We start from the raw sequence: 72,089 nt of genomic DNA on the forward strand, positions 1-72,089 counted from the left end.
ATGACCGAGGAGTCATCATTAGCCAAGACGTGAAAACTACTGCACACTGCCGTGCAATAGCTGCCAAGTTTTAGAAACCTATGGTCAATACGTAGAGCCTTTAGCCATATCTTTGCTAAAACCTTTTTGACTTTGTTTACAGTTTTTTTGTTCTGGACTTAAGTATTGAACACAAGTGGCCATCTTCTACCTAAAAAAGATAGTAAGCAGTTGGAAAAGGTTTAGGGAAGTAAGTAAGTAGTTGATTACCGGAATTAACAAGAGACTCGCAAGCTAGACCTATCCCTCTTGTTATATAAAAGGACTAGAGGCGACTTGATCACAGTTCTTAGATTACTTGATAATAAACTCACATCTGACAGGGCCTCATTTTTTAATGTCTTCTAGAACAGAGAACTTACAAGGACACTATAAAATTTCACAAGCTCAGAACCTATTTTACCTTACAGCTGATCACCCAGTTTCTCATCTAATCATAGAGTAAAACGTTTTGCTCCTGCACGTGTTTGAAACCCCATCTGTCAACGTTTTCAAAGGAAAATTAGATCATCTGAGAGATTTCTACCAGAAGGACTAGCACGAGTCACCTCGCCATCTACCCTTCCCAAAATGAAAGTGCAACTGAGTAAAAAGAATAGAATATATAATAAACATTACCCTTCTGAATGTTTTGATTTTCTTTCCATGTTCAGGAAAGACAATTATTAGTGTTCAAACTGTTTTATTTTCAATCCTTCTGTTATATTTCTATTTACCAGGCCCAGTTTTTTATTTTATTGATAGATGATTTGCTTTCTTTCATGAGCATGTTGCGAAACTTGCCTATCTTTGAATTTAGGTATACCGTTAAATCACTCCAAATATTATTATTGTTTCATTATACATATGAAACATCAACAAAATAAGAGAACAATAAGGGAACAGATATATCTATATATATATGTATATATATTACAATATGATGAAATGTTTGATGATTAAATAAACATGTGAGCACATGTATTAGTGAAAGGGAGTTCTATAGTAAAGAAAGAAAAGAATCAGGTAATACATACATTTTGATAAGCTCAGAGAAAAATCAGCTAACCAGAGAAGAGAAGAGAATGAATCTAAAACTATTTATTAGAGACGTAGAGTATGAAAGAATGTGAGAGAGAGAAAAAACTTCTGAGCAGATAGAATAAAACAAATTTAATGAACAAATCTAGTGAACTGATGATAGAGGTAGAAATATATAGTTCAGTTGAATCTACCATATTCTGTCAATAACTATAGCGTCAATAAAATGACTAATAATCTGTAATTTGGGTAGTTAAAAGATAAGTGTGTCAAATAATATATCAAAGGATATCTGCCGGTGATATGAATCTTTATCATAAATGGACAACAGAAATATAAGCCTGATATGATCACGTTGTCTTAAGTATAATATTGTATTTTCTAATGATTACCAGTATATATGTGTAGTTAGTCTTTAAGAATCTTTTATTTTGAAGCATGTTATTTTGTCTTTCCAAAAATTATCTATTAATTTTTTAATGAAGTTACAAACAAACACTTCAGAAAAATATATATTTCTGAATACTAGGCATAGATAATTACTGTGAATAAAATGGCTCCATGAGGTATTTCCTGGGGTTCTAGTGAGAAGCAGTAACCAGTGGAGTTCAACCAGGTCTGTTGGGAGATATCAATTCACTGAAGACATTGGTGAAGTGGTTGCTCAACCTCGTGGATTGGTTGAAGTTAGACATTAACACCGTTGGATGCCGGCTCAGTGGTCTATCAGTTAAGTGCTCGCGCATGAGACTGATAGGTTCTGGGTTCGAATCTCGTTAGACGGGATCGTGGATGAGCACTGCTGAGTAGTCCCATAATAGGAAGAAACGGCCGTCCAGTGCTTCCAGGTTTTCCTTGGTGGTCTAGCTTCAATTGACTAATGATTTCAACTATACATAAAGAAAATAAAATCATATCGTGTAATATTTTACATTAGTATTTGGACTACTTTATTCTGCAATTTTTTTCAGTTTTATATATTAAATATAAAAGAATAAATTTTCTACATAGATACAGCAAAAATCTTACTTTTAGTAAGAACTAATGAAATATAATTAACTTATATAGAATATAAAAATAAGAAATATTTTTAACTCAATGAAACTTTATTATCATTTGCTTACCTAAGGACTCTATTGAGAAAAGAATTTTATATTACACTTTTATTTTTTAATTGAATAAATTTGTTGTCAACAAAAAAAAATTAATATCGGAAGGGGTTTTGTGGATATTATAGTATTTCGTAATAGTTGAGATCATGAATCAATTGAAGCTAGACCACCATGGAAAACCTAGAAACACTGGACGGCCGTTTCGTTCTATTATGAGACTCCTCAGCAGTGCGCATCCACGATCCCATCTCGTGAGATTCAAACCCAGGACCTATCGGTTTCGCGCGCGTGCGCTTAATATAATTTTTGATTGGTAATACATAAATAAATTAGTCACTGATAATAGACATTTCTTTATTACAATTCTTTCTGTAGATTTAAAAGTGAATGAAATCGCGGCGGTTTTCGATATGACTTAACTGAAAGCGGTATATATAATTTAATTTTTTTTTAACATGATTATTGTATATTACTGAATTATGTAATCAAAAATATTTTCACATGTCAAGTTATTGACTAAAATTCAATTAATACATATTTTAATCACTTTGTATGCATCATTTGTACATTTAATTTTGAATACGATGAAAACAGGTTTTTTCAGTTTAACAAATATATTACTGATTAATTTTAAAGAAAGAAGCAATTAATTTTAGTACAATACTGTTTGAATCTTTATTAAACACATCTAAAACTAATACAGCTCTATTTTATACACTCATATCAGTCATTGAATAACCATAGTTACATATTCATTATCATTTTCTAGCCTACTGTATGAGAAGTTTATGGTCTGTAAGTGTAACAAGAATTAAGTTAGAGGATAAAAACCAAATAATATATTCACTGTTTTATTTATCGTTTGCGTAAATCCGAGGAAAAAATAAGAAAAACACGACGACAGGAATAATTAAAAGTACTTAATTATTAAGATATTTATACTTGTTTAATTGAGATAGTGAGATATGGTGTGAAAGAAAACTCAGATAATTAACGACATCACACAATGGAAGTAAGACAGAGAAGAAGTGAGAAATAAATAAAGATAAACAATGATCTTAATACGAAACATGCTAGCTATAAGTTGGCCAGAGTTAAGAATGTGAACAACTCCGTGTCTCAAAAGTATAGTGTTTGCCTCCAAATCTGAAAGAACTGGATTCAGTAATGTACGTAATCATTGACATTGACTTCAGAAAAGTAATTAACCACAGCAAAAGTTCTATCCAATGCTCTTGAATATTTAGCTTTTAAGCAGATAATATCAGTCTATGAGGATAACGATTTCCACATCCGATTTCATCATATGCTTAACCCAATTTAGATTACTTTCATGGAATTGTAGGTAACTAACTCTACTCTTTAATGTCACTATATTAGGCGATTACTCTTATTCTTGGGCTACATTATCAGTGCCTGTTGGTCACATACTTACCTGTGGTTAATACTATGTACTTGTTAGACATAAAAAGATTATGAGAACCAAGAACATCTTATCTGAATAATTCTTTTTATTCACGAGAATAATCTCAGGTTCTTCATGTAATTGCAATTTGTAAGTCTAGTATACTTCCAGCAAAAGATGTTGGATTGCACTTTCAATTATGTTCGGGGTATTTCAGTGATGCCAACAAACTAAGATTATTGTCTATCGATGGAAAAGAGACTATATGATTTTAAATTACACAGGATTTTTTATAACATGGATGAATTAATTTTCTCGGATTCCTTTTTGTATCATTCTCAAATAAATTTTTGACATAAAACTAACAAATTACACATATACAACAGGATTCTACATATATATTCTTCTTACAATGACTAGTTAAGCCGTCAGAACATAAGTCGGGAAACAAACAAATTTCAGACTGTCATTGACATGAATTGTCATTTAAAACAACTGAATTCAAAAACTATTTAAAAAGTCATAACCATATAGTGGTTCTGACTAAAACTGCCTTATACAGTGAACATTGTCAACAAATAGTTTGTCTTTTTCGATACTCATTTTGTCTACTCACAAGTAGTGAAGATGTGATTGCATATAAAATCCTCAAAGTCTTAGTAGTGAGAAATCTACTAAATCGGAAATCCTTTATTCGAATTGAATTTCAATTTGTTTCATGATCGTTGTCCTTTTACATCTCAAATATTCATTACTTCGAAATATACCATTTTAATTTTACTGTTACCACAATAGCGAGGATAATAGAAAAAACTATAGTATCAAAATATATTTCGTCATTTGACTTAATATGATTCTGCTGCTGTAAATAACTTATCAAAACGTAGAACAAAAGTTCTTTGATAAACTTTAGAATTTCAGCAAAGAAAATAACTATTGCTCTGACACAACATTTTTATCACAGACTGACAAATTAATTGAGGTACACAATTCACTTAACTATATAATCATCTTCATTTCGATGCTAGGACACTGGTGACCAGGATTGAAATGATCTCGTCGAAGTACTGAAGGAAATTGATAACCTAAGGGATTACTAAAGTTGGAAGTGTACACATACTCACGAGTACCATTAACTGAAGAGGGAAAATGTGAGTCATCCAGAAGTGTAAAAATATGGTGTTCAAACGCGAAACTAGGTTGTATGTTCAACTTTATTGTACACTGCCTAGAAGTCCAAAAAAAGTAAATAGCTATCTACAGCTCCCTGATTTTCAATCATTTCCCAACTAATATCATTTCATGGTGGAAACTAATTTCAAATCGAACAAATTGGTATAAACTATGTAAATAATTTCTAGAATTTTTGCTGTATTTAGTCGAGTTTCATTGTGACTTCCCAATTTTATACATTACTTTAACTCCATTTTTTTGTTTCATTTGAAATAGGTGGACTTTCCGTCCACTATTGTAGTAGAAAATATCATCCTTATGGAACTCTTCTTATCGGTGCCATGATATATTTAAATAATACCTTACAAAACATACTTCTAGATGCAAATACTTGGAAAGACAGTTAATAAGAAGTTATAGTATTCAAATCATTTCTGTAGAGGATGGTTTTCTAGAGAAATAGAAATAGCTGCCATAAATTATAACACATTTTAAACAAAAATGCAAATAAATAAGGGTATAACAATGTCAGAATATTCAAAACGTTTATTCGTTCTTTAAAAACATTATATTTCAAAGTTTTACAAATAGTTGTATACCATTTGAACTTCAAGTTATTTGTGTTCAACAGTTCCCGGCTTACACTACAATTACATGTCCATGTGATTGTGTTCTTTTATATTTGCTGGAAGTATCCTAATTAAGTGATTTACTACTTTGTATTTTATTCAGCATATCTAGAAGTGCATAGATAAGAATATATAACCTTGTTTTTTATTGTTTGTTTCGAAAAATTAAGTTATTTTATCAGTATGATTTTATGAGGTTCACATTAAAGCATTTCTTTCGTAAGGAAATATTAAAGGATTGTTCACTGTAAAATTTAAAACAATTCAATTCGAAATCATTTTGAAAATATATTTTTCACTAATGTAGTTTGTCTGAACCTTTGAAAATATTCTTGAAACAGTTTAAGTTAACGATGAATCCTATGCGAGATACGAGTTATGACGGTCGTTGTATATATTGCGATTCTGTGAAATCTAATCAAGTTAAGGTTTATTATATTTGAGACACGTTCATGTGTTCTTTTTATTGAGTAGGCTTTTATATGCTCAAATCGTAGAGACAAGTGTTGTTAGCTCTACTCATAGTTTTTTAATCTACAAAAAAATACTTCAACATACAACATAATATTATCAAATAATCTGATGTATTTCTAAGGGGTTATAGAAACAGTTGGAAGTTTTTCTCATTTTTATTGGAAAAAGCCAACACTTATTTAACTTTTCTAACGTTCTAAAACAATTTAAGATGTACTTTGTATTTCAGCTGATGATTACAAACTATTTATCTTGATTTGGGAAAGTTTGGCACTATTAACATTAACCATCTGTAAATATTATATCAATTTACAGACCAAACCATCCAGCTCAGAGAACAAAACTCCATCAAGAATTATATATATATATATATATATATATATATATATATAAATTGTCGATTTCCAACTTATAATTCACAGTAACTGAGAATGAAGTAAATGAATGCCTACACTCTATCTGATTTATTCCAAAGATAAAATCACAACAAAAATTTAATGTAGAAATAAGTGTAAATAGTTATGCAATTTTATTAATTATTCCTGATTTACAAATTTCTCTAAATTTTCAATGTCCGTTCTAATTGTATCATCATCTGGTTGAAGTTTTTGTGCAGCTCTGTATTCGATAAGTCCTGCATAGAGAAAAAAACATAAAAATGTTTTAGACGATTATCAGACGTTAGATTTATCGAGCTATATGTTTATATTTATTGATAAACATGTACTGGTAAAAATTCATGATATCTAACTTCCTTACAGTATCCTGGATGAAGTTTAAAAATGTATATTTTTAAACAACTAAATATAATTCATTTAGTATTGTCTGTTTGAATCTTCCCATCGACGTGTTAGGACTGAAACTGGTCAGTCTCTAATTGGCATATGTGCATACTGTGCGTATTGCCTTAATATAGCTTTAATTCACAAGCATGGTAAGCAAAGATATAATGTCGTTTTAGAAGCACTACACATGAGTATGTTTACAGTTTTGACTGTATTTAGTAAGAGATTGTAAATAAGTAACTATACAATTATATACTGACTGCGTGAATAGACAGGAAGTTTTGATAGCTTTGTAAAGATATCCCATCGCATTAATGAATAATTATCAGTTTGAACACAGTTCCTTGTTTAACCTTCTGAATTTGAATAGCGTACTTTAGCCTTCTCCATGTGTTAATCTAAAGTCTACCATAACATTTGCTAAACTTACGAATAAATTAACCACTAATTTCCACAAATATGAGTTTTACGATATTCAGTTTAGAGCACTTTAAATATCTCATAACTAACGTAAAATATATACTAGGAAGATTCTTATTTTGAAGTCTTAAACAATGATTACTTGGGAGTTAATATAAAATGATACAACAACAAAAATGATAGACTGTTTGCAACTACGAATAATGATTAATTTGTTGAAGGTTCATCTTTAAAAATACTCAGGTGTAATTTAAATTAATATTAGAACGACAGTCAAAAGACAACTGAGTTATAACTATGACTATGTTTAACGAAACTGACAACTTAGTTACTAAAATCCTTTAGATCAACATGAATTACTCGTTTCACAGTTTAAAATCATAACGAATTTCTTACGCTTATGATGATATATTCCTTATTGAGCTAATATGAAAGAGAATTTCGGGTAGGTAGATATTCAGATTAACCAACGACTGGTAAAAATATAAAGACTTAAAACGTTCACCACTTGAATGAAAAAGGCTCACGAATCAATTAACAAAAGTATTCAGTAAAAATGTTAAGTTGAATTAATCCAATGTGATGTACTTCATTTCAGTGAGAACTATGTCAAGAGTTTTGAAATCATCACACAATCTATATGATTAAAATCTACAGTTCATAAAACTCAAACAGATAATCATTATCTTCTTGAATAGTATAGATTCTTTACAATTTTATACATAGATATATATATCCAGTAACATCATGAGTTAGTATTTTATAAAATCAGTATATAAAGACTTTATCAATGTGGAAACAACAATACTTGGAGAATAAAATGGCTTTTCATTGGCCGCAAACATCCTGAAGTTACAAAGAATAGTATAATTGGGAACAAATATTTGGCATACATCAATGAATGTAGTTGAAATGGGTGTTAAAAACTGAATCAAAACCATAACAAGTCAGTTGTTATCGAACTTTCCAAACTTGAACTATGTATACGGAATGGAAGCATGATAATCCTATCATTGTCAGGGCAATTATAATTGTGATCGGGTAATTTTCACCTTATGCATAGTATTACTGATGCTCACAAATTGACTTGAACTAGATACAAATTATATTGATTGATTTTTGATCATTTTTTCATTATGATTATTAGTGTGGATGATCTCACTTCTTCTACTCTGAACGACTATAAATTCAAAATATAAAAATTTGTCAATCTCAACTGTTTGGTGAAATGTATCTTATTCCCCTTTTCACAGTTTTGATCCTGTTTCGAACATTCATCTCAAGTATACTCATAGAAGTATATCAGATATGTTTCTAACTACATTACTCTATGTAATTTTAGGCTGTGTTGGAGCCGATCAAAAGCCTTGAAACAAAATGAATCCATTTTATTTTGGGGATATTATTGCTTTTGCTTTGTTCAAATTTATCAGGAGAACCAAATTTATGAAACTATTATTTTAGAGTCATCACTATGGCACTTCACTTCGAAATATCCTCATTTTCAAAAAAATTTAACCAAAAGGTGTTTGGAAGTATAACATAGTAGTTCAGGTCAAGAGTTGAGATCACTGAAATTTGGCTTCAATCTCAGGAAACCCCGGGAATCGTTGTATTTTCTGCCACTCGTATATTTATATATTAAGGGTAAAATCACTGACACTACTATCATCCACGTTTAAAACAATGTATACTCTAAACTACAAGAGATAATAAGTAATGTAACTTTATGCTGTATAACGTTTGTGACAAATGACATTAGTATTTCAGATAGTATGCTAAGTTAAATGCTTCTCCTTATTGTCCTTGATCGTACTTTAGGTGTTATCTACAAGATACGATGCGTGCGACCTGTATGCACTTAATATTGAGAAACATGTCAGTTAGTTCACTCAACAAGTAAATCATACTGACGGACAAACGTAACGGTAAAATAATATAGTGAGTGTAACAAGTCGTGAATTTTCCCATTAACTCAACATTTAATGTAATTATCAACGTACCCACCTTCTTTGTATAATTGTAGATTACAAAATGCTGCTCCACGCCTAATATGTGCACGCACACGTGATTTTAAATTTTGTGCTACAGGCGGTACACAAAGATCTAGTGCCATTGAACTATCTTCTAGAGCCTTAAAATAATTCCGCAATTGTAAGTGACATGCAGCTCGATTCGAATAAGCCCTTTAATTGAATTTTCAAAGTTTGGATTAAGGAATAGAAACAGATATTTTTTCAGCAAAAATTTTCAATATACAATTAAGCAAACTTTCCCATGGATTATTGTCACCTCATCCACAATAACTAGATTAAAACTGCTTTAAAAAAAACTGTTCTACTTGGTTAAAGTGAAAGTTATTCACACGAGACTAAAAGCATATGATGAGAAATAAGATTTTCATTCATCTTCTGGTTATTATATAGGATAACTAAAATCAGAGAACACGCTTTTTTGTAAATCAATAGTATGACGTCCTGCTTGAACATCTGGGCTACCTGTTCCTTCCATCTAGATATTTCAATAAGTTATCTAATTTTGTTTGTTTTAATACATCATTATGGCTATTAATCGCATAACCTATTCAGGTGCATTTCTGGAAAATGTACAACCTTTCGTCGTACAAGATACAAAAGGCCTAATCAGAAGTATCTTAGTTGCTAGTAATATACAGCGAAAAGAATGTACATAATTTAGATATCGATTTATCGGACTGCTAACTTCTAACTGGTGATCAATCAATATTTATCGTCAGGATCGACCAAGAAGTAAGAAAAGGAAACTTGTGGAAATACTTTGTGCTGAGAGTTCTATATTGTACTAAAAATATAATATTGAATAAAGCTAATAATAATAAAATATTTTACATGATAATCTTCACAAAATGCAAAATAGTTAAATGAAAAAGTACCGATTATCATGCAAAACGTTTTTAGATGAGATACTTGTAAATAATAATTAGAACAAGTGATATAGGTTTTGATCTCATGGATAGACTTCGTTATCGAAAGATTGATATAACTAACACGTACCAGTTAGAACGAAACCTACATTTAAGGTTTCCTCCCAATCATCTCCAACTACCCAACAGCAGAAAATGCTGTATGGAATATTGAGCCACTTAGTCTAGTGGCCAAGGTACAATTTCATTTAGAGAATTCTGACAACACCAAGTAACAGATATTAATTAATCTCTTATGATTAATCGGTTTATAATTAGTAGCATAATGTTGCTCGAACAACTTGATAATCCAGCTTGCTTTCAGGAGTAAACTCTCAATTTCTATCATTTATTAGCTTCTAATTAATAAAACATATATAGACCAATATAAATTCAGTTAATTTAAAATTATAGATGAATTCTGATAATGATAAATCCGTTTGAAGAGAAAAATAATTCATTTACAATGAAAATTGACATAGAGATTAATGGCTTAATAAATTAGACTGCGAACGACCTATGAAATTGATTTTCTTTTCTCAATCTTTTATGACATTTATGCACATCTTAAGAAGTATCCTAAATACTTCATTATATTAATATAGTAAATGTATTCACACAGTACTATTATTAAATACAATTCAGTTCAATGTATACAAACCTAACAATTAATCTAACTGTAAACAAATCATATCAAATGTAATATATTATTAAATTATGTTGATTTATTTTGTAAGTCAAAAATAAATCCTTATCAATAGTTTTCGCATCTTTTCTCTTGTGTTCAAGTTGCCATGTAGATTCAGCCTTGGATTATTAGAACTGGCTAGGAAATCAGATCAAGAGTTCATTTAGTAAAACTTATTAAATATCATGTTATCTATCTTATTAAGTTTGAGTCGTGAAACAAAAAACAAGGTGGATTCTAATTTGTTATATGAATTAATTTTACTCAATTCAGTGTATTATCATCAAGATTAATGTTTTATTTATTTACTACTGAAATAGAATTTTTTCAAAATAAGTGGTTGATTTAGATTAATTTAATTTTGAAGTAAATCTTTTATCATAAATTGACAATTGATTTGAAGAATCATCTCGAAATGAGGGTATCATTCAGTCAGTCACAACGTAGAACTTCGTACATACGTACATCAGTTCGAGTTGCCATACCACGTTGACACAAAGATGCAGTGGTCGATTCAAATCTCATAGTGGTAGAAGTAGTAAGAGTATAAGTATTATGTGAAAAATAAGGGTTTGAAGATGTTATTCAAGGAGTATAATCCATTGAAATAAATTTGGAAAGAGAAAAAGGATACGGACATGAAGAATTCAGAAGATTAGAATTTGGCAGAACACAAAGAGTGGATGCACCTTCGCCATTGCCAACGATTTTGAACCATGTCATTCAAGGTCTCTAACCATCGATTGCTATCATCTCGCGAATCCCAACCAGGTAGTCTACACCTACCAACATGGCTCAGTCCACTTGTCAGCGACTTCATGGATTTGTGCCATGTTTTGGTCTGGCCGCCACTAGCTTTCTTCCAACCTGCTCCTACACCATAAAGCATTGCACGTCGGGTCAGTCGGTGGTTGGGCATACGTAACACGGTCCCAGCCATCTCAACTGATCAAATTTCACTACTTCATCAATCGATTTGCCATCCTTACCTAATACCCGTTTCCTAACAACTGCACTACTTACTCGGTGGTTCCAGGATATACGACCAATGCTTCGAAGACACCTATGATCGAATACTAGTAGCCTACGAATATCCTCTACTCTTACCGGCCATGTTTCACTGACATAAAGCAGGAACGTGATATAAACTGATTATCTGGTCGACTTTTATAAAATTTAAAATGAATACTGATAAAAAATAAGTTTCTTCCAATTATTCAATAGTTTAACGTAAAGGATACGAATGTAATTTAGGATTTTGTGTTATAGCTTCTGTATATGCAATGACAGCAGCTTCATAGTCTCCAGCTTGAAATAATGAGCTTTTGAAAAAATTGACAAATAATAATAAAATGTTAAACATTGCATACTGATATTTCTCTCTAAGTTAAATAATGAATGAATTCATTTTTAATATAAGAATGTATAAGACATTTAAACAACTTAAAAGAAAATATTCTTTCATATTTACAAATCCCTCTTATGATACGCTTCCTCTACATTTTCATAGAATATAACAACGTATAATTAGTCAAATTTTTCACTAGGTGTTACACAACATTGTTTCGACTTTTCTCCATAAAAGCTGTGTTTGTAGACTTTTATCTGGCTAAGGCAAATGACTGCAAATAATTGAATTATAGTCCTAGAAGTCTTAAAAAGCATATATCTTGATGATAGTAATGCAGTAGCACTCATTGCTTAACATCCTCTATAATTTCAATTACAGCTTATTTTTTTATCGAACACTTTCCCTTTTTACAACATCGTTCTTGTTTATAATAATAATAATAATAATCTTTTATCCATTTTAATTCTGTTCGTATATCGTCCCGAAGTGTCACAGTTTGGGCTGATGCGATGCAATTTTACGTCACATGTCTTATAAAAACAATTTTGAATGATATAAACAGTTTATTAGTTACAATCATAACTGCATACGAAGAAACGATACAATGTAGTTAGTAATAATGACATTCTCTCACAGTAAGAGGCAAACAAAAGGAGAGAATGAAAAACTGGACTCTCACAATCGGCCTATTTAACTCATTTAGATGATAAAGTCTCCAGATATCAAGTAAGCGTTAAGATCAGTATGTCTAAGAACCAGACAACAGATGATCTATCAGTATACAATAATATCTTATTATTATTTGATATGGGCTAAATTCATTACTGTATTTAGTGTCAGAATTTTTTGCAGCAGTGCGAAATCCTTTCACTTAGACGATTTAATTACGAAGATTTTACTATCAATTACTGCCACCACGAGTGTTAACCTAAAACAAAAATTGATTTTCAACCATCAGAATGTCTCCAGTTTCTGTAAGGTGGTGATTGGATGTAGTCGACAGGAGACCCTAGACCTAGATTCCTTGCTATTTGGCACTTGTCAGTAAGGTGTACTTGTAATCTTGAGGGAGCTTGTGCTCCCAAGAAAACTTGACCGCGTGTCACCCAGCTTGAGTCAGAGACATTACTGTTCAGCGACCGACCTCCTGTAGGACTGAGGTCCATTTACAATCATTCCATTCCAATCACTGGTTATGATAGTCACTCGGACCACACCCAAGTAGTCTGCATCTACCAACATGGCTCAGACTAGAAGTTAGTGATTTTATGAACTGATGCCACGTTTTCGTTTGGTCGCCCCTAACTCTCTTCCAACCATCCACAATAGTACTCAGCATAGCGCGTCGTGGTAATCGGCGTTTGGGCATACGTAACAAGTGGTTCAACCATCACAGTCGATGAAGATTTACAACCTCATCAACTAATTGTCCATCATTTCTTAATACCCTGCATCTCACCTCACTATTACTTACTCGGTGATCCCAGCAGATGCTGGCAATTTTTCTAAGACATCTGTGGTCAAATACTAGTAACTTACGAGTATCTTCTACTCTTAATGGCCACGTTTCGCAACAGTAAAGTAGAGCAGAATGAACTGCCGCGCAGTATATTAGTCTTTTTATTTATAGACAGATATCTCGTCTTCGCCATAGGTGACGTAAGTTGGCCATAGCCCAACGAGCTTTCTGAGTCCCTGTAGAGATTTCATCAGACACAAACCCATTAGTGCTGATCAGACTTCGAAGATAAGTGGAGTTGTCTAAGCGTTCGACTACTTCACTCCCTATCCTTAGTTCAGGTGTTGACGCAGGTCAGTTCTGGAGCAACAACTTGTTCCATTCAAGCTGTTTGGGAATGGTGGGTAGTTGTAGAGTGGTAGAAAGCCAGCTGAACTGCTCCTTAAGGTGTTCCCCCATCATTCTTAACGTCCGGTCTGAGAGCAGATAAGAGTTTTGTCTTTTTTCGAGATCTCACTTACGCTTGACAGCTTAATTCCAGTTTCTTTTAGTAGTCTGAAAAGCTGTCTAGTGTTAACTATAGCCGCTGCCTTTCCCATCTCTCTTGATTTCGTTGCCCACCACTGCTCACGGTTGTCCCTTAGACTTTTGGTTAACCTAGATCTGACTTGTTAGCGCTCTTCATCGTGTTCAGAGCCTGATGAGATAAGTTTGCATGAATCTATCAGTGCAGTAGACGTAATTGAAATTCACTGATATTTCCTGAGCCTTTCGTTCAAATCACTAATAGATGTCGCTGCACTAAAGAATGGCCTATAGGTTCTACCGGTCATTGCAATATTTATCTTTTTTATCTAAGTACGGTATTACAGAGTTGTATTTGCATTCAAATACATCCGAGTACAAAATTACAGAAAATCGGAGAGCCATACAATAACTACTTAATTTGCAGATTGCCAATCAATTATCTCAAACTTGACTATTTCTTCTGCAAATGTCGGACAATCGTCTCAGATTTTATTGTTCATTTGATGCAATACTAATCATTCTTTGTTCTCGTTCTCTTTTCTTTGATCTTAGACTTCTGCCTCCAGGCATTTTACTTTCGATTGGTGATACATACTACTTATATCTGTTGAAATCAGTAGCATACATCTCAATACTAAAAGTTTCTTGAAGATTTATCACTGGTTATTTATTAATAGTATTTAACTTTCATTTGGTTTATTTAGTTCAGTGAAGATATGTAGAGTTTAATCACATGAATATTACGATTTTTTTATGTTCATCTACTTAACAGGTTCAAATGTAACTTCTTACAAACTTGTAATTTACTCAAAGAGCAAATGAAGAAAAGTCCGACTGTAGGCTTTCCGCAGGCTAATGCCGGTCCCCAGCCCGGATAAAGGAGGAGGGTTGGGCATGGGGTAAGCCACTCCATCCCGTAGAAAAATAATCCAAACCATTTATACTCTGCCCTGGGAATCTAAGGAAAAATTATGACGCCTCATGATAAAAGCCAAGTTCCTTCGGAATTCACGAGGCCGATGCCCCTTCCAACAACCAGAGCAACAATTCCTATAGGTACATGCAACGTCCGAACAATGTGGGAGACTGGAAGAGACTTCCAAATTGCTACAGAAATGAGGAAATACAACCTAGAGGTGCTTGGGATTAGTGAAACACATTGGACGCAGGTTGGACAACGACGAGTTTCAGGGCAGCTTCTGTTATAATCCGGCCATGAAGAATAAAATGCTACACATACACAAGGAGTTGCATTGATGCTGTCCAAACAAACACAAAATGCACTTATAGAATGGGAATCTCATGAACCAAGGATCATCAAAGCCTCCTTCAAAACAAAGAAAGAGGGTATTACAATGAACGCTATCCAATGCTATGCGCCTACCAACCACTACAATGAAGACGTTAAAGATCAATTCTACGATAGGCTGCAGTCAATTGTCGAGAAGTGCACAGCAAAGAACTTGACCATTCTGAGGTGAGACCTAAATGCCAAGGTTGGAATGGACAACACCGGATACGAAGATGTCATGAAACGACATGGACTGACTAGGAGAAAGGGACAAAAATGGTGAGAGATTTGCAAACCTATGTGCCTTCAATAAACTGGTCATAGGCGGCACTATATTCCCACATAAACGCATTCACAAAACCACATAGACTTCACCGGATCACACTACGCAGAACCAAATCGACCATATCTGCATCAACAAAAAGTTCAGAAGGACGACGGAGGATGTGAGAATCAGGATAGGAGTTGATATAGCACCAGATCATCACTTGCTGGTCGCCAAGATGAGATTAAAACTTAAGAAGCACTGGACAACGGCGCAGAAAACACTACAAAAGTTTCTTCAGGATACTGACAAACTCAACAAATTCAAGATAGCCCTCAGCAACAGGTTCCAGGCCTTTCATGATCTACTCTATGGAAAGCAGCTGGAAAGGGATAAAAGAGGCAATCACTTCAACACGTCAGAAGGTTCTGGGCCACAAGAAGCACCATCACAAGAAATGGATCACTGTTGATACACTGCATAAAGTTCAAGAAAGGAGGAACAAGAAGGCAGAAATCAATACCAGACGAACAAGAGCAGAAAAAGCCAACGCACAAACCAAATACACAGAAGTAAACAAGCAAGTGAAGAGGAGCATCAGAACCGACAAGCGTAAATATGTGGAAGATTCGGCAATGACGGCGGAAAAGGTTTCAAGAGAAGGAAACATGAGACAACTGCACGACACAACAAAGAAACTCGCTGGAAATTACCGTAAATCAGAACGACCAGTGAAAAGCAAGGAAGGTAAGGTAATCATCAATATTGAAGAACAACGAAGCAGCTGCATACAACACTTCAAAGAACTCTTGAATCGACTAGCTCCACTGAACCCACCCAACATCGAAGTAGCACCCACGGACCTCCCAATCGATGTTGGTCCACCAGCAATGGAAGAGATCAACATGGCCAGCAGACAAATCAAGAGCGGCAAATCAGCAGGACCAGACAACATTCCAACAGAGGTACTGAAAGCAGACGTGGCAGTAACTGCAAAGATACTTCACCTTCTCTTCAGTAAGATTTGGGATGAAGAACAAATACAAACAGACTGGAAATAAGGAATTCTGATCAAAATACCAAAGAAAGACTATCTCAGCAAGTGTGATAACTACAGGGGCATCACTCTTCTCTCAATACCAGGAAAAGTCTTCAACAGGGTGTTGTTAAACAAAATGGAGGACTCCGTAGACGGATCCGTGCGGATCGACAAAGCAAGCATATTTACAACTGAAGAACATCTGGAACTCAAAACAATTGTCAACCAACACCAAGACCAGAATTTTCAATACAAATGTTAGGACAGTTCTACTGTATGGGGCGGAAACTTGGACAACTACGAAAGCCATCATCCAGAAGATACAGGTGTTTATTGACAGATGTCTACGCAAGATACTTCGGATCCGTCGGCCAGACACTATCAGCAACAACCTACTGTGAGAGAGAACAAAGCATATTTCACCGGAGGAAGAAATCAGGAAGTGGATAGGACACACATTGAGGAAAGCAGCCAACTGCGTCACAAGACAAGCTCTCACATGGAATCCTACAGGCTGAAGGAAAAGAGGAAGACCAAAGAACACATTACCCCGAGAAATGGAGACCGACATGAGAAGAATAAACAAAAATTGGATAGAACTAGAAAGGAACGCCTAAGACAGAGTGGGTTGGAGAATGCTGGTCGGCGGCCTATGCTCCATTGAGAGTAACAGGCGTAAGTAATTAAGCAAATGACGAAGGACTGAATCTACTTATTTCCCACAAACTATTAAAAATTTTAATCATTCAGCCATTTATAGTCAACTTAAAACCTGGTACATATGTGCACTGATTCAGGTTCCTACACCATATCAGCACATCGAAACAGAATTACCAAGACTGATCTCAGAGTGGTAGAAGGTGCAACCGTATCAGTAGCAGTAGAAAGCACTAGGTATAAACAATATGATTTAGAGGGGAAAATGAGTTTGCGGAATAAAATTGCTATGATATAATTCTAAAACTCAAGATCTAAGTGAAGATAAAGAGTAAATGCATTTGCGCCATTGTGACTGATTTTATGCCATGTCACTCAGTGTCTCTAACCACTGAGCACGATAACCACGCGAACCTCGACCTGGTGACTTACACCTACCAACTTGACTCAGTCATTCAGTCAATAACTGGTAATATCTTAAACAAGACGTAAATTCGTCTACAGCAGGAGTTTGACCGCTGGACCTTACATAGTGATAACACAAAACTTACTCTCCTTTTTTGCGTAACCATATAGGATCTAGTTCATTCATGGACAAGTCATCAGGCACCACACGGTCCAGTAATTTCCTTCTATATTCGGCTTGTTTATTCAGCCACTAAGTAAAAAGGAGAGAGGATGTAAATACAATAACACATATATCTCAATGATTACGTTAAATATATTGTTTCCTCTTCTTATCCCTTATGCTTTTTCCTTGTCATTTTGAACTAAGCTTAATTTACAACGATTCATACACTTTCGTTCGCAATATTCTTAATGTAGCTTCACGCCGTTTGAAGCTGGTGAGAAGCATTGAAATACAATGATTTCATGTCGTTCTGAAAATCTTATTCTTCTCACTTTAATTAAACTTATCAAGGGATCAGGATCTATGAAATAACATTGTGATACCACTAAATCACTAAATTTCAACACTCTAGTTCCTGTATCAAAGTTTTATATCAGTGTAACATGTGTCACAAAATAACTAACTGAAACGTTAGGAACTGTCCAGTTTTTTCTAAACGCAGGTACAATATAAATAAGTACATATAAAAGTATGATTAATTTTGCTTCACATTGCGCAGGTGAGCATGTTGACGTTATTCATGAGAAGTTATAACAGAAGAGTACAAATATACTACAGTTTAAACCATAACAAATATTTTAATAGCTATAAGTTAATTTGTGTTATGAAATCAAATGTAATTTTCCATTAAAATTACCTCGTCCTCAGCTTGTTTTGTTGACTCTCGTTCAGGTGTAGGAAATACTCTAGGTGTAAATTTAACTTCGATTGTAGATGAAGTCCTCACCGGCAAATCTATTGGTTTCTCAATAAATGCTAAACGTTGTTGGATATCCTTATTTAATTCCACTAATATGAGTAATTATGTTGAAAGGGAGTAAAGATATTTATCGACATACTGTTGTTTTCTTCACCAATGGTTTTCATCATATATTGTTTAGAAAATCTTCGGGCTTCTGCAATTTTATTTTGCATCTTTGTATTTTTTAACAAAATAAAACTAAGTTGACATTTATTTACTTATTTGCACTAATTTAAAGAAAAGGTTTATTCCATAGAGCATATCATAAATCAAAATGGTAATAACACAAGTAAACCTTAACAAACCGAAGGATTTGAAAAATTAATGTGTTCCTAAAATAGTTTAAATTATCAGTTTACTGACTGATTGATTGCAAGTCCTGTAGAACTCAGTTCAATGGTGTGTTATTTCAGAGACGTTATGGTGAGAAAACCTACTTTAATAGAGTATCCTTTGGATTTATTAATTCCATGAACAAATTCCCAATAAAGGACTTTGGTAAGTTCTAATGAACACGAATATTACTATTCAAATGTAACAAAACATCGTCTAATTCCATCATTTTACGAATGAATACAAAATTCTATATGTGTAATCACTGAGTTTTTGCGTATATCACCAACTAATAAGAAGCTGCTGACCTAGATAGGGCGAAAAATACCAGAATTATACCACTGCATTATTATTTGGTTATGATATAGTATAAAATTTGGTTTATCTCTGTGATCCTTGATGTCTACTGCATATTACAAAGGCTTAAAACTTATACCATATCTGTATATCTTGCAGTAGTTATGGCTAACATATCTTTTGATAGAAAACAACGTTATAAAGGAAAGATATTGGATAAAATCTAATATTTATTTTTATTAAAACATCACCAAAGTACACAAAATCAATTGTTTACCTAGGGTCAGAAAGCACTTACGATGATTTATCCTAGAAACCAGACTAAATGAGTGGTCAATAGAATTTTTCCCAAACGAGGTAGCGTGATCCGTTTCTCAAACAGTTTGATAATAGTGAATGAGTCAATCGAAACTATTTCCTATCTTTAATAGTAGAAATTACCGTGGAACATCACTTGAAGATTAAAGCACCGAAAGTGGTCAGTCCCGTACACAGAGAAAGAAATTATATCCATGGTGCCAAATTGATTAAATTGAAAGGACAAATAAGTGGACTCTATGAATGTAGATCTCAGATACCTATCCAACAATTCCGATTAGTGGGGATATATTTGAAAGATAGACTTTTAAAGACTTGGTTTATTCCTGTTCTCAGTCACAGAAGTTACGGTGGTTAATAAATTTTAAAGGATTAAGTGGGAAAAAACGCGGTTTGGTCATTTAGAGAGAGGAATGTTTTCTCCTTGAAATGTTTAGTGGTGGCTTTTGATGCTGAGACGAATTAAGAGTACCTATTGTTGAATAATGGGAAAAAATATTCACGGTTTACTCCAAAATGTGCCATTATCAGGACTAAGAATAGGACGATAAAGGACCTTAAGGTAGACAAAATATGATAGGGTAACACTACAATAAATCATTACCTATGGTTCAGAGATAAATTCCCAAATGTACTGTTAATTTATCAAAATGTTGGTGTCAACCAGAGTCTGCAGTTTACTACCTCTGTACGATAGAGTTTTGGTCAAGGTTACTCATGTGCTTTTATTTCTCATCTTCGCATCTTTCTTTAAGTTACATTTATTGTTTCTTCAACACTCTCAGTCGGCTGCTATTTGTCATGATGGTAATAATTTTTTCAAACCAAACTGAAGCATTATTACGGCGGGTTCTACACTTATTCAATCAGTTTAAATAATGTCCTTTGATATTTCCAACACTAGTTTGGCCTATGTTAGTTTAACACAGAAATCGACTTCATGTTATATTCTTGAATACTTACCTCATTTTCTTCTTGACTAGATTTATTAAAAGCATTTACAAACTCGTTTATTGCTTGCCTGCTAGCCTGCTCTTTTTCAAGTCTGATTTTTTCACGAGATACATTCTCTAACTAATAAACAAGGACAACTTTTTAAAAATACGTACAGGAAGTTACTTTCATAATCTGTTCTAATGCGTATTTTTTACCTCTTACATCCATTTCTTTGTTTGCTTTAGCGCGTTTCATTTCGCGTTCTTGATGTTCAAGTATAGCATTTTGCTTTATTTGTAACAGACGTTTTCTATCCTCTGAAGGGTTGATTAATCTGTAAATATTAAGCATCTTAATTCTTAATTAGTAAAAAATATAATAACAATATGAAATATATCTATGAAATTACTCATGTCATCTAATATCAGTTGATTCCATAGTTCAGCATTAGATTTCTTGAGGTTAAACTCAGCCACATCATTTGTTAGTCTCAAAGTGCTTTCTTCGACGTTGATCGGTTTGTACAACGCACATTCAAAAATGTACGGCTTGACAACAACCTATGGAAACCACAAGATGTAAAATACAAATATAATATTTCCCTGTCTATAACCTGCGGTAATAAATTTGGACACTCAGTAGTAACTTTTAATCTTAAGTATATATAGGTAAACCTGTCCATATATCTTAAAAGCGCAGGTATATTTACATGCGCTAGATGCTGCAAGTGTCTGTGATAACATTTAGAAACTTTTGTTGCAATTTACCGAAGTTCGTTCATATGTAACCAAAACAAGTTACTGAAAAAAACAGTCAGTAAAGAATCCCTAGATTGAGACAAGTTCTTCTTACTATATTTTATGTACTTTGGTAGCATCAAACAAACGAAATAGATCTAAAAAAGTTGAAGTTTATGTGGTTATTGAACCACGAAAAAAACATATGTACATATGGTTAGAATTAAGATGACAATATTTTCATATGGACCCAAAAAAGAAATAAAATCAGTAATTAAAAGTTTCTCATAAAATGGCATACAAAGAGTAACTATATCGGCTTTCTATAAAGATGTTTTGGCAAATTGTAACCTTAAAATTATCGACTAAATAAACTAATAAGCTGTTAAGATTTCAGATTATAGATCAAAAGGCGCCAATGTCCCTGATAACTGATTCACAGTATGTTGTGTTACATTCATTGAATCACTTGTTTTGAGTAACGTTCTACGCTGATAATATTGATTAGCCAGAAAGTTTTCAATGGAATTAAAGGAATCTTTTGAAGGTTTTTCGCTTACTAATCAAACTTGAAAGCCTTAAAAAGTATGCTCGTGGTCGAAATTCGGACTTAACTGGTTAACTTTGTTTTGTTCTAGAAACCAAATGGAACGATTTCTACCATATATCTGTTACAAATCGTCTCTAAAATAATGTTTAAAATCAAGTGAAAGTAGCAATAATTATGAGCTCTCAAGCTAAGTAAACTTAGTACGGTAAAGTAGCTGAAGCTATATGGTTAGATATTATCACAAACTGAGATCTCCCTTAGCTAAATCTACGCTCTGCTCATTCTCTGAGTTTGGACAGACTTTTTTAAAGAACTGACATCTGGTAATGGTGAATTTGTTCCAGATTTTTTATTCACTAAATGAAAACATAATCGCTAAACTTTACCTGAAGTCACTTCTCTGAAAATTTGATTTGTTGTAAAGTTTTTGCACCCAGTTATCCTGCTTCGCTTCTACAACCTATTACGACACTAAATATACTTTCTCGGTTTCCTATCAATCTGTTGGATGTAACAGCATAAATTTATATTTTTGACTTCTTGAAGAATGGTTTTGCTAGTCTATGCGACTAGAAATTTTAGTCTATGTGGTTGTTGACACTGAGTATGTGAGCAACCTACTAAAATCCTTCTACCTAAAGATAGGATACCGTTTAACGATGGTAATAAATGATATCTAAGGTTAAAATCACCCTAACACCTATTGGTTATGACTGGATGAGTACTAGATGCACAGAAGCAGTAGATTATGCCAGACTCTAACTGCTTCTGTAGATATCTCTGATTCCCTAGGTTGTTTTTGCTTCATGAGGCTATAAGCTGATGTTCGATGATTAATAAATCTCCTGTTAACGTTTAAAGTAATAAAGATCTTGTTTATGGTGCAAAAGTTGTGGATCTACAATAAGCTTGATGCGAGACGCTTTTACTCACATCGAATGAATTTAGTATTTAAATAAGTCGGCTTGAAGAGGACTACGAGCTACACTTGGATAAATATTATTTCAGACTTAAACCAGTTTTAGATCCTCATATAGAAGTATTTGACTGAACGTGTATTTAGTTCGTAAACCAAACCAGAAATCGCCAAAACGCTCGACGCGTACATAGTCAGTTCCTTATATTAATACGACTAAGGTTAAATTGAAACAAGAAAGTACTGCTAAGTGGCCTTCTGTTCCATAATTAAAGATCTCAGTTTCTAATAAGTTGGGGATTAGGGAACTTTCATGGCACAAAGGGTCGGGATTTATAGTCTATTTTATTAAACTTGGTTGAAAGCAGCATAATTAAGACCTTACTCGTTCAATCTCCAGTTCTGATAGGTTTGCAATTTTGATTTAAAATGAATACGTTACATAACTTCATTGTTAAATTTCAGGGCATTTTGTTAGTGTTAACGGAACTTATTCACTTAATATAGGTCAATAAACTCAGCCTCGAGAAACACAAACTACATCAAGACTATGGGTACAACCAGGCCTTTGATCTAATAAGACAGATCAACTCTAATCTTTCCAGATGATAAGAAGATCACATTTACTATTTTAACCTGAGGTCATAAAAAAGCTCAGAGAATAAATTTATTAGCCACGTCTTGATTTCAGTTAGCTATACTGTAGTCATCCAAATTTTTAACCAACCCACTTTTTCACCAGAAGCTGGCTTGGATTTTCCGCGAAAACTGTGTTCATGACGTCATAAATGTGTCGGTTTTTAGTTAATTAAATATTCTACCTATTACCTGATTCATACAGCATTTTTAATGGCCCGTCGATCTGACTCCAATTTGTCCGTATGATGATGTAAACGAAATATACACTCCGGCTACTCTCGTATATTATCAAAGACTTAATTAGAGTTAGATAACAAAACAAGTCAAGTGAGATGATAAATTCTGGATACGTACATTTAATACACTCGTTGCCACAGACAGACAATAAGATAAACGAATTGGAGAAGCAGACCGGAGAAGATAAACATGCTAAATTGCAATACTATTCATTACAAACGTTAATATTGCTCAAAAGAGGTGATGCATAGCGAGAAAAAGAAACGAGAACGGAATAGAACAATGAATAACAGACAAACAAGTACACACAAGACGCATGAAAGTATAAATATAAGGACACAAAAATAAAACGTGAACGAATGCTTATGTCAAAACTCCGTATAGAATCGAAAGGGTTATTATGAAAAAATGACCCTAAAGCCATATGCTGTCTAAGTTACTCAGATCTGTTTAAAACCAGGATGAGTCATGTATAAATATTGGTACCAGACACTACACATTTAACATTTATATCTCTATTTCGTGCGAATAAAAACACTCTCCAAGTATATTGAGACAGTTAAAGCGGGAGCCTATTCATAATAACGGTAAAGAAGATACTACTGTCATCATTTTATTAACTAAGCGTCAACTGGCAAATCGGTCGTGTAAATAGTTTCAACAGAACGGCATTCATTATAACTTACTTTCACATATTGACTTGTAATAAGTGTGTCTGCATTTGATGCACTTATACCATGTAGGGGTACAATTAAATCTACGTCGGAAAGATTTTCGCACCAACGAAAATTTGTAATGTTAATTAGCATTTTTGAACTTCGTGAAATGCGATACTATGGTGATTTATTCAATCCTCAATGACTCCATCCAATATCCAATGGTTCAAATGGTTCAAATGGTTGAGGACGGAATAGAAGAAGCTTTCGCTTAACGGGCTTCCGTGTCTAGTAGCAGTGGATCACCAATACCTCCAGGCAAGAACCTAGGTATATTAACGATAATAGAGGAAGAAAGAATTTGGTAAATCATAATAATATGTTATCCTTAGTCCTTAAGAATAAGTCAAGTTTCCTCTTAAAGGACTCTTGGGAGGTCGCTTGGACTAGCTCAGTCGGCAGCGAATTCCAGCACTCGACAACTCTAACGGAGTAGAAGTTGTGTCTGCAGTCTGTTCTGCTATGTAGGGTCTCCAATTTCTGGGTGTTACCTCTCAGGTTAGTGTTATGACTAAGCTTAAGAAGATGTTTAAGGGGATGACCAGAAGTATTAAGGATACTATAAGTCATAAGAAGATCACCTCTAAGACGCCTGTACTCTAACGGGTAAAGGTTAAGTGATTTGAGGCGCTCTTCATAAGGTTTGAATTTGAGTCCCCGAACTGATTTCGTGGCTCGACGTTGGATACGTTCCAGAGTGTCCTTATACTTTTGGAGGGAGGGAGGAAATACTATGTTTCCGTACTCTAAATGGGGACGAATAAAACTGTTAAAGATTATATGGAAGGTTCTACCGTCAAACTGGCCAAAAATGCGCTTCAATGTTACCAGTGCAAGGTTTGCTTGAGAAGCGTTTTTGTCACAGTTCGCATACGATTTCAGGTCGTAGGGTACCAACACTCCCAAATCTTTTTCAACTTGGGAAACTTCTAGAGGGGAGTTACCTAAGTTATAACTATAGTCTGCAACATGTCGCAGATGGACTACTTTGCACTTTGAAGTGTTGAAGGTAAGTCCGTTGTCGTCTGCCCAACTTTGAAGTCGGGTCAGATCCTCCTGCAGAACTAGTATATCATTATGATTACGTATCTCTCTCCAAAGTTTCACATCATCAGCAAAAAGCAATAAGTCAGATGAAACTTGTTGAGGAAGATCGTTAATATAAATCAAGAAGAGAAGAGGTCCTAGTATTGAACCCTGGGGGACCCCACTAGGACATTCCATAGCCTGAGAGAGAGTGAAGTTAATCCTGACCTTAAAGTGTCGGTTATCTAAATATGAAGAGAGCCAGTCAATCAAAGGGGGTTTTATACCCAATCGTCCAAGCTTCTTGATAAGACATGCGTGGTTGACCTTATCAAAAGCTTTGGAGAAGTCCAGGTAGATGACGTCAACCTTCTCCTTGCGATCAAGGATGGTTGTCCATCTATCCACCGCAGTCAGCAGGTTCATCATACAAGAATGACCTTTTCTGAAACCATGCTGTTGAGGTGAGAAGAACTTTGAGGATGATAAGTGTTCTAGTATGCCGTCGAATACTAGGGATTCCATAATTTTTGAAGGTATGGAGAGAAGGGCCACTGGTCGGTAGCATGAGGGTTCACTGCGTCGACCTCCTTTGAAAATTGGTGTGATGTGGGCCAGCTTCCATATTTCCAGTAGTTTGCCTCTTCTTAGCGAGTGTGCAAACATCACGCTAAGTGGTGTCGCCAGGATTGAAGCTGCTTCCCTCAAAACAGCGGAATGAACCATGTCCGGACCAGGAGAAGTGTCTTTTCTTAGGTGCTGCAGTTTACGGAGCACCAGGTCAGCACTCAGGTCCACTTCGGAAAGTCCTGTACAGGTGCAGGTGAAGCTTTCGTCAGTATGGTTGATGTGGGTCAGCTGGAATGTCCGGGAGTACTGTTCAGCCAAAAGGTTAGCGGCATCACTGTCGTTATTGGTCGGGCCATTAGGACCTAGCAGTTGAGAAACTCCAGTCTTGCCCTGTCGAAGAGAAGCTGCATAACTGAACAAGCTTTTCGGATTGGAGACGAATCTATCGATAAGCTTGGTCTGGAACTGAAGCCTGTCTTCTCTTATTGCCTTTGTGCATATGTTCCTTATATGTTTTTATTGCCTGTACGCGCCGTTGTTATCAGTTCGTTTATATTCAGCCCAACAGTGCCTTTTGCGGCTTAGCAAACGACGAGTGTGGTTCTTGATGATTGGGGTTACTTGTAGCTTTTTGGGACCATTTGAGGAACTGAATGCTCAGTAGCACATAAGATCGTGTGCAGTAAAAAATCCCAATGAGCATCCACTTCAAGTTGAGGGTGAACATCCCAATCCACCTGTTGTAGATAGTCCTGTAAAGCTAACACATTCAACCGTTTGAAGTTCCAGCGCTTGTTGCTAGTAGGATATCGTAGGTCCGTTTTGCTGACAAAGCTGAATGATAAGACGGCGTGATCACTTTTCCCCAGGGGAGCCAGGATTGAGAGGTCGTCAACTAGGAATTCTTCATTTGTGAATACCCAGTCTAAGCGCGACGGCGTCTGACTGTTTCTCCAACGGGTTGCCGACTTCACATTTTCAAATAATCCCAGGTCGCCGATAAGGTTGAAGAACAGAGCTTCAGTAGAGTTGGCACCTCCAATGTATGTATGTTCCACGAAGTTGATTCTAGGGAGATTGAAGTCCCCTAGAATCAGGATTTGAGAGAATCCAAGACGCGTAGAGCGAGTTAATCCTTCCAGCAGACGTTTGTCATACTCGATGTCGGCAGTGGGCTTCCTGTAAATGACCCCAACTAGACACCTCGAGGTGGTAGACAATCTTACTGAGCACCATACTGACTCATCAAGATTGTGAAACTCTTGGTTGTGAAGTTGGTGCGCATCCAGGCATGACCGTATGTATAGTGCTACCCCACTCCCCATTCCTGTTTTTCTGTCGTTGCGAAATAAAGACATCCCAGTTATTGCTAACTCCTGGTCCGTAAACTGAGACGTTATCCAAGTTTCGGATATTCCTATCAGATGGGCATCATTAGCGTTGCTAAGTTCACGTAGCTCATCCATTTTGTTTGTCAAGCTCGCGGCGTTCGTGTATAGGCAGTTTATGCTTTCAATTTGGAACGCGTGAGCTTCTTCCCGTTTGTCTATATGAGCCGTGTGTGAGTTGACAGGTAGCCTACCTATACGATGTTTACCGAGTTGGTAGTCCCTGTCCTTTACACGTTTTTTTATGACTAAGACAGTCCACGAGTGGAATTGTCAGCTCCAGCTTTCGTTTGTGCTTGATCCTGCTGTCGTGGGGCCTATCCGGATGCATATGGATGCCAGTTGGCAACCGACGTCTATTGGCACGAAATGCTTCCAGAGTTGCAGCCGCCATGTGGGAGGAGGGGAAGGTTATCTTCAATAGCCGGTGCCTAGAGTCTCCGTCTTTCTTGGCTAGTCGCATTACCTGTTGGGTCAATATGTTCTTGAGTTTTAAGGAATGCTTAATGAATTTCTATTCCCGAATATCAGAGTTTGCTTGAGTTGGGTCCATATTTTCCGGCACACCTTGCACAATGATATTTCGTCCACGGAAAAACGCCTCGCAAGATTCCTTAGGGATGTTCCGGATGAGATTTCGTTCAGAATACGGTATGTCGGGCAGTACTCTTACGTTCCCATCGGACTTCAGTAAGTGACTGGCTAGCAGGACGTCCTCTACGTCGGAGGCATTCTTAAGTGTAACACGAAGCAGCCTCGGGTGGTTTAGGTGATTAGAGTCCTTCCCCCGAGTGAGCCGTGTGACGGTCAAAGGCTCTATTCTAGGGAGTTCAAGCCTCTTGTTTAATTCTCCCCAGAGCATCCTATCGTTTTTGTCCTGCAAACTGAGAGGAAGGTCGGGGTTATCAATAAGGTTCATGATTATGACAGAGTCGTCACGAACCGCAATTGATTTCCCAGGTTTCCCAGGGCGTCTAGGTTTGGTATCTTGTTGTTTGGATGTCGAAGCGCGTTTTCTATTCCTGGGCTCAGTGATGACCGGGCGGACAGTCTTGGGAGTAGACTGTGCGGCCAAAGCATCAATTGATTTCCGCACGATACTTGGGACGTTCAGTTTTGGCGGGGACGCTTGGGCTTTATTACTCCTGTTAACGTGAGTCCAACCACCTACAAGATTTTTGGGAACCACTGTCTCATTCAAGGACCGTTCCATGGGGGACCCAAGTTTACTGAGGGAGTCGATGACAGTCGATGTTAAGATGGTGCTGAGTTTCAGCATATCATCACTCGTGCTGTTAACAGCACCGTCGATAACCGAACTGTCAGTATCCTTTTTCTTATTTGCCCTATGCGTTCCAGCTTTGTTACCCGTCGTGATGCTATCATTTACCGAATTCTTAGACAACTTATCTCTCAGACCTGTTAGTAAAGTAATGATAGTACCCAACATAACTACCGTATCGGTGTTGCAGGTAACACATACCCACCTACGATCAGACTTGCTGAGTCTGCTATAGGCTGCTGCTGTTAGATCTGTACATGCCTCGTGGAACCAACCTTTGCAGTTGTCACAATGCATGCCAGATGTAACGGCAAAACGGCAACCAGGTCTTTTGCAAGAATTTTTCATGGCTAGTGATTTAGACTGTCTTAAAAATACAAGCAGTAAATTTAGGACCGTTAAAAAACACACAGTAAACAAAAACTGGCAAAAATGTTTAAAAACAGTTAACGATAAGCTAAAGCTAGCCTTTACGTGAAAACTATAAAAAAACCGATAGTGAGCTGAGGCAAAACCACAGTTAACTATTAATTTGAGTGAAACGCAAAAAAGAAGTAATCTACCGAACGTATAGCTCAGGATAGATTCTTTAGATTGGAAATGGTACTTTTGTTGCGTAAGAACACAGCAAAAGTTTGAGAAATGTAAATCACGTTAGGACTAAACTTCCCGTTCGAAAAGCGCGCGGTATGAGATCTTCGTCACGAACTCGTATAGACAGAATTACTCTTTTTTCTTCACTTCTTATTGTTTAAACATGACTCCGGCCATTTTGCGTTATTCAGTTGATGGCAGTCTGAGCACCAACTGCATTAGATCTAATCACTTTGGTAGTTGTATAGTGAGTGATAATTTAAATGCTAAGTGAATATGATTGTTACGAGAATAGACAAATAATTCACCCGATTAGTAATCTGTAAGGAGATGGAATTAAAGGGATAGGAATGTAATGGATATGATAATAACAGACATAAGAATTAGTCATGATATGTTGTTTTGACATCGTGGTAATTTATGAGACATGCACCAGACACAACTGGCTCAAGGGACGTGATAATCGATGGCTGAGTACGTATTTTTCAAGTCTCGTCTTGAAGCTTCCCACTGGATAGATCGCGGTCACTTCGTTTGGGTGTTCGCTCTTTCATGTTTCATACTCCGATGGATGCCTCGAGGAGCGTCGTAATTATGTCCTGGTTATAGGCTCCTTTTGCAGTTGATTGACGTGTATATTAGGCTATATGCAACTATCAAATCATCTCTTATTCTCCTGAAGCATACTAAGAATAACCTAAGGTGCTGAAGTCTGTCTTCGTCAGATTTAGGTTTTAGTCCCATCATCCACTTGGTCTGAGATTTATACCGCTTTTGAAGAGGGGCACGCAAAGACACTGCGGACTTTAAGGTGGGGCCATGAATATGTTTTGACGAATTAAAAGTAAATAAATTGATTATTGAGTCCAGATAATCAAATTTTGACATTCAATCCTGGACTTTTGACATCCAGTACTATAGCAACTATCCTACAATCGATTTCCAGTATGGTCAGTTTGGGTCAACCCTTTTTATTAACTTACCTAACAGACATCGTACTTTGGTTGATAACGATTTGCACATTCGTTGTACTGTTATTACCACTAGAGCACTTGACACTCTAGTCAAAATGTTGATTGCTTAGGTATCATTCGATGACTCATACTCCTCCTCATATATGTATGCACGCAAATCCTATTATCAGCCTTTGTTTTGTTTTGCTGTGCCCTTATTCAATTTGACTACAATTGCTTGCTCGCTCGCTGCTCACTGCTCGTTGATATTTGCTCATATGCTTGTAACTTTCTGGCCTGAGTTATTTGACAATAAACTATAGTTGCCGCTTCTCTTTGCCTTCTGATTTTATGCACTGTTAAGACTGGTATTATATCGGTTATCGAGGTGATCGATCAACGAGGAACGGCACTACAGTACAAAAGCCCTGGTATAATACGTCTGATGGTGGTTAGGTAGTGACCTGTGAGAAACTTCGGTAGTCAAACAGAAATAATGGATGTAACCAAATCACGACCAAAGAATCGCCCATAATTTTAAGTCCGACATGATCTCATATTTTTAGATAATGTTTGAGAGGTATGTTTTCTGTACATACATACATATGTCCAAATGAGTTTGTTAAAAGCCCACATAATAATATATCGTTTTGAGTACATCGCAGGCAAAATCATGCAAAGACGTTTAAGGTTTAACGGCTTCTAACAGATTTTCGTTATACACAGTGCACTGTCTATCATTTGGATCCAAACCAAGTATGACGTTAGCAATACTTGTTATCTATGAATAAGTATTGTTTTGTGACATTTTCTTAGATAGTTTCATCAAATCAGAACAAGATATTTGCTTTTTAGCAGCATGCTCAGTCATCGAACCAGATGACGTTAAAGGAAGTGCAAAACACGCTTTGTTGCTGAATGATTGTAATCCCTTATGCAGGATTGTGGATGCGCATTGATGGGGATTCCCATACTAGGACAAAACGGTCGTCCAGAGCTATCATGTTTCCAGTGGTAGTCTAGCTTAGATCGACTCATGAATCCATCTACTAAACTTACAGAACTATCTGTTTTGGAGATTTATTGACCGCTACAATGGCCGAAATAGAAGTTACTAATTAAGGGGTTTGAAGACATATTTTTGATACTGTTGATATGCAGAGAAGTATATGAGGTAAGCTAATTTGTTGGTGTGAGGAATGAGTGGCACGTTTTACCCGACACAATGTCAACCCCCAATTAACTGTTGAATTCACCACGATGAGTGGAATTAAGGGTTAGATTATTTTTATTGGATGCTACTGAATACACAGGAGAAGAACTAATCATCAAGACTTGACTTCAAAGAAATCAGTTAATGTACAGCTAGTAGTCAGATGAACGTATCCAACATCGAGCCCACGAAATCAGTTCTGGGACTCAAATTCAAACCTTAGGAAGAGCGCCTCCAATCACTTAAACTTCACTTGTTAGAGTACAGGCGTCATAGAGGTAACCTTCTTATTATGACTTACAGTATTGAATAAGAAAAAGGGAATTCAGCGAAGAAATTTTTCTTTTCGACGAAATCATTTACTTAAGCTGTACATTCGTATATATAGTGATATGGAAAATATATGTCTATAGGAGGCTAGAAAAGATTGCATTATAAATGGATTCGACAATAAATAACAAATGAGGTGACGTACTAATCAAGGGGTAAGGAAGAAAATAATATATGGGTCAGATAATAGTTCAATTGACAGATATGAAGAAAAGCGACAAACACAAAGGTCATAATAATAATAATAATCTGAGTAATAATCAAGAAAACTTGTATAAGGTAATAATAATAATAACTGATTAGAGTTTAAATGTAAAACAGTAATTTAAAAAACAAAAAACCGATAATAATCAGATAAAAGTACAGAAAAAAACAAAAAAAACAACCAAAAAACGTACCCAATGAGGGAATTAGGGCCAAGGAAGGGTAAGAGGTTGGACAAATCGTTTCTGCACGCAAAGTTCAGGCTTGAATTCATGGATTGCCAATGCCTCAGCAGTGCATAAGATGATTTCGTCGAAAAGAAAATTTTCTTCGCTGAATTCTCTTTTTCTTATTCAATGACATTATGAGTTATTTTAGTTACTTACAGTATTCTTAACACTTCTGGTCATCCTCTTAAACATCTCAAGCTTAGTCACAACACTAACGTAAGAGGTAACACCCAGAAATTGGTGACCCAAGAACTCTGTAAAAGTTGTCAAATGCTGGGATTCGATGCCGACTGAGCTAGTCCAAGAAACTTCCCAGGAGTCATTCTAGAGGAAACTTGACCTATTCTCAAAGACTAAAGATAACATATTATTATGATTTACCAAATTCTTTCTTCCTCTATTATCGTTAATATACCTAGGTTCTTGCCTGGAGGTATTGGTGATCCACTGCTACTAGACACGGAAGCCCGTTAAGCGAAAGCTTCTTCTATTCTGTCCTCAACCATTCGAACCGTTTGAATATTGGACACAGAAGGCAGTAGGTTGATATTACAGATCCTTGGTATTGGCGGGTTAATAGATGAGGTTAGGTCTTCTGCTTTTTTATTTCGGAAGTACATTCCAACGAACAGGTCTAATGGTCCTTGTAGATGTATTATGAGGACTTAATATTCAGTACCGTAGACTGGTAATACGCACGGAATTTTTTAATACAGAAAAACTATTACTAGTACATAAGATTAATTAGCTTAGGTACTTGATACGATTAGTCGAAGTGCTTGGGTCTAGTTAAGTGTAGATACCCAGTTCATTTGATGCCCTAGCCACGAAAACTTTAAAACTGCTCTGGTTAGACTCTTCAGGACTGAGAATTTGCAAGGGACTCAATCTTGGTCGAAACTAGTTGATGAGCTCATGAACTCAACAGGCTGAATAAAGTGATGCAAAAACTAGTTAGCCAAAAGTGTTGGTAATCGCATCGTTTAACAGTTGGTAACTGTATAAGAGTATGGATGTCTAGTGAAAACATAATAATCATCTGGATGTAGTTTGACAGCCAAAGATAAAGATTAACCAAGTCAGTAGAAAACTTATTAGTCGTAGCTAGTCAAATACTCGGAACGATTGTTCAGTTCTTGCTCACCAATACTCTACCGCCTGATAAGATTAGCAGTGATGGCTAAACCAGTATACTGGGGAATATCTCTTAGTGACAAGTTCTCAATAGGGGATTTACTGCTAGTTCATCCTATCATTAGGAAAGTTTCATATGACGTACCTAGTAGTAAGCCTGCCAATTGTCTAGATCGTACACAAATGAAGTATGTTACATATTTGAATTTAATTTCAGTTATAACGTTATGTTGCACTGGCTCACTCCTAGTCCGCTCATATTCAAGTTTATCTCGTTAGTTTCCATTTCCGCCTTAGTCTGAAGTATAGTGGTTTGTTAAATTGGAGACAAAAAGCAAAAGTTCACATAGGAATGTCACTAAGGTGTTGATGAAGTTCAACTCATGAATATTTGTGGAAATCGAATTTTCAGAAATATAATGCACAATAACGAGTGAGAGCACAGAATAATGAACGTTTGCTAATATTAGAACCAAAGATATAAAGGTAAACAATCAATGAATGCATTTGGGCCATATTACTTAGAGTTTGTAACTCCCAAGTATCTACAGATAAGTCCATACCGCCTTATCTAAGGCCATGAATTAGTCTTATCCTGACTTCACCTCTTGTTAACGGACTTTCTTTATTTTTAAGGTTTGAATGTATACAACAAAAATCTAAGTGCCTTTCGTTGTAATTAACATAATCACTTATCTACCATTTTGACCTAGCAACTCGAAACGTCGAAGATCCGATGTAGAATTTTTGGAGTTAAGAAACATTATTGAGTCTCCACCTACAGATCTCGATGCTGATCAAAATATCAGAAAGTCAAAGAGACTTCGTCGTGATTCTATATGTCTATCAAACTCTGAAAATAAAGAGCCTTCAAAACCATCCAGAGCACCTAAAAGAAAGTCATCGAGATGCCCATTAAAGCAAGTAAGTGTTTTTGACATTTAAATATATTACTTTGTTGTTATCCATGTCTTGTTAGGTGTCACTCATTTATGACTCATAGGTTGAATATGATCCTATCTCCGATTTTCCTACTTCATGATCCGTCTTGTTCCTACCATTTCAAAGGTCTAAAATACTTTGAAATATCACTAAATGTTCAACAGTCACTCTTCTGATGAGCTGTATTTTGAACACCGTAAATTGTTTGTAAGTATGCTTGTAGCAGTGGTACTAGTGTGAAATTTGAGTGTAAGGCTATTGATAACACGTTCAAACTTCTGCTCACCTCAGCTTAGGTAGCTACATGTATCTCTAACCATCTCATAAAAACTGTAGTTCATGGGTCAGTTTACCACACATTTGTTCGTAGTCATCGAGTTTTAAATAAAATAAATAATAAACGATCTTTGTTTTAGTTTACAGCAATCTGACGTTGAAGTCGTGATAGAAAATAAACTCACCAAAATGATAGTTGTGATAATTTTTCGCTCTAAATCAGTTCCACACACAACATCGGTATGGTACCAAAAAAGGTTCACCGAAGTAAAAAAAAATAAGACGATATTTACCCTTTAAAGCTAGAGCTTAGAACCCCACTAACAGTATGCAAAAAGTAATGGACAAACCAGTTTCCAGCCAAATCAAAAGTTCCGATTACTATGCCATTGTAAATAGTGTTAATATCTACTTTTATGTGAAGGCATTCCCCGTTTATCTACTTTGGCTGATTAATGCATGTTGAAATTGTCAAGTTGCTATGATTACCTTGTCTCCTTATACTTATTCTGTTCTGTTGGCCAAAGTGATTCATTTCATGTTGGGTTAAGTTAGTTTCTGATATTTCTCATTCATTCTTGAGTGCAGTAGGTGTTGAGAACTTTATATAAGGTCCCAACTAAATTTATTTGTTAGTATCCATTCTTCACTCCAATTACTATTTATTTAATCAGTTCCTGACTTATTGCTTAACTTGAAAATATTTTATTTTCAGTTGAATTCTCATGATAGTACATCCACTAATCATACTCAACTAACTGTTCCAATGAAAAATGACCTACTACCCATGGATATTAGTTCTATCAATACTGTTTCATTTGGTAATCTGTCAATTTCATCACCAAACAAATCAGAAAATACTAAATTATCTCGTCCAAGTTCTTCACTTATTCCTGCATTTGTTTCAGATTTTTATCTCTCTAAAAGGTATGTTCCCCCTAAGCACAGAGGGTTAGCCACAGTAATTGAAGATTCTGTTAAACGGAGTCAGCGACGTCCTAGATCGTACAAAAAGACTGAACTTTCTCCGATAAGGCGACAAATATTTACAGGCCAAACTCTTGAAGAAGCTTGTGCCCCTACTGCTGTTGGTATTGCTCCGCTAGACTCAGAGCTGGTGTTGTCAGTTACACGTAAGCGGGTTATCAGGCGTCAAAAGCTTGCGAAAAAGTTAGGTTTTCGTGGCATTAGTATATCCAAGCAGACTGAAGAGAACTTTGCTAAATTTCTTTCACAATCGAATTTGAATTCTTCTCACAGTAGCTCAGCATCTGTGTGAGTAGAAATGCAACTGTCCTTCACATTAATCCCGTACTACATATGGATACCTACGTCTTTCAACTAAGTATCAAAATTCAGACCCTCTCTGTTTTATGTAAATCTTTTGTTCATATGACAGATATTTTCACCAGTGTTCGCATGGAATCTTCCACACTTGGTATGCAAAGAGCATCGTAAGAACCTCATATTTCATCCCTTTTATCCTGCATATGGTATGGTGCCGTGTATATTTTTTGACTAGGTATAAGACCTGTTCAGATTTCTTACAACTTATGTTTAAAAAACCGAATTTGACTTTCAACTCCCTTTAAATTTTGTTACAACCCAAAATGTGGGACATTTTATAAAATATCATTTACTCTGAATATAATCTTAGTTCTTTTGAAGCAACAAATACCTCCATATTTTTCAAGAAAGTTTCTTCTGTAGAGTTGGGCTATGCCTCAAACACTGAGACACGTTTCATGTTTTCGTTAGTCACTTTTATCAGTAGGCTTTTACCACACATTTCAAACATGACCATTCGCAAACTTTTAAATTAAATAGAAATCAGTAACGTGGTGTAGTTTTAAGACTTTTTCAATATTGCTTAATTGGCAGTTGGGTGCCCAAATTTCTGAAAATTCCTATCTTAGTCGTACTTTTTTGTAATCTTACTAATTTTATAGAATAAGTGGATTGTGTGTGCTTCCTGGAAGCACGTTTTGTCCTGTCTAGGATCTATCAGCTGCACCGATTTTCATCTCAGTGTTGATTATTTCAGGACTTGAACCCATTGTCCTTCCTTTCAGACTCTAATGTGTTATGAACTAAGGTACTGATTCAGGATTGTCACTTACATATGTGCCTACAAAGACCAATCAAAATCCAGTCTTGACCATCTATAAAGTCACTAGCTTTTGATCTGTGCCATGTTGGTAGATACAAACTACTTGGGTGTAGTCAGCGTGACTATCGTAAACAGTGGTTGGAGGCTCTGGGTGACATGGCTGAGAATCGATCACAATGGCGCAAGTGCATACACTCTTCGTCTTCCCTTAAGCTGTGAGATTAAAATTACTTAACGCATTTCTTTCTACGAACTATTTATTTATTTATTTGAACACATCAATATTGGTACAAAGGGGCACCGAATACATATGCACTACACAAGTCACTTGATTTGTGTGTAGGCTGTAATACTCCCCGGGTGCCTAGACCGAAGCAAGTGGTTTTCCTAAGGGGCCACACCCAAAGCTTTCGACCTAAAGGTTTGATCCACAAAACAATGGAGCAACGTCAAGAGATACAGTTCCATGGTGGCCGGTGACGAACGATTGGTTCATACGTCATTCCTTCCTTTAGGATTCTAGAGTCCATATGCACCATCAGTAATTAGGGTTTTCCAACTCACCTAGGTGGACCCTGTGTGTTCACCAACCGGGTTAAAGCACCGGACATTCGCTTTTCGTCCTCTCAGTTTCGTAAACATCACGACCGCCGCGAAAAGGCAGTGAGTTGGACTTTCCCGGCAGTGGCTGTATACGCGTGGCCATGTAAGAACATTTTGAAAGGGGGAGTTAACTCTCCCCACTCTCAGCTATACCAAGGCATTTGGAGACCTGAAATAATTCTTTATCCAGGTATCATATCTTTATATGCAATCTTTTTTCATATATTACTACCATAGGAGTAACTGCTTCTATGAATTTAGTGTTCATCATGTTGTGCTAATAAGGTATGGGAACTTGGGCCAATACATATATGTGCCTGGTCTTACGTTGTAGATGAATGACTTGCTTGGACTGTTGCTTAAGGTGATCAAATGACTTTCCACTTTGTCAGTATTCTCACTGAACAGAACTATATCATCTGCATATTCTAAGTCAGCAAGTAAATCTCCTGGTAGATCAGTCCCTGAAAACTCAGACTATGAGAGTGTTATCTCTAAAAGCATGTCTATGACAAAGTTGAATAAAAATACAGAAGGAAAACAAATCCCATGAATACCACTTTAAGTAACCGATTCCGACGACGGTTCGCTATAAGTTGTACTCGACCAGTAGTGTTCGAGTAGAGAGCCTGTACAATGTTAATGCACTTCTCTGGTACACCTCTCAACGACAGGTACTGACATGGAACCTCGCGACCAACGGAGTCGAACGCCGCCTCAAGGTCAAACGGGAAGTATGTCTATACTCCATAATTCTCCTAAGAGTGAATATTTGGTCTACATATCCACATCAAGTTCTTAAACTAGCCTGGTTTTCTTGGTTTGCTCTATTCAGACGTCGAAGTATTATCGAGGCTAATGTTTTACATACCGTATTAGGTAAAGTGATGCCTCTGTGATTATCAAAGTTTTTTTGTCCTTATAAACCGGACGACCAGTGATCGATACCAGTCAAATTGGATTACGTCTAGTCCCCAGATTTTAGCTTAGGTTTCAGTCAGTGTGACTGCTGAAATCAGACCACCATCCTTAAAAGTCTCGGTTTAGTCCATCAGGCTCCGCTGCTCTCTTTCGCTTTAGACTACTCATAGCCTTTCCAACTGCACCAAGAGTTGGAGGACTTACATCATTTCGCCATTCAGATTACTTGTGGATAGTGGGTAACTGAAGGCCGGTTGAACCGTTCCCTAAACTGTTCTGCTCATCGGTTCAACCTCCTGGATTGAGTGAATAATAGTCCCGTCTATTTTCGAGATAGTTTTACTGACAGCAACTACACCTGTGGCCCCTCCGGGGCTAATGCCGGTCCCCAGCCCGGATAAAGGAGGAGGGTTGGGCATGGGGTAAGCCACTCCATCCCGTAGAAAAATAATCCAGACCATTTATACTCTGCCCTGGGAATCTAAGGAAAAATTATGACGCCTCATGATAAAAGCCAAGTTCCTTCGGAATTCACGAGGCCGATGCCCCTTCCAACAACCAGAGCAACAATTCCTATAGGTACATGCAACGTCCGAACAATGTGGGAGACTGGAAGAGACTTCCAAATTGCTACAGAAATGAGGAAATACAACCTAGAGGTGCTTGGGATTAGTGAAACACATTGGACGCAGGTTGGACAACGACGAGTTTCAGGGCAGCTTCTGTTATAATCCGGCCATGAAGAATAAAATGCTACACATACACAAGGAGTTGCATTGATGCTGTCCAAACAAACACAAAATGCACTTATAGAATGGGAATCTCATGAACCAAGGATCATCAAAGCCTCCTTCAAAACAAAGAAAGAGGGTATTACAATGAACGCTATCCAATGCTATGCGCCTACCAACCACTACAATGAAGACGTTAAAGATCAATTCTACGATAGGCTGCAGTCAATTGTCGAGAAGTGCACAGCAAAGAACTTGACCATTCTGAGGTGAGACCTAAATGCCAAGGTTGGAATGGACAACACCGGATACGAAGATGTCATGAAACGACATGGACTGACTAGGAGAAAGGGACAAAAATGGTGAGAGATTTGCAAACCTATGTGCCTTCAATAAACTGGTCATAGGCGGCACTATATTCCCACATAAACGCATTCACAAAACCACATAGACTTCACCGGATCACACTACGCAGAACCAAATCGACCATATCTGCATCAACAAAAAGTTCAGAAGGACGACGGAGGATGTGAGAATCAGGATAGGAGTTGATATAGCACCAGATCATCACTTGCTGGTCGCCAAGATGAGATTAAAACTTAAGAAGCACTGGACAACGGCGCAGAAAACACTACAAAAGTTTCTTCAGGATACTGACAAACTCAACAAATTCAAGATAGACCTCAGCAACAGGTTCTAGGCCTTTCATGATCTACTCTATGGAAAGCAGCTGGAAAGGGATAAAAGAGGCAATCACTTCAACACGTCAGAAGGTTCTGGGCCACAAGAAGCACCATCACAAGAAATGGATCACTGTTGATACACTGCATAAAGTTCAAGAAAGGAGGAACAAGAAGGCAGAAATCAATACCAGACGAACAAGAGCAGAAAAAGCCAACGCACAAACCAAATACACAGAAGTAAACAAGCAAGTGAAGAGGAGCATCAGAACCGACAAGCGTAAATATGTGGAAGATTCGGCAATGACGGCGGAAAAGGTTTCAAGAGAAGGAAACATGAGACAACTGCACGACACAACAAAGAAACTCGCTGGAAATTACCGTAAATCAGAACGACCAGTGAAAAGCAAAGAAGGCAAGGTAATCTCGGAGGAATTCTTTTGAATTGGTCGATATTTAGGTGATAATAATATCAAAGTAAAGACAATGTGTTCATTTGACATGAATTCTTTATTCACAAATGTACCTTTGAAAAAGACCATTGACATATTATGTGACTGTATATCTTTGAACAACCTTAAATTATCTATATCTTTAAAATTTCTTAAAGATTTATTACTATTATGTACTAACAAAGTTCAGTTCACTTTTGAAGGCGAATACTTTCGCCAGATTGATGGGGTTGCTATGGGTAGTCCGTTAGGACCATTATTAGCAGATGTGTTTATGGCACATGTTGAAAATCTATCTGAAGACTTGATCGAAAACGTGTCACTTTTACATATCGCCACTTCAGACGACGCTAATCCTCATACTTAAAGTTGGTGTTTGCCAGAAATAGACGGTTGACTGAGCATAGTTGCAACAGACGCTTGCCGTTATCTGTTCGCTGAGCCGGATCACCGTAAGATCTGCCTAAGTGACTTCCTGTTTGCTTTATTTTACCCACCACTACTATATCAGAGTGTCTAACTTTTTGAAGGAGCTTCTCGTAAAATTCATTTTTAATTTCGTCTGAGTTGGAATGAGTGGGAGTGTAGACGGGCAACGAAAAGGCAGCGAGGTGTGTCCCTATTTTTCTGAGCTTACTGTCTCTTCTAGTCGAACAGTGCACAGGCGACTGACCAGTCTAGAAAACCTATCACTATTTTAGAATTTAGTCCTATACCTACATCAGCACGGGCATGAGATCGTGGGGGATGTAAGCATTAAGAGGTGAAGGGAGGACTCGATCGTCAACAAGATGATCTTAGGCGCTGATAGATGTATGGGGGCGAATGTCTTCCTGATTATCCACACTGTGGAAGGATACTTCTTCTTGAGGAACCTGAATAAGATGAATTAGTGGTTTTAGAAACCTGAAAGCGTGACTTCAGAGCTCAAGGAACAAATGCTTTGAGGCCAGTCGCGCACGGCCTTTTTATGGGAAGATTTTGATGAGTTAGCTCCGCATTTCAAAAGGCCTTAACGCCGTAGACGGAGATCCGTGGAGCACAGTAGGGCATGACACTTCTAGGGTCGACTATTATTAATCCATTGTGAGAAGGCAGCATTTCTGCAGATGCTGGTTGTGTGAGGGGAACACGTTTATGCAGTCACAGTCTCTACAGTCAGTCGTACGACTTCTCCCTCGGACCTTTAGTTACTAATTTTGGTCTTACTGTTCTCCAACCGGCCTGCCTGGCATGGCAGGACCTAAAGGGAAATGTGTTTCAGCCGATATAGCTCGGTTGAGTCATCATGATAGGCAAGCCTGACCACCACACCAAGGTAGCAGCTACAGTCTGGAGAAAGTAGTAAGATGATCCATCGGAAATCCGTTCCTAAATGTAGTTATAGCTCAAGCAAGTCTTCTGACATGAAAGGTCTTAACGTATGGACAGCTTGTTTAAGTAATCTTTATCAAGACATTATTGATGGAAAACTAACATATTAGAAGTCGTCTAGACATAATGAATTCATCTAAAAACTAGTTTACCTCGGTTACTTTCTGTTGGAATAGTTTTGGTTAATTTAGATGAAAAGCAGTTATACTTCCTTTCATGGTTAATTTTTCGGTCTCTGAGGCTGTTTACACAGACGCTTAGTCGTTAATCGGGTTGACATTTTTGATGTATTATCGAGGGATGTCCAAAAAGCAAGGCATTAGAATAGTTAAACTAGTAAACCTCTACGATTTCGAAGTGGTCTCAATCACAATAACATCATTTTGTGCCTGGTTCATGTGCTCACTGTTCTGTCTTCACATCCTTAATCCGTAAAATTGTCGTCTATAGAACAAATTCATCTGCTGGAGCAATGTAGGTGACTGTGACGTCTGGGCTACCTCATTAAGGTACTTCCTTACTTTTTATTCATTTCCTTCGACTCTTTAAAAAAAAACTCGATAGTGCAATAAGAAGACGAAGATTATCAAAACTATATAATATATTAGCGCAATACATTTCGAACAATCTGGTCACAAATATACTTACTAAGAATGTTTATATATAAAAATAAAAGGTCAAGTAGACTAGAAATGGAGGGTAAGAGAAGACAAAGATAATGAAGAAATAATGTGAAAACAACCTAATCACTCTGGATAATAAGCTAATATTACCAGGGTAAGTTTAAGGTGAGAGCAAACTGTCTTTGAATACGCAAAGGGGGTTTAACACTCCGTTAGTAATGTTATTGTCAAATAACCTGCTTTTCTAAATGGTTTCCTCCTGATGTGGCAACGTTGGTTGTGAATAATTGAAGCAATAAACTATAACAAATCCTACGTTTATCTATTGCAAATTACAAAAGTAATCTTCTGTCTCGACCGCTACCGTCACTAACTGTCGCTTGCAATATTGGTATGAAGTTTGTAGGGGAAAATTAAAATCATGATACAGTTAAGAAAAATGGTTACTTCGTGACCTATACCTCCACCATCGATTGACTGTTTGTTAAATGGAAGGTCACATTATTTTGGTTAGATATTTTGCAAAAGAGTAACAACTTTAGTTCCCTAATGCTATTTTAATTACTTGACTAGTGCTACTGTATTCTAAAATACATGCGTTTGTGATTTAAAGATTGATCCTGAGCGAAGCATCATTTTGATCACCTTAGGTGATTCTACCGTTTTTTAATCCAATTGTTTCATCAGTAAAAGAATAACTAAAATGTGACTACGATTAAGTGAAATGCCAGAATGACTACTTTTTACATTTAGGAAACGAAGTATATTAATATGTATAGATATACAAATTCACTGGTCGTCACTATCCATTGGTTCTGAAAATACACCTAGTTCCTGCTCTAGTTCTAGTATGGCTTGCTCAATTTCATAGTTTTTGCCAACCAAACCGACCCACGACTCTTCTAGTTCCTTGAGATGTCTTCCAGCAGCTGTTTGCTCTTGTTTACGACGCCAGTTTATTTCCTGAATTTTTCGCCTTTTAAAACGTAAAACGAAACTAAATAAATCAAGAACTAAAAAAATCTCTGAGCTAACATTTTGAGCAACAACCTACTAGACGAACATGAACTTGCTAAGTGTAAAACATCAACGAAAATAAAAAAAACCACGATGTGACTAGCTTTACTGTTACGAAAGTCCGAGAGTCATTTCTTAATACTGAATGAATAATGTCTTGTGCTCATATGATAAGCATTTCCAGCGATGGGAACATTCTATTTTGGATGGTTAAAGATCGGTAAAGGTTGGTTCTAGAAACTATATTTTCAACCACTTTAATGACTTTTGTCCATAAAACCAAAATTCTAAAAAATGTACATGTGTTCTGACTTATAATATAGGGATTTTGAATACTACAAGAAAGACGAGACCTTTACTCCACTAAGATGTCTGAGATAGTATGTGACCAACATCAAAAAAGGATACTTTTTAAACTACGTAGTCACACTCTTTTGAAGTTTTTGGAAGTACATTAATCTCCGTAGTGCATTAGGTGGAAAAAACCTCCATTAAGACACTGGCGGTTCCTTACCACTCCTAACTTTTCAAACTGTCATCTTCGCTTCACTTGTAACTTTTGCTGCCTAACAATATCGTATTTCCAACTTCTCACCCAGCGTTAATGATACGAACCTGAAAATGAGCATTCCGCTTCTTCTTAACCAGTTTAGAGCTTTCGATGTCAAAGCCTCCAATAGGGTAGAGCAGTGCCTCTTACTGCATTCTCGAGCAATAAGACCATATTGTTTTCAAAAGACAGAGAAGATTGGAGTGCATTTCCCTTGACCTTACACACCTAATGTATAGAACTGACACTTGTGTCATATATGAATACAATTCTGTAGATGTAAGCGTTAAAATATTATCAGGTTCCAGGGTACATCTTTGCCTAAATTAAGTTGATAACTGCCTGTGTCGCCAAGCTGAATGGCTTCTTAGTAAGAAACCGTAACATAATGAGATCGACTTGTTACCTCAATTGGCGGACCGACGGGAAACATTTTAAACGATATCAGGTGGATCTTTATCAAAATCTATGAAACTTATTGTAAGAACACATAAGTTTAGCTTTAGTGAAAAGTAACTAATGCCTAAGCAAAGACAAATATCCTGGAGGAACCTCAGTTAGTCACAACGTAGAACCTGTACGTACATACATCGCTTCGAGTTACCGTAACCCATTAGCAAAGAGATGAAGTTGTTGGGTCAAATCCCGGAATATTAGAGGTAGTTACAGTATCAGTGGTAATAGGGAAGATTAGGCATCAGAGATACACATCGAAAAGAAAATACAAATTGGTGAAATAGGAACAAAGTTATGAGGAGTTTAGAATATCATAATTTGGTAGAAGAAAAAGGATGGATGCACCTGCGCCAGTGAAAACGATTTAGAGCCATGACATTCAGTCTCTAACTATTGGTTACGATAATCACGCGGACCCCAACCAGGCAGTCTATACCCTTTAACATGGCTAAGTACTGATGCTATGTTTTGGTTTGGTCCCCCTATCTCTTTTCAGCCTAGTCCTGTACTAGGAAACTGTCCATCAAAGTAGGAAGTGGCCTGGCATATGTAACACGTCCTTATCACCTCAGTTTATGAGGATTTAATACTCCAGTCGATTTCCTATCTACCTATTACTCTATTTCTAACTCAGGTATTGTTTACTCTATGTTCCCAAGATACACAAGCAAGACTTCGTAGACGCCTATGATTGTGTGCCAGTAACCTACGAATATCCTATATCATCAATGACCATGTTTTACATCCATAAAGTAGAACGGAGCAAACTGCTGCACAGTAAACTTGCCCTTTGGTTGAGAGATGGATATCTCGCCTGCGCCACGAGATGGCAAAAGCCAATCGAGCCCTTCGAATTCATTCCGAGATTTCATCATAAACCAGTACCGATGCGGCTTCTAAGATAATTGAAGCCGTCGATATGTCCAACTACTTCACTCCCTATCACTAATTCAGACGATGACACAAGCCAATCCTGCAGTAACGTTTTGTGTTTGGTGGGAGAGAACTGCACCCCAAACAATACTTGGATTGTTGCTTAAGGTGGTCAAATGACTTCTCACTTTGTCGGCATTCTCACCCAACAGAACTATATCATTTGCACATCCTAAGTCAACAAGTGAATCTCCTGGCAGAAGATCAATCCCTAAGAACTCAGACTATGAGAATGTTATCTTTAAAAGCATGTCTATGACGAAGTTAAATAAAAATGGAGAGGAATGTCGTACGAACGAACTCATCAAAATGACTAAAACTTGTTATTCGGTCTAGACAATAGCCTGCTTTTAACCGACATTAATATTAGGTGAATACCCGAAAAGAAAACATTTGTTCAGTTATAAGCCCGGCCGATAATTTATCGATAAAGTCTAAACGTTCTATCAAGTTTTTGAATAAAAGCACTCCACAGCTTCCTATAGCGGCTATAATTGTTGACCAGTGCTAAAAGTACTATTCATACTTTTGAAAGCATTCTACTGGAGTACAGGCAGTCTCGCGGAAGAATATAGGGAAACCTCACCCGATCTCCAAATGAGTACTTCAGATAATACTGTTGAGCGCCATCAGTTTCGATTTCTTTATAAATATACTGACGAATTCAACTCTGTTAAGCTCAAACGGAGACTAATAAACTGACAACATCTTATACGTAGACATTGATCCTAAAAATTGCTGCTTTCCGTACCTAAAATTATGCTTTAGGGCTGTTATGTACAAAAATATATTTTAAGATTAATGAACGAAATTTGGGTGTGTAAACAACATAATATACCAAGTGTATTACAGAATCCCATGGGTACACAAGGCTTGTCGACCTACGTTAAATACATATGTTGAGGCACCTGCATCATAACCAGTAGGGTGGAAAGTGTAAAACAGACCTCTAGCCAACTATAAAACAGTGGGACATGGCAAATGTATTTGTGCATTATGGAATGACAGAGTGCCCAATGTTAAGATTACGTATACAATTATCAAATAGAATGATATTAATCACACTTGGACATAAGCTCAGCCACCGACTAATTCAGAGTCGGGAACAAACTAACGAGAGCATGGATACGGCATAGAATTAGTGAAAGGGGTTGCTGATTTCTAGTGTGAGTAATGATTTCGACATTTTACGAGTTTATGTTTACAAAGTAAATACATGTTAGGTGAGCTTCGCCCATTAGTTCAAAAACTTCGTTTCCAAGCAGAAAGTGGTGGACTCATATATAAGAAGCTACATAATACCATTAGTCCTCATCAAATAAACATTTCATAGCCTAAAGTGTAACCCTGTTCATGATTGTTGAGTTTTTTTACGAACTTGCTTCTCAAGGTTTGACCACAAGAGACAAAACAAGGAACTTCTGTCAACTACCTCATATCAGCATCGGATACAGGCATTTGCACAGCAATAAAGAGTTATATCAAATTTTGTCTACAGGGAGAAATCTTCATGGGTTTGTTCAGTCAGTCAGTCAGCTACAACGTAGGACCAGACACACATATGCAACGGTCCAAGTTGCCATACCTCGTTAGCACAACAAGATGAACACCGGATTCATAGAAGTAATTAATTTAGTGGTGGTAGTATATAAAGAAAGGTTGTATATAAGGATATAGTATAGGAAGGAAAAAAGTTATGAAGCAATTTTAATCTCAAGATTTAAGGGAAGATAAAGAGTGCATACACCTACGCCATTGTGATCGATTCTGAGCCATGTCACACACAGTCTCCAACCATTGGTTACGATAGTCACGCGGACCCCAACCAGGTAGTCTGCATCTGCCAACATGGCTCAGACTAGAAATTAGTGACTTCAAGCACTGATGCCATGTTTTGGTTTGACCGCCCCTAACTCTCTTCCAACCATCCCCTACACTAGTCAGCATTGCGCGTCGTGGTAATCGGTGTTTAGGCATACGTAACACGTGGCCCAACCATCTCAGTCGATGAAGATTCATAGCCTCATCAACTGGATTACCATCATTTCCTAATACCCTGCGTCGAACCTCACTATTACTTACCCGGTGATCCCAGCAGTTGCGAGCAAGATACCTAAGACATCTGTGGTCAAATACTAGTAACTCTCGAGTATCTTCTACCCTTAATGGCCATGTTTCGCAGCCGTAAAGTAGAACAGAGCGAACTGCTGCGCAGTATACTCGTCCCTTAATTGATAGACGGATATCTCGTCTTCGCCATAGGTCACGTAAGTTGATGAAAGCCAAAAGAGCTTTTTGAATCCGTGCTGAGATTTCGTCAGACACCAACCCATTAGGGCTGATCAGACTTCCAAGATAAGTGAAGTTGTCGACGCGTTCGACTACTTCACTCCCTATCCTTAGTTCAGGTGTTGACGCAGGCCAGTCCTGGAGTAACAATTTACATTTGGATGGGGAGAAACGCATCCCAAATATCCTGGCATTATTACTCAGTTCTAACAGAAGACTCTGCATTTTGCCAGAGTCTTCACCAAACAGGACTATGTCATCTGCGTATTCTAAGTCGATAAGTGAACCTCCTGGTAGAAGATCAATTCCTGAAAATTCAGTCGATGAGATAGGTTTGTTATCTAACCTTTTTATTAAGCATCTAATCCTTACTCGCTTCCTATATGTTGTGTTAAAAAGATGGATTTAAAAGTGGTGCACATACACATTTGGCTATCAAAGACGAGTAAGCTAAGTTTAGTCATGGAGAATCAAAGACTACCTTATTTCTAAGAGCTCCTTTTCGTAAATCTGCAGAGAGCTTTCCAAAACATTGTTGTATTGTTTCCAAGCATTACATCCATAATCTGCCATTAGTTCTAAATTCTCAATTCTTGTTGCTTGGTGTTCTAACTGTGCCTATTTGAGAAACAAATTGGATATAAAGACATCTTACTTCAGCGTTTTCCATTGCATCTTGCCACGCTTTCACATCGGTCATTTTTCCAGCAGGGGGTGGGGGTAGCTCGTAACGTTTCATACTTAACATTTCCATAGGCAAACGATTAGACAGTCTGTCAAATTCGGCTTTCATCACCTCAGTCTCAAATTTCATTTGAATAGGACCAGATAAAGAAGGGAGGTGTTCCAAATAATTTTTCGTTGGTCTATATCGTTTCATCTCCTCTTCAACTAGAAGAGCTGCAGCTTCTCTAATACCAGGATCATCGTATCCTTTGTCGAAGTAGGGGAGAGCATCAACAACTCCAATGTGTTCAGACGTCATTTTACGCTAAGCTGGTTAAGGAAAAGTCAAAACACAGTAATAACCATCGGAATTAAGGTTCGTTCATGATCTGAATATATATATATATATATATATATATATATATATATATATATATATATATATATATATATAGGACATTATTTTCGCGAGAAATACCGTCGATAAGGATAAGCAACGACATTAAAGTAAGTTACTAGGTTGAAAAATGTGTACGGGAAAGAAACTATTAATCAATAACACTGTAAACAAGTGTTTCTCAGACTATCACGTTGGACTAACCCTAGACCGATGTCTTTTGAGTCAGCGACACACGGTAACTTTAGTTTGTAGATAACTTGGTTGAAAACAAACTTTTAAAGCTCTTTTCTTATTGTTCATTACCAACGTCTTATTAACTTCTTAACTCTTGTTATTATTAATCGTCAGTGTTGCCCTTGACTTTCTCGACAGCTAGGTCCGGCCTTACAAGCGTCATTTGTGATGTGAAACCGAGCTCCAAACCACTGGTTAAATTTTGCGACGTTGATATATTTCATCAAGCCAGAAAACACAGATTATTAGTTAAGATGAAAGAATATTTGGTCAATTGTGTTTCTTTTCCAATGTATGGATGTGAAGCAATATTGTGGGTACAAACATTTTCTAACGGATCAGAGTAGAAAGTTTTCACATACATCAAAAATTAGCTAGACAGATGTACTATACAGGTAAGTTAAAACTAGTCATACCAGATTTGATGCCCCGAGTTGTGGTATTAGGTCTAAGTAAGAAAGACTCACTATACTCAGGTTTTGTCCTTGAAAATCTGTTTTTATTAGCCTGAACGTAATCTTCATTTCGCTAGTTTAAGTAATAGTAATGAGATTGACATTCATGTTCAGTCACTACGGAATAGACAAACGGAACAATGAGATGATGCTCTCGAGATTGAATAAAGGTTCCGTATAATAATGAGGGTCTGGAAAAGACATATTATTGCCGAGGAGCGAATGTCAAAACCTTCCTGAATTCAACGATGATATAGACTTTACGCCAGTGTCTTATATACTGAATGCAAAATGTGTAACTAGGATTCACAAGAGTATAGGGTAGCCCATTGCAATGAACGTAATTTTATCAGAGCCAATACTATCCAAAGAAAGCGGCAAAACAAGCTGCTAGATACAGCATTACGAATGTTTAAGACGATTGCTGAAATATCAAAAGCATAAACATTAGGTGAAGACCATAATTACCACCCTTCAGTGAATACAAGAATTTAAAACCAAAGACCAATATCTACGTTGACACCCCATCTCAAGGTGACACAGAATTATTTACTACCCAAACAACCAAAAAAGGAGGACAATGAGGAAGAAAGCGTTAATTTAGGGGAAAATTCGACTTGTTATGGCCAGATTAACTTCAATCGGGTGGGTTAATATCATCGTCTGTTTATAAGGTGGTAAACAGCATAAAAATAACAAATGTAGGGCACTGTAGTGGACGTCTGATCGCTAAACGCGAGTAACTCGATAAGAACTAACCAATAAGACATGTGCAAACTTCTGTAACGCCTTAGTCAAGCGTAGAGATAACCTTATCGATCTCGTAGTTCAATATCGGCTTCACTTTGGAAAGGATATGAGGCTAGATGGCATGTGTTAGTCCTAGCAATGATGGTCCCTCAGTTGATTAAGCATTCATTTGAAAGAATCGACAGATAGAGCTTCAATCACGTGTTGAGGTAATGAATTCCACTTGTGGATGATTCTATGGGAAAGTCGGTAGTCGGTTGACAAGTAATTGGTTCTGGGCTTGTAGAGTTTGTTGGAGTGTCCTCGCAAATTCTCCGCTTTAGAATACAAGAAAAATGGGAGCATATCAGATACAAAATTACCACTAAGTAATTTGAAAACTGTAATCAGATCACCTCTAGTTCTTCGATATGACAACGGAAATAGGTTTAGTTTAGCCAGTAGGTCTTCATATGGGAGCTTCTCTATCCAGGGAATCATCTTGATGCTGTTTTATGAACCTTTTCCAAAAGCTTATTGTTTTTTTAAGCAGAGGCTAGCCCCTTGTATACAGTACTGGAGTTTAAGATGAACTAATGCTGAATACAAAGTCAAAAACATTTTAACATCGACATGACTAAGGGCCCTACGTAATGACCATAAGGTTATAAAAACCCTTAGCGGCCATCACACGGCAGTGCGCAGTAGTTTTTAAGTCTTGGCTTATGATGACTCCCAAGTCATTGTGTTTCTGGACAACAGGTAGCTGACTGTTATTCACCGTTTATGTATCTATACCTTGATGATCAATGTGCATCACAATGCGCTTGGAAGTATTTATAGGGAACTGCAAGGTTTGAGACCATTTAGATTATTTCCCGAGGTCGTTTTGAAGTTGAAAGCTATCACTATTACTTCTTATCGCTCTCCATATCTTGACATTAGCATGTAGCAAGACCAATGATGAAAGGAGACGAGGAGGGTCTTTTACATATAACGGGAATGACACTGGCCCCATAACTGTACCCTGAGGAACTCCGCTAAGCACAGTTTCCCAGCTAGACAACTTGGAGTCCACCAGTACTCTCTGTCGGCGCCCAACTAAGAAGTCTTTCATCCACATTAGTAGGTTGCTTCCGACCCCGACACTTCTTAAACTATATAACAGCCGGTTGTGAGGAACTTTGTCAAGAGCTTTGCTGAAGTCGATGCAGGCCACATCTATAGGTAGCTTTTGGTTTTCAAGAGCGTACCAGCCCTTGCGAGCCACTAATAAGTTAGTGAGACAGGAAAAACTCATTCTAAATCCGTGCCGCTTTTCCGACAAGATCTGGTTTCCATCGAGATACTTAGACAGCCTCTTCCGAATGATTTTTTTTGAAATTTCAACAACCACACTAGTAAGGCTAATGGACCCCTAGTTACCAGGTTTATGTTTCGCACGTGTTTTGAAGAGAGGACTTACTATGGCGTTCTTCCAGTCTTTTTGTAATCGACTCTGGGTTATGGATAGAATAAAACATGTACTTAAATGGTTGGCAACGAAGCCAGCCAGTTCCTTTGGTAAACTGGGATTTATTTTATCGGGTCCCGTGAATTAGCTTATTTCAAGCTTATTTGGCAGGCCGAAGACGTCCAGTGCTTTAGTGGTCATGGTGTTCAGTGTGTGTGCGTGGTGCTTGTATGAACTGAAGGGACGGGTGTCTCTACGGTATATACATTGCCAAAGTAGTTATAGAGTATCTGGGAAATACCATAGTCGTCCTTCACTAGTAATGGAGCATTACAGTCTCCTCATAGTACTGGTATATTTCCTCTTCTTCAGGTCTGACGACGCCACAGGCATTACAAGTTGACAACACTTCACCAGTCACACCTTCCATAATTGAATCGCATACACTCAATGAAATCAAAAGTCAGAAGCGAGCAGGTTGGAAGACATATTTGATGGATTATCAATATATCGAGAAGTGACTGATCTAAACTGGCTAGTGATCACAGGAGACGTTGTGCACGCCGTTCCAACTCATGATCTGGTGCGGTTGTATGACCGAGCGCCTTCAGCTAGGTAAGTGCATTAAAACTAATATGGTCAGCATCCAGTGTCGAACACTTGTAGCGACCTGCTTTTCTCGATGAGAACGCCACTGGTATAATGAAAACAATTATTATTATAACCAATTGTACCAGTGATTGTTTTACTGTACTCGTTGTTGTTTTCGTTCGGTTGTCCATCTTCCCTTTTCTTTCCATACTACGAGATCGCCAATAAATATACTTTATCTGAACTAATTACAGCCTTCTAGTTTACGAGTTATCAAAGAAACCAAGTTGATTTCAGGCGCGTAATCTTACTGTAGTGGTGATCATAGTCAATCGAGACTCGACGCCATCTTCACGTTCACGGCCGTCCAGTGCTTCCAGGTTTTCCATAGTGGTCTAGCTTCAATCAACTGTGATCTAGCCAAGCTAGTGATTTTGGAAATTCCTTAACCACTACAGTCGGCACGTTCTGAATTCTCCACAACGAGGCTAGACTCTTGATTTCGTTCCATAGGCACTGAGAATGATCACACTTACAGAGCTGTTGATTTGAGAGATTTATTTACCGCTACAGATCACGCCCCCCCTAGTGAGGTAGTGATGACCCTACGACGTGGTCAGCCAGAAGTTTAAACGCAACAAGTTTGTCGTCAGTAAACACTCTTCTCATAGCTTGCTATGTTTAGCTGCATCTGGTCGTCTTTGCTTTCTTTAAGGGGCGATGAAATACAACATAGTAATAAGGAAACAAAGTACAATGAAAATTTCGGCCCCTTGTAAACTTCATCGTTTTTTATCGTATTTTCCAGTCGTCCCGGAAAGGGAAAAAAGAATATGTAAGTGCATGTCGAAATACACTCGTTCTCTCGTAAAGACACAAAGCGGGCGAAAAAAGGTAAAAAAACTCATACACCTGCGATAGTGCAAAACTGATTTTTAAAGAACTGTTTCTTTTCGGTTGTTTTTTAAAGGAAAAATTGAATAAACACATATTAGTAAATACATTTTTTTTAAATAAATATATAATTATAGGCATATTATTATTTTATTATATAAAATACACAGGAAAATCGAGATAAGACAAAATGTTAACTGGTGTCTTACGTGCAATAGTCGCTTAAATGTTCCGGACCTCTTACTCTTCTTCCAGAGCGCGTTGTTCTAAGTTTATTTTCAGATACTGACGAAGTATCGACGTGCTTGTTGATTGTGGGATGAGGTATTACAAATGTAGGAGCTGTGTCGTTCGATTGTGCCGAAGAAAAATAGACGTGAATATGATTCCCTTCTAACTACTTTGCTTTGATTCGATCGATGCTGATGCAATCGATTGTGCCATTCTTATCGGCTATATAGTACATAGACCCACGATGAAGAACTTCGAAGTGTCCTTCTTATGCTGATTCGAGGGGTCGTCGATATGAGTCTCGACGTACGAAGACATGTGTACTATATCGTAAATCAGGTTGAACGAAAACATTAGTTGATTGAGGTCGAGTAGAAAGAGGTTTAACTGAACGCATCTCATTTGTAAGCCTGCTTGTGTAGGATTTTAGATCCATGTTCATTGAAGAAGACGATGGATTCATGAATTCTCCTGGAAGTCGGAGTGTTGTTCCATAAACGAGTTCAGCTGCAGTGTATCCAGTGTCAGCTTTCATTGTATTGTGAATACCAAGTAAGATTAGTGCAAGGGTGTCGGTTCACTGTTAAACTCCTGCAGTTGATAGTGACGCTATTAGCTCTCAGTGAAAGCGTTCTACCAAACCTTTCGCTTGTAAGTGGTAGGCGGTTGTTCGGAAGCAAGTGGTTCTTCATGGTGTGGTCTGACAACGGAAAAGTTCAGATTCGAACTGGCGTCCGCTGTCTGTAGTGATAGTTGAAGGGCAGACGAAATTCACTACCCGTCGTTCGATGAGGGCATGGTCCGCTGCCTCAGCAGTAATGTCCTTAATAGGTACTGCTTCTGATCATCAAATGAAACGGTCTACAAAGGTTGGAAGATAGGATTATCCATTTGAATCTGGTAAGGGTCCTACCAAATCCAGATGAACATTGTCGAAACGAGCATCAGGAGTTTTGAAAGAGCCTAATGGACATTTGTTGTGTCCAACCACACTAGATTTTTGGCAGCCTACACAGGAGTGACTACATTATTTGCTCCAGAAATGTGTTGTATATCTGAAGTTAACTGCGAAACGTAGTCCAGTTGTCGAGACTCACGTGGTGAGTACTTGTCTGAAGATGAGTTTAAAGAGAAAGCAAGGAGTTTATGGTCAGTAAAAAGGGTGAATTCTCTGCCTTCGATAGAGTTTTTAAAATGCCATACAGCATACTACATAGCTAGGAGTTCCCTACCGAAAGTGCTATACCTCGATTCAGTGTCTATCAACCGTCTCGAGAAAAATGCCAAAGGTTGCCAGGAGTGGTTAACCCATTGTTGTAAGACTCCTCCGATTGCTGAGTCAGATGCGTCTACTGCGATACTAATGGGAGCTCGAGTGTCCTGATGGTTGCCTTTGCGATATGTTCCTTAGCTGTGGATAATGCTTTTCGCACAGTATCGTCCAGATCAATGGATTTCGCATTTCCACGAAGATGGTCAGCGGTTCCACAAAAGATGCGCAATTGCTTGATAGCGGTCGAATCTGGGTAATCCAGAATGCACGCCAGTTTGCTTCTAGGAGTTGAATGCCTTATGTATTAATAATTTATCCTAAGGGATCTAAAGAGTCGGTTTCCCTTTGGCATTTTTGAATGTTTAGAGTAATGCCATTCTTTTGCAGTCGTTCAATCACTATGTCCAAATGCTGGAGATGGGATTCTCTGTCCGGACTTGTTATCAAAGTCATCAATATACGCATGTACGAAGTTGAGGCCCCGGAAAGCGTCATCGATGAACCTTTCGAAGGTTTCATCGGCATTCCTTAGACCGAAAAGCACTCGCAAAAATTCGTGGAGTCTGAAGGGAGTTATGGTAGCGGTTTTTGGAATATCGTCAGTAGCCATAGGGATCTGACTGTAGGCTTTAACCAAGTCGATTTTCGAAAAGACAGTTGTACCTTTCAAGGTAGCTGTCAAATCGTGAATGTTAGGCAACGGGTAACGACCAGGAATGATCGTTATGATTTATGAAATTTCAAAAAGGAACAGACTCAGAGTTTATAGGTTGGTGTACCAGATCACGTCAGGCTCAGCAATGAAGATACCACAGGTATTACAGGTTGACAACACTTCACCAGTCACACCTTCCATAATTGAATCGCATACACTCAATGAAATCAAAAGTCAGAAGCGAGCAGGTTGGAAGACATATTTGATGGATTATCAATATATCGAGAAGTGACTGATCTAAACTGGCTAGTGATCACAGGAGACGTTGTGCACGCCGTTCCAACTCATGATCTGGTGCGGTTGTATGACCGAGCGCCTTCAGCTAGGTAAGTGCATTAAAACTAATATGGTCAGCATCCAGTGTAGAACACATACCACTGCAACCGGCACGTTCTGAATTTTCCACAACGGGGCTGGACTCTGGATTTTGTTCCATAGGTACTGAGAATGTGTTATACCATGATCACTTCTTTTGTTTCCGTCCTTCAGTTTCTAAAAAAATGTGGTTTGAAGATTCGTTTGGCTGCAGCACTATTTGAAAAGTCTTCGTTTCGCGGGGAAGTTGATATCGTTTTAATGTCCATAACTAAGGGACCTGTCAATGTTCATAAGAAGGGGTTAACTTCAGCAGTTTATGATATTCATGGACGGTAAGGCCTCATGTTCTGGCCGTATGTTATTTTATTCAGCTGTATAGTTACTGGTGGATCAGATGGGAAAATCAAAGTCTTTGAATCGCTTGATGACGCTTGCCCTGTTGAACACATCGTTGGAGAAAAAATCAATGCTATTGCTTGCCGAGTAGGTATTAGACATTAATTTTAATTTCGAGTTAGTATGAAAACGTCATTGTTGCTACTGAGGGAACTTACGTCCACATTCTTCAGATGGAAGATGGTCTTCCTGACGGTGTAGCTACCCGCTTTACTGCAGAAGTCAATCATTTAGCTATGAACAAAGACCTTAGTAAGATAGCTTTGTGTAGTAGGTAGGATATTGCTCCATGTGGTTTATATTAGTAGTGATTTCTCGGTCAAGGTTGTAGATCTTTCGGGCCATGATAGCGACCGGGAATTGGTTTTCAATGGACATCAAGGAGCTGTCCTGAGTGTGGCTTTTGACCCTCTCGATGTATTTATAGCTTCTGCTTCATGTGATGGTAGTGTCCGTCTCTGGGATCTAGTAATTGGGAAGGAAACAAAGTGTATTTCTACGCTTGTGAAATGCAACGATCCTCTCTTTGCTCCAAGTTACTGTAGATTATGCTGGGAGAGCACAGTTGGGAAGGTTTGTCCATATCGATTCATGTTCCATTTGTCAGTTCTTACTTGTGCCGGTTGATAAAGAAATCAGAATGTTTGAACGAGTGTGTTGGAGTTTACTTTGCTCCCTATCCTGCCCTTCAGTCGCTCAAGCATACAATATATGCGCTTCTTCACGGGATGGCAACCTTATTTCAGCTGGGTCTTTAGATGGGTGGATTATTGTTTGGCGTGTTGAAGACAGACAACCAATTCATCGGTATGATATTTCGTGTTTGACATACTTATTAAAATCTTGGTTAGACTATAATTTATGGATCACCTTTGAGCAACGCTAAAATTACCTTGGAGTGTCCACCTACTTACCGGGGTTAAGAGTTGTATATTAGTGTCAAGAATTAAAATTAGGATTTACAGTTGAATGTTGGGGTCAGGAATTAGATTTAATGTTTTTATCACGAAGTGACATCAGTTATAATGCCAAAATGGTATCTAACCAAATTAATAAACAAATTTCGCTCCAAGATCTATCTTTAATGTGATTGATCTCGCCAAAGTCTCCATAAGTTTAAGCACTCATCCAACTGGCTGGTCAGTTTCTCGCTGCTTTTAAGTTATATATTATTGTTGGCTGTCACAGTAAATGTATACCGTAATGTTACTGGACTGATATTTTTTTTATTTATTTAAACATGAATATTGGTGCAAAGGGGCACCAGACAAATATGCGCCATACAAATCTCATTTGATTTGTGTGAGGGCTGTGATACTACCCGGGTGCTCAAACCGAAACAGGTGATTTTCTTAGGGGTCACACCCGGAGCCTTTAACCTAAAGGTCTGATCCACAAGGCAGTGGAGCAACGTAAAGAGATGCAGTTCCATGGTAGCCGGCGACCAATAATTGGTTTATGCGCCATTCGTTCCCTCAGGATCCTGAAGCCAATGTTCACCATTGGTTTGGAATCAGGGTTTTCCAACTCCCCTAGGTGGATCCTAGGTGAACATTCGCTTTTTGACCTCTCAAGTACGTAAACAACACCCCTGCTAAGATAAGGCAGTGTGTAGAACTTCCTTGGCAGAGGCTGTATACGCGTGGCCTTGTGAAAGCATTTCGCGAGGGCGGTCCCTTTTCACTCTCGGCCGTATCAGGGCATTTTGGGGCGCTGGACTGATAGACCTATGATTGCCGAGTTACATATCTGGATAACTACTTTAAGACAAATAGTCTTAACTCAATTTCCAACGATGAGTTTCGGCGCTTTGGACCCACCGTTCATGGCTGTGGTACGTATCCAAAGACAAAATTAACAGTTAAATTACTTCTTACACAGATATTTATAAGCAGCTACCGGTAATCTCGCCATTTTGCTGCGTGTCTATAAAAGAATCCAAACGTGCCTAGAATTAGGCGAAAAGGTGACCCACGTTATCCAAAATTGTCTTAGAGAAATGAAAATAAATCGATAACAAAACCCATAATTGACCGTCGTGTGGACTTAAGTCGTTAGATTAGAACAGGATTCGTGTTCAAAATCAGCCACGTGATGTTTCCTTCAAGTTGGTTACATTTTTAAATACTTGATTGTTATTCACCTTACGATAATAAGTCAGTATGTTTAGTGATCGCCGAATATTTACTCGAAATTAGTAAGTTGTTTCTTGACTTGTCAGTGCTATTTGGAATTAATATACTGAATAACTTTTAAATGTTTCTTGTTAATAGTATTCGTGATCCGTCTCATAGTCGGATTTGTAGCTTATTTTGGCATCCTCTCGACAAAAATCTCCTATTCGCAAACGAAAATGGATCTGTGGGACTTGTTCACGCTCCAGACCACCAGGTATTTTTCTTCTATTGTTTTAAACATTTTTGGTACCAGTATTGGGTCTGCCGAAATTCGTTTCAGCACGTAATAAATTTCAAAATAGAGATGTCGAATATCAGCTTCCTATGTAAACCCATGTTATCAACAACAAGAAGGTGGAAACTGTCATAAGATCCAAGGAAATGGTTTTGACATTATTCATTCTTGTAATCGTGATTGGTAATGATGAAATGTTTAGGGGTGCTTTTCTGTGTCCAGAATATTGCTCCAAACTAGTCTGCGCTGGTGTTTTGTTTGAGTATTGGTAGTCAAGTAGTTTGGCGTATTGTTTACCCTATTTACTTTGCAACCCATTAAATGTGGGCTTGTAAAACCTTGACCCATTCATAACGGTTGTTAGGACTATGATGTCTCATACAGCAGTTGCAGGAGACTTGAGAATATCTATCGTTAGATGAAGATGCATTGCAGGGATTTACCTACATGAGGTTATGAAGCATGGCTCGTAAAAATAAAAAATCGAACTACAGATATTCGATTAGCAACACAGGCGAACAAAACGTGAGACTCTAAGATAAACATGGAGTTTACTTAATTAAAGGTAGAAAATCAATAAAGACCACTAAATATTCAGCATTTAAAAATCCAGAGCGACCACATATGTACAATTGTGATCGTGTTTGAAACGCATCGTCGGGGTTTTCTGACTCCTAAGCATCTAGTTTACCAATAATAAGTTTTAAATTCCTTAAGCGACGTTAAGTTATGTAATAACCAATTTTACATCTTTTTATTACCTCGATGTGTAGAATTCAAACTACACTTGTTTTGAGCTTGGTGTTGTAATCTCAAATAGTACCATTTTGATTAATATCAAATGCTTCCCTGTGAGAGTACGTTGAGAACCTCATGGTCTCGTGACCATGTGTTCTATGATTTCGTTATTCTAACACCTTTTAAATGATATATCTACCTGTTGGTGCTGCTTTTTCTTGTTCTAATTCTCCAAGCCTTCTAGAGATCCATTGTCTCCGAATAGAATAGCTCAGTTAATGGGTTGTGATGAAGACGGTGATACTGCAGATCTCTTAAGTGCGGCTGCAGCTCAGGCGGAATCTAGCAGACTTTTAACTGACGACGATGTCATCCTCCACTCAAACGAGGATGATAGTAGTTCTGATTCCATTGATTTATCTCGAATCAAATCTGATTACATGTCACTCAATGATGAAGCTGAGGAGAAACAAGCTCCTACAGAAGTAGAAATCAAAGCGACTGTTCCTATTATAGAAGATAATATTTGCCCAAAAAAGGATAACGTCACAACCCAATCTTTGCAGAAGGCTTTCCAGTCAGGTGCAACACCACTTGGTGAGCAATATGTATTTTTTGTGTAGTTTGATTGAAAATAAGAGCATAGAAACATGCCATGCTTAGGTGGTTCTATGGATTTAGGCCAACAGTGGCATCAAATGCATTTGTTTATACGTTTGATTTCAAAACTTATAATGCATGGAAGCTTCACGTAGTTATGTGATTATTTCTTTCTGTTTAAATCCAAATCAAGTCCTGTAAAAATACTCGTATACATAGATTAATAATACCAATAGTCTAGAGACTTTGTAGTTATTAATAGTATTTGAATTATAGTATAAACTAGTAATCTCAGAAACAACGCAATTTAATCAAGTATTAGATGAACACGAACGAATGTATTGTATTTGGAATTCAAAATGAAGCAGCTATCAAGTACAAAGAAATCATTGGTTCATATAAACACCACATTTATATCGCCATTAATTATTCATGTAATCTCCTTCATATTCTTTTGATTTTATTGGTACGACCAAATGCCTCAAGTTCGCGACTACGTGACGATCGGAGCCATTATATCAATTAGACATGTATATTGCCAGTTTTCTAATTGTCCAAAGAAACTGATAGTGTTATATACCTTGTATTTAATTGAGATTTGATGAGAATGAACTGTCACTAGTGGATTTTCTACTTTAATATTGTGTAATAAGATCTTGTTTCCTACTTCAAATAACAAGTACGACAGCCCTGCATCGATAAGCATATGTTGTTTTCAGTACTTAATTACCCAGAAATACCGCATATAATACTCTCAGGAACCGCGATCATGTTATTAATCACTCGAACAAATACCTTTATTTTAGTCATCTTAAGAGTCACTGAACAACTATTATTTTTTTTTAGATAAAATGTAAAATTAAAGTGAGGTATCTGACCCCTTGAGCTGTTTCATCGATAATTATGACTGTATGTATCAGTCAAAATATGTGACTTTATAGGTTTAATTTTTTTCAGATTTTATAATATCTGCAAAACTCATCGTGTTTTGCTTTTTATCCATCTTTTTTCCAACGTCAGGTTTTCGCGAACGTTTCATGGTATGGAATAGAATCGGTATCGTGACACAGTTCAGGGACACAGCTGAATACCAGGCAGAGGATGATGCTTCAAATCAGTCTTCTGGGGGAAGTATAGAAGTAGAATTTCATGATAATAGTTTACATCATAGTTTGCGGTTATCCAATAGTTCGGGCTATTCTATGGCAGATCTAAGTCTAACTGCCTTGTTGCTAGCATCTAAAGTATGTTGTGCACTTAGGGTTGGATTTCATTATTATCATTATTATTTCTGAGTCATCCAAAACTTATTGTAATATTGAAATGATGGAGGATGTTTGTAGTTCAGGGTGAGGATTTCAATGGTGTCTTTTTATCTGGACTGTTTAACACTAGTGGAGCTTTCCTTGTCTTCCTTGACATCATCAGCTCACACTTCAATAAGTTTTGTTGTATTTTTGATCGTTATCAAAGTAATGAGAATCAAAATCGGAAATATATGTTTTTGTATACAAAACAGTAACTGTCAGGCTTAGACTGGTCTAAACTGTGTACTGCTGTTAACAGCTGTTCTTCACTGCCTCGTTTGAGCATTCATTTGTGTTTATAAGTAGCAGTGAGTCAGTCAGCTACAACGTAGGACCAGGGACATACATGCATCGGTCCAAGTTGCCACACCTCATCAGCACAACAAGATAAACACTAAGCTCATAGGACTAGTTACTTCAATGGTGTGTAAGAAAGAATTAGTTTGTAGGAAGAATGGTATAGAGCAATTTTAATCTCACAGTTTAAGAGAAGACAAAGAGTGTATACACCGACGCCATTGTGATCGATTCAGAACCCTGTCACCCAGTGTCCAACCATTGGTTACGATAGTTACGTGGACCCCAACCAGGTAGTCTGCATCTACCAACATGGCTCAGACTAGAAGTCAGTGACTTCAGGGACTGATGCCACGTTTTGGTTTTATATTGCATATACTATAGCACTCAGGTTTGTTTGAATTGTTTTAAATGTCCGATAGATTTTTTCAAAGATATTATAACTGTATATTTTGTAAAAACCTAAATATGACTAGTAGGTGAAGTGATCGCTGTATATATTTAGTTGATTTAATTTTATTCTGACCACTCACAGTGCATCTGAACTTTCATATTGCTTCAAACTACTAATAGTTTAATAATCGATTAGGAACAAAAGTGATCAATAAACTGCAGTTGTACTCAACAATATTTCTATCAGGACTCATATATTCAGTCTTATCTACTTATAAAATATTACTGTTAGCTAGACAAGAGCTTTGTAGATACGTTATTCGCTAGCAATCGTACTCTAAAACTTTTAATTGAACAAAATCACTGAACTAAACTGTAGTGACTTGATAGTCTCGTAGGCTCTTTTCTTTCGCTGGGTTATTAGCTGGAAACAAGTTTTTTCTAAGATTAGCTATTTTCTAGAATAAATATAAGAAATAAGGTTGAATGTCTGATTGAAATGTTAGTGAAGATGGATATTTTAGATCGGTTCGTGTTGGGATTAACAGTCAAAAGTGTTTCATTAAATAGGATTTACTACGGCCTAGAATCTCGTTCATCTGCATCTTAAAAATGATGTAAGTTCGTCTGTGTTTGAACTAAAAGGGATGAACTGTGCAATTAACATCCTTATCCATTTATAAGTAGAATACCTGAATATTTAAACTATAGGATTTCAGACAATAATATAATCAATGGTTAATTTTAATGTATGACTTCTGTAGTACCAAAGTGCGTAGTCCGGGTTAAAGGATATCTATTATCTACAATTTGCTTAAAAGTTCAGTAAACTAGTTTGTTATCCTCTCCTTAAATGCAGTTAATAAATCTCGTAAAATCCCAATGGGTTGTCATTTTCAATTGTGGCTATCTTTCTAATCTCACAATATTCGAATAGATTTTGGGTAACCGTAAATTATTTAAAAATCTATTCAGATGTTTTTCGCAAGGTTATCAAAATCTGTTGTTTTTCTTGAGAATTAATTGATCGTCTATAGTAAATCTAAATACCTAAGAAACTAGGACTTTTGGAAACCTGAAGGTAACTTCCAATTCCTCACTTTTGACTCCCATAATTATTGCATACTATGCTTTTAAATATGCGATAAGCATAGTTATCATGCTAAGGTAGGTGTCACCTGTCGTCAAAAAAATAAATCTTGTGAACTAGTGATGAAGTATACGACTTTTGAGTTGCTGTTTTTACACCGCCCTGAAATTGACATCAGAACGTTATTAATACGTTTTTATCCATTAATCAGGGATTGCTATAAAATCTAGTTTTCGTCCCAGTTAATGTAACCCATAGTTGTTGCTAAGTTTTTCGCATAGCAGGTTAAAAGCAAATATAGGACAAAAATAGGTTGGTTGGAATTCAAACGTCCTTCAATATTCGTTTTCCAAAGTTCATTTGTTTCAGCTTCACGACTTTAATTATATGGTAACTTGGACTGATGCATATATGTGCCTGGTCCTACGTTCTACATAACTGACTGACTTAATCGGCTTTTAATGTTAACATAGACTCGAGTCACTAATTTTCTGGTTTATTTTGATAACATATGTAAAAAGACAATTTATTCATGCTCTAATATAGGTTTTTCATATTGTTTAGGGTTCAGACGACCCCAATCTGGATGATTTGAATGATGATGAGCAAAATGAATTATATGACCTTAGTCGCATCGCCATATTACCACTCGATGTTGGCAGTTCAAACATCGGAGATACCTCTGCAGAATGGACTACAACTCTTCCACCTGGCGAATTATGTGATGCAGTATGCTTAGTTACTGAAGAGGGTAATGATAGGACTGAAAGTCCTGGTTATGCTGTTGTCGCTACCTCAAAGCGCTTGCTGCGCATTTTTACTCAACCTTCCCCTTCTTCATCCGTGGCTCATTCGAATAATTTACATCTGCTTCAGATAAATAAGCTAGGTTCGCCACCCATTAGTCTCTCTGGTCACCACACTGTTGTCTTAGCAAGTCATCCTAGTAATCCTATTTTGGCTGTGGTAACTTGTAATGTAGTAGGAGAATTAGAATGGAGAGTGTTTTACTTGGGAGGAATTATGCTCGGATCCAACCGGACTGCAACTCCATTATGGATGAAAAGTTCCTTATCTATCTGGCAACATTTACCACTTAGTCCTCCGTTAAAACATAATACCTCCCTTGACACTTCAGTAGTTCGCTTAACTTGGTTTGGGTTCTCTGATACTGGAGGATTGTTTACATATGACTCTAATGGAGTCGTACGACGACTTATTCATGGCCGTTCCCAAAGACACCCTGAATTTCATTGGGTTCCTATATGTGATACAAGAAGTTTATTAAAGCAAAGCAATAGGCGAACAGATAATTATTTCGTTGTTGGTGTCCTAGAATCTTATGAATCCGTAGAAAATTTGTCTTCTGAAAATAAGAATGATTTGAAATCCAATGTCGTTGGGTTTGGTCAACTTCAAGCAATTTACTGCAAAGCCTCAAAATGGCCAAGAGTTTTTCCACGACCTGTGGTGTCAAATATACCCTTCCGTTTACCTTTATGTGCAATGAATACTGATCAAAGTGATTTGGAGGTGAGTTTTACAAGTACTTGTGAATTATAACGTTATGTTTATCACTTTCTACCATTTAAAGTCAGTATTATGATTTCACATATGCCGAATGATTAATTAGCTTATGATATCGTATCATTACAGTTGCAGCGTGATGTGGCGATCCAAATAAATCTTGGCTGGATCATGTTGCGCAACTGTTTTTTTGTACATTAAAACTTAGCATTAATTATATCTCTCACTAATATAATCGGATTTATGGCTTATTTTAATCCTTAGATTACCAGCCTAGTCAGTCTTTTTTGATTTTATAACTTTGGTAAGCCTACTAAACTTGAGAGAGCCAAACAATTGAAGCCAAAAGTAGTCATATTTGTCCTTTAAAGTTTGTTAAGATTGTCATAGTATCGACTACTACCAGTAGTCATGATATTAGTAACAATAAAACGTTTCTAACATTACAGAGCTTAGAAATTTTTAAAAAGTCAAAGGGGAAAGCATTTAACAGGGGTGAAAATGATCTGAAGAAACAATTCAAATATCATTGCCAAGATATATTTCATTCATTCCATGTATCTTAATGTTTATCAAAAGGTACAATGTAAGATTGCATCAAGATCGCCATATCTGACAACATTCCAAGCTATTCGGTTTCACGGTCTCTAGTACCCTATCTCAGCGGTTGTATTTGGGCAAATACTAATTCAACACAACTGTCCATCATTCTATGACTTCATATCATAAAATTAACAACCATTCTGCTGTTCTCACTGAAACGATATACCTAGGATGTGCTCGAGCTACAAAAACCGACATTTCAATTATTCACTATACCGAGCAGACATTGTTGGACCTCAGCATTACTTTCACGGTTTTTCTAGCGAACGCAACTAATCTTTTGGAAACGAAGACCGAACTCAAAGTATTCGGATATACTTAGCCGGGAGATAGGCTAGGATTAACAACCACAAAAATGACTGCTCTAACCGAAGCTTTATATACCTGAAATTATCAGATTTATGAAGACTTTTGCTAAAAATTTTCTAGAATAAACTGTTGGGTGTTCATTCAGCATGTCATTCATCACAAGTTGAACCATTTTTTGGACTGACGTATTCATTTGATATTGCATGGGTATAAGTTTCTCCTAATATACCATTGACTTAGATTAAATTCTTTGGTAATTATTGATAAATGATTTCTTCCTTTAAGGCCACTTTCTCATCAACGAGAAATAAATATTTATTACACCACTAGAGGAAAGCTAGGAGGTGGCCAAACCAAAACGTGCTATCAACCCATTGAATAACTGATTAGTGGATCGATCCGCGTAAGTAGATGCAAACTACTTGATTGGGATCCGTGTAATAATCTTAACCAACGATAGTTAGAGATTTTGAGTGAACTGTCTGAAAATCGCTCGCAATAACTCAGGTGCATTCCCGATTCGTCTTCCCTTAGATCTTAAGTTTCTGAATTATCTTATACTTGTTTTGATTATTCTACTCATTCACATTTCCCAAGCAAACTATGTTTCCTGTTTTCTGTAACCACTAACACTACTACTCTGGGATTTGTCTTGACAGTTTCATCTCATTGTGGTGATGTGGTGTGACAATTTGAACCTATGTACATATGTGACAAGTTCTCCGTTAAGTTTGACCAAATGACACCCATCCAGAGAATATATTTGATGGCTTTTTCTTGTTAGTTAAAATGGATCATTTGTTTGAATAATCACTTGTCGAGTAAATTAGTGGTTCAATCCTTGTCCCACCTACTTTGATTTGGGATTATATGGTACTGTTGAGTGCGTGCGATGTTACTGTCCATTCGCCTTCGAAATATGAGTCTGGTTATGGTTCATCTTTCCTTATTGTTATATCCCCTGGTGAATTATGAATGGTAACTCTAAGGACTATTTATCAACCAATGTATTATGCCTATTTCCTATTGTACAATTGTTACGTAACTAAACTATTCATATTCGTGTTTCTCTTATCATTAGCTTTATTTTGATCTTTGATTTATTATCATACGATTCTTGAGTTATAATCAGTTGATTGATTACTTTGGTTTGTATAAAAACCCAGTATGTTTGTAAATAATGATTCATATTGTCGAGGCTGTTATTTGTGTTCTGGACTCAACTGGCTGGACTAGGCAGATAGGAAGGACCGAATAGCACCCAAGACTGCTCGTACGATTTCAAGTATCATCGCTGCTCCGATCAATAAATTCACTCCTCTCTAATTGCACGTTCATATATATTACGAGTTCACACGATATAACACTTATCAACTGTGACTGCATTCTTCAGAATAATCAGTAACGAGATTACAGCGTCAGAAGGGATTGTAACCGAAAATATGGTAGTAAACAATACAGTTTTAATATTTTTTTTTTGCCTAATATCATTAAACAGGTTTACTGTTAATATCCTTTTTAAATAGGAAAATTATCTTCAGTGTTTAATCAGTGAGGACTGGCCTATCTGGGGTCCGAATACTACTGATGCAAATGAGGATATATTGTCACATTTGTTATCATTAAATACAAAGTCGCTGACTAAGCGCAAGGCAGTTCTGTTACGTCTTTTCGCTGTGAGTTTTGTTCACTTATCTTTATCTGTTTGTACTAATTTTAGTCATGTATCTAAATATAGATATTCACTGCAGACAGTGTCTTATGTTTTGCGTTTAAAATGTAGAACATATTTCTCGGATGTCTTCTTAAAGATTTGATGAGAAAGAAGTTGCAACAAGACAGTTGCTATTACAAATCATAAAGCTTATTGTGTGGCTCTAACGGAAATAAGTGAATTAGCAATCACAGACACCGTCAAAATTATAAAATGGTAAGAGATCGTTCGAAAACTAACGTGCAGCTTATGGGCGCAATAACTGACCAAAACGTTGAATGTACATCGATTTTCCGACTAACCCCAGACAATGCTATTGTGAGATATTAAAGAGATTTGTGTTTATAGGATATGACAATGTCTTAAAAAAGGGATAACGAATTTGAAGATAATGTTGTATAAATATATGGCAAAAGGTCTTGGGCAATCAAAATGTCATAATCTACTGAAATTATAATCTTTCAAAAATAAGGCAATGACGATGTGGAAAGAAATATTTATTGTTTCTTAATCATCAGCATATGGCACAAGAGTATAAAAATATAAAAATCCAGAGAACATAATGATTAAAAGTGAATTTAAGGGTACTGTAGGACAACGTTAAGCACACTATTTGCTTAGGCTAGAAAACTAATCACTATAACAGTTTCCATGTCATCAATAATTTTTTTGAATGGAAATTTCAATCCTTCCTTTCCATAATTACTGTTCCGGATTAACTCCTTTTTTGTTTTACTCCATGCAGCTGGCAGCAAAACTCGAATCTGACTGGGCTAGCCTCGCAATCGCTAATATGATGCCAGATGCAGCGACTGTTCAGCTTGCTATTAGATACGCTGGTCGGCTAAGGCGTCAAAACCTCGCACACCGTTTAGCAGGAGTCGCTTTGGAAAAAGAACGCCGTGTATCAGAAACTGTTGAAGTTAATGATTGGGATGATATACCACAGAGTTCAACATTTAAAGGGAAATATAATAGGTAAATATATTAATCGATATGTTATTATTTTTGGTTAATATTTTAGTGAGAAGTTTCAATTCACTAAATTACAGAATACTATTTTGAAACCGATTTATTAATTGAACTACCATCTTAAATTAGTCAAACTACGTGAATTCAGAATCGGGTAGTGTTGATGTCGTTGTGGTGAACAAAAACTCACGTACAGTAAACCATTTTATCATTTTACGCTAAGTCACATAGTATATTTTTAAAACATGAAAAATCATACATTAAATACATCCTTGAATTGTCCTGTACATACTCCATTATTCTTCCAATCATGTTATTATTCCGAATGCTTTTTGTTTCCCTTCTCTATTTCAATTTTCTGATGGTAAACAATCCACTTCCGATTGCTGCTACACACCATTTATATATGTCCGCACCATATCGTAATCTGTGAATCTATTTCGGCCAGTTTCCAGGATCAGGGTTCAACCAACTCTTCTTTTCATGAATAAACTGCATCAAGTTATACAGTTTGCTTTTATTATTATTTCCTTTTCTTCCATGACCCAGTTTCACATTGTATTCCAGTTTTCAGTTTGTGTCTAAGTGATAAGTACTTGGTAATAAGATTAGTTTACTTTTGTATTTCTAACACCTATATTTCACATAATGACTAAAGGTGTCCCCAGTTTTCATCGTTTAAGGATTTATAAATCTTACTAACGAACTGAATTGTGGAGACTCCTAACAATTACATCACTGACAAGAGTATGTATGTTCCTCATCGCTAATTCTAAGAAAATACTATTAAGAGAAAATAACATACGTGTGTCTTCGTTGTTAATAAAAGGATTTACCGTTGAAACTTTTATACTCATTCAACACTTCGAACAATTGATTTTTAGGGAGAATAGTCCCATTTGTTGTTGAAACCTTTGCCTACATACCTTATCTTGAGTTGTCTTTGTATTGTGTATTTATGGGTTTTTAAATTTTCCATGCTGGCAAATAAACCAGTCGCAACATTAAGGATGAGAGTCTTTTACATATATTATACGTTTTAAAATATCCTGTCGTATATGTGACTATTACTCTCCATGTATTATTCCTTTGGTCTAATTGTAATAATGTTTAAATCTGTTGCACAAATTGTTAGATAGACTTAAAATACTTAGCTGTGTTCGTTCTGTTTCATGAAGGTGATACTTCAGATTAAAAAAGTAATATCTTTGTATGCGATGAGACTGCAATTTATGGATAAACCGATGAAATTAAGAATATCAAGTCTTGGATTTGGGGATGAAATTCATTCATCTTATAGTTAAACAGCATTTTTGGCATTATAGGTGATGCCAGCTCGTAACGAAAACTTACTTTAGTTTCTAATCTCCATCTTAGTTACCCATATTAATTTATAGTCCTCTTTTGACCTTGGTGGGTTAGTGAGTTGTCTCAAGGTCACCTTGGCGTCGCTCACAGGTTGTCCGTAAATCATAATCCCACCTTCTATTCTGGATGGTTTGATTTGTCTAGAGTTTTAATATTCCGACTTTGGTAATCGTCTGTTGCTTATGTGATCCTAAGCTAAATTCGACCGTTTTTTATTAGAAATTGGTCAGCAGCATTTTCAGTTGTGCTATATATAATTAATTTCCCGGTTCGTGAATTTGAATTCATTTTTGTTTAGTGCATGCATACACTATGGAATTTAGTCTCATTTCCTAATGTTTTCTAGAGATCCTACTACGTTCTCAGGTCATTCTCCGTCAAACAACCGTATTCATTCTCATTCAAAGACTTCAAGACCTACAAATGATTCAGATTATCATGATGTGGCAGATACTTCGCTTGTTAGTTCAGGAACCGATGATGGTCATACCGATGTTTCCATTAATAATCTACCTCTAGCAGATTCCGAGTCTCTGTCTCATTCTGTGTTGACTCCCTCTTCACGAAATCCATTCAAAGTGAGTTAATAAAAACATATTACTATGTGTGTGCTTTCCAATGCGTGTTCGCATAGATAAAACAAAGTAGCGTTACCCTTCTAATTGAATGAATTGTTTTAAAGATGTCATAATGTGTGCAAATAGCTTGATGCTTGATGAACATAGTGTTTGTAGTTTCTCACTATTTACAAAACTGTCAAGTTTCGGGATTAGTAAAGACTAGGTCGCTGTTCACGAAACTATCATGGTATGCAATAATCAACCGTAATACCTGACCGAATGAATAAGGAATTGGAAGTAAAACACCATTCAATAAAATGAGTTTCCAGCATGCTAATATTAAGCATTGTAAACTGATCAGTCGGGTTAATTTCCTAGGATTCGCAATCAAACATATGTATGACGTTGCTTTCAATTTTGAATGGAAACTGAGCCTCTTTGGATACATCAGTTTTGTTAGATATACTAAAGTAGAATGTTTGAAACTAAAATCTACCGACTAGGTATGGTAGTAGACTACCTTCCAAACTGAGATTTCAAAGTAAAATCATAAAGCTTTTCATTACTTATAAACAGCAATTGTATTTTGTGTGTTGCACAAGTCATATATATGTGAGGACGGCCCATGGGTGAACTCGAGTAAGCTCTAAGAAGCTCAGAAGGAGCCGAAGATATTCCATCCAATCATCTTTTGGGAGAATATTCCAGAATCTCTACGTGTAGTTTCACTATCGGACAAATGCTAATAACCCCTGTATGCTGATTGATGGACTATAATATTGATTTCGTTTCTACTAAAAACTATGAATACGTAACAGTTTTGTACCATAATTGACACTGGAACAGCATTCCTTTCACGCGTCTTCTGTCTTATTTGCAATCTGGAAGGGTTCTAGCGTTCGGGTACTCAAGTTGTACGCAATATATTAAGAATCGAAGCTCTAGATATAGCAATATATTTTATTTCTAATCTCTAAGATGAACTTTTCTTATAAACTATCATTATTGTTTTAGTCTTCTCATGATCCGAAAGAAATCACACCCCGTTCAATCGCTCATGGAACTGAACTCTTAGATGTTTGGACACCTAAGACGACTGCTACAAACACCAAAGTTTCTCAGAAGCCTAATGTCAACAAAACTCAAAACAACAAAAAGCGTTCACTCGCCGTGAGTTTATTTAACCTTGTATTACGAGTCAGTAAATAATTTATCCTCATCAACTTAACAAATATTGCATTAAGTTGTTGCTTGCTCATGAATGTTGGTATGGTAATCAGTCAGCCAGTCAGTCACAACGTAGAACTTCGTACGTACGTACGTCAGTTCCACTTGTCATACCACATTAGCACAGAGATCCAGTTGTCGATTCAAACCCCATAGTGGTAGAAGTAGTAAGAGTATAAGTATTATGTGAAAGATAAGGGTTTGAAGATGTTATTCAAGGAGTATAATACGGTGAAATAAATTTGGAAAGAGAAAAAGGATACGGACATGAAGAATTCAGAAGATTAGAATTTGGCAGAACACAAAGAGTGGATGCACCTTCGCCATTGCCAACGATTTTGAGCCATGTCATTCAAGGTCTCTAACCATCGATTGCTATCATCTCGCGAATCCCAACCAGGTAGTCTACACCTACCAACATGGCTCAGTCCACTTGTCAGCGACTTCATGGATTTGTGCCATGTTTTGGTCTGGCCGCCACTAGCTTTCTTCCAACCTGCTCCTACACCATAAAGCATTGCACGTCGGGGCAGCCGGTGGTTGGGCATACGTAACACGGTCCCAGCCATCTCAACTGATAAAGTTTCACTACTTCATCAATCGATTTGCCATCCTTACCTAGTACCCGTTTCCTAACAACTACATTACTTACTCGGCGATCCCAGGATATACGAACAATACTTCGAAGACATCCACGATTGAATACTAGCAGCCTACGAATATCCTCTACTCTTATCGGCCATGTTTCACTGCCATAGAGTAGGACGGAACGAACTGCTGCACAATAAACCCGTCCTTTGGTTGGTAGACGGATATATCGCCTACGCCATAAATGACGCAAGTTTGCGAAAGCTAGACGAGCCTTTTGTATCCGTGCTGAGATTTCGTCACACACCAGACCACAAGGGCTGATGAGACTCCCAAGATAAGTGAAGCGGTCAACACGCTCAACTACTCCACTCCCTATCATTAGTTCAGGTGCCGATGCAACCCAATCCCGATGTAACATTTTGCATTTTGAGGGAGAGAATCGTATCCCGAACATGCCTGCATTGTTGCTTATAGTGGTTAGAAGGCTCTGCATTTTGTCAGCGTCTTTACCAAATAGAACTACGTCATCGGCGTATTCTAAGTCAACAAGTGAATCTCCTGGTAGTCAAATGCCGACTTACGGTCGAGAAGTACTTCGATTTTGGGGCGTCTGAATGTGTGTCTTTGTTCTAGGACCTGACGTAAAGTGAATATCTGGTCTATACAACCATGTCCAGGTCTAAAACCAGCCTGGTTTTCTCTAGTCTGCTCTTCACGAGCTTTGTTTAGGCGTCGAAGTATTATTGAAGCTAATATTTTAGACACTATATTAGTCAAACTGATCCCTCTGTGATTGTCACAAGAGGACTTTTGTCCT

The 72,089-nt window shown here is 37.0% G+C and overlaps 4 protein-coding genes across 4 annotated transcripts in view; 2 read left to right on the plus strand and 2 right to left on the minus strand.

Moving 5' to 3' along the window:
- Window positions 1–6,348: 6,348 nt before the first annotated feature.
- Smp_151350 (heat shock protein 70 (hsp70)-interacting protein, putative) lies at window positions 6,349–20,897 on the minus strand. Its single transcript, XM_018792454.1, has 8 exons — window positions 20,717–20,897; window positions 20,561–20,671; window positions 18,747–18,822; window positions 18,545–18,696; window positions 17,828–17,934; window positions 11,928–12,008; window positions 9,065–9,243; window positions 6,349–6,486 (listed from the first exon to the last, which is right to left on the minus strand). The coding sequence occupies exons 1-8, from the start codon at window positions 20,882–20,884 to the stop codon at window positions 6,389–6,391; spliced, it is 972 nt and encodes a 323-aa protein (XP_018647226.1). The 5' UTR covers window positions 20,885–20,897; the 3' UTR covers window positions 6,349–6,388.
- Window positions 20,898–33,294: 12,397 nt separating this feature from the next.
- On the plus strand, window positions 33,295–35,749 carry Smp_151360 (hypothetical protein; the record flags this gene model as incomplete). The annotated part of the gene is made up of 3 exons (XM_018792465.1): window positions 33,295–33,440; window positions 33,966–34,176; window positions 35,186–35,749. 3 exons carry the CDS (start codon window positions 33,295–33,297, stop codon window positions 35,747–35,749), a joined length of 921 nt encoding a protein of 306 aa, XP_018647227.1.
- A 6,959-nt stretch (window positions 35,750–42,708) lies between these two features.
- Smp_054600 (hypothetical protein) lies at window positions 42,709–49,819 on the minus strand. Its single transcript, XM_018792476.1, has 4 exons — window positions 49,724–49,819; window positions 47,865–48,205; window positions 47,691–47,827; window positions 42,709–42,940 (listed from the first exon to the last, which is right to left on the minus strand). Exons 2-4 carry the CDS (start codon window positions 48,192–48,194, stop codon window positions 42,754–42,756), a joined length of 654 nt encoding a protein of 217 aa, XP_018647228.1. The 5' UTR covers window positions 48,195–48,205; window positions 49,724–49,819; the 3' UTR covers window positions 42,709–42,753.
- Window positions 49,820–55,309: 5,490 nt separating this feature from the next.
- The window catches only part of Smp_054610 (hypothetical protein), a gene marked incomplete at its 5' end in the record, with an annotated part of 22,416 nt that continues 5,636 nt past the window's right edge, over window positions 55,310–72,089 (plus strand). Inside the window, 13 exons of the mRNA XM_018792488.1 lie at window positions 55,310–55,500; window positions 55,540–55,651; window positions 55,687–55,838; window positions 55,873–56,137; window positions 56,172–56,371; window positions 57,838–57,971; window positions 59,024–59,311; window positions 60,335–60,558; window positions 62,966–63,934; window positions 66,367–66,516; window positions 67,300–67,532; window positions 69,241–69,472; window positions 70,469–70,624. Coding sequence (XP_018647229.1) covers window positions 55,310–55,500; window positions 55,540–55,651; window positions 55,687–55,838; window positions 55,873–56,137; window positions 56,172–56,371; window positions 57,838–57,971; window positions 59,024–59,311; window positions 60,335–60,558; window positions 62,966–63,934; window positions 66,367–66,516; window positions 67,300–67,532; window positions 69,241–69,472; window positions 70,469–70,624 — 3,306 coding nt within the window. The remainder of the gene's footprint in view (window positions 55,501–55,539; window positions 55,652–55,686; window positions 55,839–55,872; window positions 56,138–56,171; window positions 56,372–57,837; window positions 57,972–59,023; window positions 59,312–60,334; window positions 60,559–62,965; window positions 63,935–66,366; window positions 66,517–67,299; window positions 67,533–69,240; window positions 69,473–70,468; window positions 70,625–72,089) is intronic.

Source organism: Schistosoma mansoni (assembly GCF_000237925.1).
Source record: "Schistosoma mansoni, WGS project CABG00000000 data, supercontig 0214, strain Puerto Rico, whole genome shotgun sequence".
Classification (NCBI taxonomy): domain Eukaryota; kingdom Metazoa; phylum Platyhelminthes; class Trematoda; order Strigeidida; family Schistosomatidae; genus Schistosoma; species Schistosoma mansoni.

Excerpts from the sequence above, each read along its gene's own strand:
- Smp_054600 (XM_018792476.1), bottom strand. The coding sequence starts at position 48,194 with ATGACGTCTGAACACATTGGAGTTGTTGATGCTCTCCCCTACTTCGAC. Across the intron at positions 47,828-47,864 it reads ATGCAATGGAAAACGCTGAA|GCACAGTTAGAACACCAAGC; the intron begins GTAAGATGTCTT and ends TTTCTCAAATAG. Across the intron at positions 42,941-47,690 it reads AAGGAGCTCTTAGAAATAAG|GCGAAAAATTCAGGAAATAA; the intron begins GTAGTCTTTGAT and ends ACGTTTTAAAAG.
- Smp_151350 (XM_018792454.1), bottom strand. The coding sequence starts at position 20,884 with ATGCTTAATATTTACAGATTAATCAACCCTTCAGAGGATAGAAAACGT. Across the intron at positions 12,009-17,827 it reads TGGTTACGCAAAAAAGGAGA|CTCATTATTTCAAGCTGGAG; the intron begins GTAAGTTTTGTG and ends TTTTTTCAAAAG. Across the intron at positions 6,487-9,064 it reads TCTACAATTATACAAAGAAG|GACTTATCGAATACAGAGCT; the intron begins GTGGGTACGTTG and ends TTCTCTATGCAG.